This window comes from Castanea sativa, chromosome 5 (genome assembly GCF_040712315.1).
Source record: "Castanea sativa cultivar Marrone di Chiusa Pesio chromosome 5, ASM4071231v1".
Classification (NCBI taxonomy): Eukaryota; Viridiplantae; Streptophyta; class Magnoliopsida; order Fagales; family Fagaceae; genus Castanea; species Castanea sativa.
The window spans coordinates 77055568-77127656 of NC_134017.1; the positions used below are offsets into that span (position 1 = coordinate 77055568).

Consider the following 72089-nt stretch of genomic DNA (forward strand, 5'->3'; position numbering starts at 1 on the left):
TGAACGATTGCGGTGCCTACAAGACCCGGATTGATGAGATCCTGCCTCACGGGGATTCCCCACACTTACTGACCTTTCCCTTCGTTCTCCTTGGTCCCTTCTCCTACGTCAACCCCGTGCTTACAACTCCAAATCCTTGACCGCCCTGCGTAGGCGTTCGAGCTCTTTATCCCTTTGCTCAAGCTCCTAGTCTCTTTTGTCAAGGCGGTTGCGGCCCGAGGCGTCAGACATTGTCCAGAGGGTTTGGAATGATCCTTCTCTGGGCCCAGATTCTTCTACCTCCTCATGCCTTCTGTCCTCCTGCCTTTTTTGCCTCCTTTCTCGCCATATAGACCCCTGTGACGACCCTCCAGTGCCGCTCTCTGCATGACTTCCCTGCACACTTCCAGACATTCTTGCGAGCATGCCAAGGTAGCACCACAACGACATAGGAGATTCCCACAGACGGCGCCAATTGTGCGTTCCAAAATAAGGCTACTGGGCCTAAGGGGAGTTAGGGCTCACAATTTATTTGTATGGTGGGCTTTTGGATTTCCTACCATGAGTGGCACTATGCTCGGCTACCCCGTTTCCTGAGTCTCCCCTCTTTTCTCACTAACGCTCCCCTTTCTTCCTTGGGGATGATTAATATTACTTTCTCTAGTCTTTCCACTTTGGAATTTCCAACCTCTTCAACTGAATTTCCCTTGTCTATTTATAGCCAAACTTAGTGGAATGGTCATGATTATTCCCCTGGTGGGTGGAAGGAGGGGTCCAATACTATTACCCATAAGTGGGGGTTTAGTTGGGAGTGGGAGGAAATGAGAGTGGCATTGGCACTGGCTCCACCACTGGATTTGATGCTCGGCAGGGGCGTTCCCTAGGCAATGGAAGGGAGGTCCAATACCGTTTCGCCTAAGTGGATGTTTGGTGACAGGAAGGAGAAAATGATTGTGGCGTTGGGACTAGCCCCGCCTGTAAGTTCTGTGCTCGGCAGGGGTATGCCACAGGCTGCTCTGAGCACTCCGAGCTCAAACCCCTCGGACGGCACGTGTGTTACCATGTGTGATTAGTGCGGGGCTATTATACGAGTTAGTTTTCATGGGCCTTAGGGCGATTGGGCTTGACGGGGGGTGAGGCCCGTACAATTATATATAAATTTTAAAAAATTTATGATTTTATTATCCTTAAAAAATATTTGTGACCACCCTAAAATATTTTAAACCCAACGTAATTAAATTTTGGACAAAATTTGGCAATAAATTTGATTGTAGACTAAAACTATAACTCCACTCAATACTTTTTTTATTGGATGTGAATTGTGAAAAATTAACCATTGGATTACATTTTTTGCTTATATCCTCCATATTTGCAAAATTTTAAGAAAATCAAAGATCAATAGTTATATCATCAATCAAATCTTTAAATTTTGTGGTTTTGTAGTCTAAAATTACATAAAAATTTAAGTTTATAGATCAAATAATAAATAATATCCGATTGACATGAAATTTGACACGTGTTTTAAGAATAAAAAGAACATGCAATTCAACCGATAGATTTTCAAAATATATAGCCACGTTAATTTGTTTAGTGAGAGTTGTTGTCTTAGGTATAACTAAGTTTGTAGTTAAATTTTGTCTTTAAATTTTGGCCCCTTTAACAATATACTAGGTTCTTACAAATAAAAAGAAAAATTCCAATAAATTTTTTAGCTAACTAAATTTTGAAGGAGATGTAACTTGCAACATTAATAATAAAAATATCATGCAAAGATTTCAAAATAAGAAAATTCCTAAAAGAAAATTCCTATGTGTGTGTTTTGGTCAATATATGAAATTTTTTATTTATTAAATTTTGGTCAATAATGATCATCCTGAAAAATATTCCTAGAGCCACCAAGGATGATTTGTAATGCACATAATGCATATACAGTGCTTGATTTTGAGTTATTATCACTCATCAGAAACGAATAAACTGACTTTATTACGTCTTAATTTGTTCAATCAGAGGAATTAAATTTCGTTCACAATATAATTATATTGACGTGGTCCGCGTGGAAGACAAATTTCTAGAAACATCAATTTCTTGTGTTTCACTTTCACGTGGCCTACCTCTATCAAATGTCCATCAGGACATTAGAGAGACAGAAGTGAGATGTCTTACAAACGCCAAAACAACATGTGCCGTGTGCTTGTGGCGCTCTTTGTATGAATGTGGTATTAATTATTAGCATCAGATGTATATATTCCCCTGGCCCCACTAAATTAGGTGAATTCTATTTGAGAAACATCCATTTCTTGTGTTTCACACTTTCACGTCACGAGCCGGTATATGGTGTACCCGGCATATATGCCGGGTCACTCACACAATGACGGGTCCTACACACTGTGGGGACCGTCCCTGTGTGAGACACCCGACATATATGCCGGGTACAGCATATAATTTTCGTTCACGTGGGCAACTTCTATCAAATGTCCATCGGGAGATTAGAGACAGAAGTGAGATGTCTTACAAACGCCCAAACAACATGTGCCGTGGGCCCGTGGCGCTCTTTGTGTGGATGTGGTATTAATTATTAGCATCAGATGTATATATCTCCCCTGCTAAAGTAGGAGAATTCTATTTGAGAAAATGAGATACATGTATTTGAAGCATGATAAAATTTCTGTTGTATACCATAGAAATATCACCAGTGAACAGAATGACTTATTTAACAATTATATCAATTTTTTTTCCGTTTATGAAATGACAAACTCAACATCAATCAACCTAGAAGCTCATTTGGAATTTGATTATAACATTTTGGAAGTTTTGAACCGACAAAGCATACTTCTTCAACCCATTAAATAGGGACGAAACCAAAATTCAAACTTAGGAAGTTAAAGTTCTTTGTTCAAGAATTTTAGAAAGTTAGAATATTAATACTAGAGGTTAACAACAATGCATTATTAACATTAATTTTTTTTTGTATTTTTTTAAATCAATAATAGATATTTATGACCAAGAGTTCTGTAAATCGATTGGTACGTTTTGATATTTTCAAGGTCTGATTGAGGTTAGACCAATTCTTTATTCTATCCATATTTTATTTTTTTTTAAATTTATTTATTCTTTTCACATAATTCTATACCTAATAAATTCATAATGCTATATATAAAAGATTCTTTAAAAAAAAATGCAAAAACTATAGTTAAAATTTCAAATCCATGTCTAGTATTACATTAGTAAAACAAATAAAATAATAGTTAATCAACATCATGCACTAATATTCAGTGAAAAAAAGGGGTGAGACAATTATCGGTGTCTTGGTTAAGGAATTTTATATCTATAATTACTTGGTTAAGGTTGAGGTAGCATAAAGATGTGAGATCTTGTCCTTTAAAAAATTTCCATTTTGAAATAGTAAAAAAATAAAAGATAAAGAGATCTATTAAACAATCACATGATAATGAACGGTAACTTTGAGTCTTCAACTATGTAAATAATAAAGTTTTTCTCATCACTACAATAATTTAGCTAAGGCACAAAGTTTATTACCAATAGACTAATCACACACATACTTTGGTGGCAATTTAGGTAAGGCACAAAACAGGAGATTGTTGTTTCACATGTGTATTACATTTATGCATGCCATGCATGCTAAGTGTGTCCCAAAGTTAATAAAAAAATAAAAAATTAATAAAATTCTATCATTCAAAAATAAAAATAAAATTTTTCCACAGGTTGTGATAAAGAGTAGTAGCTCATTAAAAGAATAAATTTTTTTCATGGGTTGAGTTAAAGACACCAATATCCAAGTTGCTGGTGACTCCGATTGGTGTGTGGATTGAGTGATTAGCAGCATATGAGTCGTTTCTGTGACTATATGGTGGAGTCATTTGAAAGGGACAAAGAGCTCTCAAATTAGAGATAAAAATTGGATAAAGATTATTGGGTTTTGTGATTTGTTTTGCTATGATTTATAATTGATTTGTTATAATTTTTTTTTTACTCAGACTGTGTCCAAATATTTGTTTTTATTATTTGAATATGTGAATTGTTTTGTAGATTTTCCTTGTTGTCTAGATTTGTAAATTGCCCAAATGTTTAGCTAAATGTTTTTCTCGATATTCTTGGGACAATCAAACAAAGGATGATTTGATAATTTTTTTTCATTTTTGGTTTTATGGGTCAGCTTGTAAATTGTTTGGGAGAGGGGGCAAGTATATTAATTTTAAAGCCGAAAGTAAATTTTTTACGCTAATATACATATACTAGGGAATTTTTTTCCAAAGGCTGGGGGGAGGGCCATGGCTCCCCTTAGCCTCTTGGTAGTTCCGTCCCTGCCACTAAAGATGATGTTCTTAAATAGCTACTAATAGACCTAGACCAGCATGTCATTAATCATGATAATGACAAAAGGTGAAAAAAATATTTTCTTAATACTATGTCTTTCATTCAACTCAATTACTTACTTTCTCAAAAAAAAAAAAAAAAAAATCAATTATTTAGGATATACTAAAATGGAACTCTATGTTCTTTTAAATTCTAGAAAATGATAATTACAGTAAACTTACCTATAGTTTGGCCAAAATTTATGTTGCCTATCCGTGGTTTGAAAAGTGTTATTTTGCCCACTTGAGGTTTGCATCATTAGGCTTATGTAACCCACCTACATTCAAAATGAGAGTTAAAATGTATTTTTTTCTCTCTCTCTTTTTATGTCTCTCTCCTCACCCAAAAAAAAAAAAAAAAAAAAAGACAAAAGAAAAAAAGATCAAAAGTGAGGCTTTTGTAAAATTTAAATGTAACACCCCTCACCCACCACCGTAACTCCATTTTTAAAAGAGGAAAACAAATTAAATGTAATGTAATTAAAAGAAGAACAAAAGCAAACTGAATAACTAAACCAACAGATAATTTTATATATAAAATTTTTTATACTTTGGGTTATGCTATACGTTATTATTGGATCCTGTACTTGACCAGCCGCTCATGACCTGGGAGTTTGTTCATTGAGGCAATTCTTCAATTCTTTTATTGGGGTTTTGTTCATTTGGGGTGAATGGTGACAAGCTGCCTGACAGTGATGGTGGGGCCGTGTTTGTTCATGTCTTTTTTTTTTTTTTTTTTTTTTTTTTTTTTTTTTTTTTTTTTATTTTTTAATTTTTATTTGTGTCTGGTTGAACGCATGCATGGGTTTGTTGGCTTGAGGGTGCTGCGGGATTGATGGGGTCAGATTTGGTGCCGCCGGGTCTTGGGAACGGCTGCTTTGAACAATCCAGTGGAGTTGCGGCTGTGGTTGAGATTGGTTTGTATTCTAATGAAATTGGTAACCTCCAGTGAAATTTTTTAGCTCAAATTGGTAGATCTAACCATTAGGTAAGGCCTTTTTTTTAATTGTTGGGTATCGGGTTTCATTAGAACTACAATGAAATACCACAAGTTACATCAGATTCCATTTCAACTAGGATATCATCTAGCCAAACCAGATGTCAACATTCATGGCTTTCTTTTAGTCATGAGCAACATAGTTTCAATTCCTTTCGGTATGGTTGAAACAAAAATGGCTAAAGCTTTGCAATCTTAATTTTAATGATATTACCGAAGTGAGAAGTGCAAATATCCTCCCCTTGCACTAGATTGATGATGACTAGAGCATCTCCCTCGAAAATAAATTCTAGAATGCTTGGATGCAAGGGATTGATGATTGAAAGTTGAAACTTTTCTGCTTATGTATAATTTTGTTTTACAAGAAGAACGCAAAATGCTTATTTGTAACGATTTGAAATTTCATTTTCAATGTTCATCCATTTTTGAAAAATTTTCAAAGCCCTATCCTTTTGATTCATGTTATGATTATTTTTGTCTAAAAAAGTGTTTTTTTAACGGCAAATTGAGATGTGGGTTATGGAAGGCTAAAGGTACAAATTTCAGGTAAACAAAGTGAAACTTTCTAAACCACGAATAGGCAACGTAAATTTAAGCCAAACCACAAGTGAATTTACTGTGATTACCCATTCTAGAAATCATCAATGATTAATGTTATATGCAATCTTGCAACAATTTTGTTTTAATGGATAACATCAAAAAGTCTATTAGAATAACATCTATTATTCTGATGCAAGATCTAGTTTTGATTATATATATATATATGATTGCAAATTTCCATATTCAAAGTTATAATAGAAATTGAAAGAGTAAGAATAATCTCTCTATAAATAAATTGCTAGACTATTGATTTTTCATTCATTACTGGCCATATTGGCATAATTTCAAAATTATATATGAAATCTTATACATGGTTTAGTTATGTCATCTTTTTTGTCTTATTTTCTCTGTTTCAGGCCTACTCTTTAGGGTTTTGACCCATTATATGTTGGTATGCCAGTGTTTTTTGTTGGTATTATTACATTTTTTTTAATTTTTTTTATAAATATCATACGAAACTCTTTTTCTTCTCATTAGAAATATTATGTGTGGGGAGTAAAAAGATCTTGATAGTAATATGGGCCGTTGGGTCTTGCTAAGTAAGGCCGACCTGCTCTTGAGTTTAGGACTTGTTAGTACTTTAAGTCGGCCCATACGCCGAGGATCCGAGGGTCCAGCCGAGGATGGTTTTCCCCTCGGACTGACACTAGAGAACCCGGAACTTCATGGTAAAGGTTAGGGAATGACACGGTCAAGACCAATGGTTAAAGGGGGTGAACCCTTGAATGTCCTAGAAGCACCGATGTTGGAAGAATATCAAAGATAAAGGCTGCTACCTCCACATTAAAGACCCTGCACCTACCACCCTGGCCGCATTAATGGGGAAGTGACACTTGAACAGTGGAAGGGAAACTTCTAGTTACTGTTCAAAGGCACTAAGAAAAGAAATATCTAGGCTAAGGGGGGAATTGGGGGCAACACGTGTATAAAGTATTAAAAAGGGGAGTATTTAAGGGGGGACCTAGAAGAGAAACGGACGGAACTTTTTGTAACCTAAGAAAGATAAAAAGAAGGAAAGAGAAATTATATAAGAACAGTTCTCGGCTTATGTCCGGGCAGATTGGTTCAGAGCATTCTTTGTTGTTTCTTTTTTTTTTTAGTCTTTATCATCTTTAGCTTGCTGTTTAATCCTCAAACGCTTCTAACCTGGGTTTCAAACCCATACTCTACAAATTACATTGTTTAAGGCTCATTGGGCCTGGGCCCGTAACTGTTCTTGGGGCCAGGTGCAATTGTGCACTTACAATTGGCGCCGTCTGTGGGAAATCTAGTCTAGAAGAGGTAGAGATATTATGGCAGGCTTAGGCTCTCACCATGCAGAGTCACAAGGATCACAACCGGAAGATCATTTCCAACGTCTTGAGCATCGTAGGGATCGTGAGGAGAGTGTCCATACAGAGTATCCAAGTGCTGGCCATACTCATAGAGGGGGTAGCACTACCCATGATGAGGGTTCTAAATCCATGCAGAGGGAAATCGATCATTTGAAGAGGAAGTTACGCCGTGCTAAACGTAAGGCTTCCCCATCCTTGTCTAGTTCTTCCTCAGAGGGGGATAGGGGAGCTGGCCACAGCTCAAGGTCGCGCACTCCCACCAGTGCAACATCCTCCAGTGAGGAGGGCAGCCAACCAACTCGCAGACGTAAGAAGCCTCGTTCTAGGGGCTTAGGTAACGATACCATGAGCAGGGCGTTGCACCAACTCTCTAAATCTCCGTTTTCGCGGAGGATTGAGAGGGGGAGGCTCCCCAGGAGGTTCACCCAGCCCACCTTCACCATTTATAATGGCCGGACTGATCCGGTGGAGCACGTGAGCCACTTCAACCAGAGGATGGCGGTGCACTCTCACAATGAGACTCTGATGTGTAAAGTTTTCCCCTCCAGCTTGGGACCTGTGGCTATGAGATGGTTTAACGGTCTCAAATCTGGGTCCGTAGGCTCGTTTGGGGAGCTGACTAGGGCGTTTGCTTCGCGGTTCATTACGTGTAGCAGAGTCCCCCGGCCATTAGATTCGCTGCTATCCATGGCCATGAAGGAAGGGGAGACACTGAAAGCATACTCCGACCGATACTGGGAGATGTTTAACGAGATAGATGGTGACTTTGATGAGGTGGTGCTTAATACCTTTAAAGTAGGTCTCCCTACTGACCACGACCTAAGAAAGTCTTTGACGAAAAAGCCCGTCCGCAGTGTACGCCGCCTTATGGATCGTATTGATGAGTACAAGAGGGTAGAAGAGGACCAGCAGCAAGGGAAGGGAAAGGAAAAGGTTATCCCGCAGGAAAGAAGGGATTTCAGGCCGGATAAATACCACAACAACAAGCCGAGGAGGGATTACTTTGGGCAATCCGGCTCGGCAGCACCTCAGGCTGTAAATACAGTGTTCCGAGAGCCGGTGCATCAGTTACTAGAGAAAGTTCGTAAAGAGCCTTTCTTCAGGTGGCCAGGCAAGATGGCAGGGGACCCTGCGAGAAGAAACCAAAATCTCTTTTGCCAGTACCATCAGGATGTAGGCCACACCACCGAGAACTGTCGGACATTGTGGAACCATCTAGAGCAGCTCGTCAGTGAGGGAAAGTTGAAGCAGCACTTGTGTCAGCCTACTAGGCAGGCCAGTCAAGTTGGTTCAAACAACCAGAGGAACAACATATCTCGGCCAGCCTTGGGAACAATTAATGTTATCTTCGCTGCCCCTGGCAGGACCGGATCAGGTCCCACTAGGGTGATGGCGGTTTCCCATCAACAGACCGAGGACATGGGTCACAGGCCGAAGAGGTCGAAGGGCACTCTGCCCGCCCTAGATTTCTCGGAGGAGGATAAGGTAGGGACCATCCAACCCCATGACGATGCTCTTGTGGTTACCCTCAGAATTGGGAACTATGACGTGAGGAGGGTGATGATAGATCAGGGCAGCGGTGCAGATATCATGTACCCTGATCTGTTTAAGGGGTTAAGATTGAAGTTGGAAGACCTTACCCCTTATGACTCGCCACTTATAAGCTTCGAAGGGAGAGCCGTTGTGCCGAAGGGACAGATCCGTTTGCCCGTTCAGTCCGGCTCAGAGACGGTGGAGGTGGACTTCATCGTCGTTGATGCGTACTCTCCCTACACGGCCATCCTTGCCAGGCCTTGGTTGCATGCGCTTGGAGCCGTCTCCTCTACCTTACATGTTAAAGTTAAATTCCCCTCGGGGGAATGTGTTGAGGAAATCCTCGGCAGCCAATCAGTAGCCAGGCAGTGCATATCGGCTGCGGTACTGCATCAGACGGAAGCCGAGTCTTCGGCTTTGATCAACAAGGGTTTATAGCAGTTAACGGCTCCTGACTCATCTGGAGAGGTGACAGGAGATGAGACACAGTGCGAGGGATTAGAGAAGTTTCCGGTGGTCGATGACCCGGAGAGATTCTTCCAAGTCGGTGTACTTTTGCCACACCAAGAGAAAATGGAGTTGTTAGAGTTCTTGAGGGATAATGTTGACGTTTTTGCGTGGGATCCTTATGAAGCTCCAGGTCTGGATCCGGGCTTCATTTGTCATCACCTAAATGTCAACCCGGCCATCATTCCAAGGAGGCAGCCACCTCGGCGATCTTCCAGGGAACATTCCGAGGCTGTGAAGGAAGAGGTGCTCAAACTCAAAAGGGCTGGGGCTATCAAAGAGGTTTTCTACCCAGAGTGGTTAGCCCATACAGTTGTCGTTAAAAAGAAAAATGGAACGTGGGGGGTATGTGTGAACTTTACTGATCTGAACAAGGCCTGTCCCAAAGATTCGTTCCCAATGCCACGTATTGATCAACTGGTGGATGCCACTTTCGGTCATCCTCGGATGAGTTTCTTAGACGCCTTCCAGGGTTATCACCAGATTCCCTTGGCACTGGGGGATCAGGAGAAGACCGCATTCATTACGCCGACGGGGAATTACCATTATAAGGTCATGCCGTTCGGTCTGAAGAATGCTGGGGCTACTTATCAAAGGATGATGACCAGAATGTTTGAACAGCAGATGGGGAAAACCATTGAGGTATACGTTGACGATATGGTGGTGAAAAGCAAAACAATCCCCTCACATGTGAAAGATTTGGCCGACACTTTTCAGATACTGAGAAGGTACAAGTTGCGCCTCAATGCCTCGAAATGTTCTTTCGGCGTGGGTTCTGGTAAGTTCTTGGGATACATGATTACACATAGAGGCATAGAGGTAAACCCGGTGCAGGTTAAGGCTATTCAGGACTTGCAGCCTCCTCGGAACCCGAAAGAAATTCAAAAGTTAACGGGAATGATTGCCGCTTTGAACAGGTTCATATCTCGGTCAGCTGACCGGTGTCGTCCTTTCTTCCAACTGCTGAATAAGTGGAAAGGGTTTCAGTGGACCGAGGACTGCGAGTTAGCCTTCCAACAGCTTAAGCAATATCTATCTCGGCCACCCATCCTTTCTCGTCCAGAAGCACATGAGATTTTGTTTGCTTATCTGGCAGTGGCCGTCCACGCGGTCAGCCTTGTCCTGATAAGAGATGATAGCGGGGTGCAAAGACCGGTATATTATGTTAGTAAGTCTTTGGGTGATGCCGAGGTACGTTATCAACCTTTAGAGAAAGCGCTCCTGGCCGTGGTTCATGCCACGCGAAAGCTTCCCCATTACTTTCAGTCCCACACAGTGGTTGTTTTGACCCAATTGCCCCTCAAGTCAGTTCTGCGTAGCGCCGACTACTCAGGAAGGATAGCAAAGTGGGGGACCATCCTGGGGGCTTTTGATGTAAAGTATAAGCCTCGCACCTCGGTGAAGGGCCAGATCCTCGCTGACTTGGTGGCGGAATTTGCCGAGCCCTTGTTGGAAGAAAAATCAGTTGGTGTGATTACTACTGCCGTGCCTCCGATTTGGAAAATATATGTGGATGGGGCGGCTAATCAGAGAGGATCTGGTGTTGGACTTGTTCTTATGTCCCCAGAAGGAATTGTCTTCGAAAAATCTTTGAGATTGGCGTTCTCGGCTACTAATAATGAGGCTGAATACGAAGCGGTCTTGGTAGGCATGAAAATGGTGCATAGGATGGGTGGAAGGGAAATCCACATCTTCTCGGATTCTCAACCGGTGGTCGGACAGGTCACGGGGACCATGGAGGCTAGAGATCCAAGGATGCAGGAATATTTGGCCCAGGTTAAGCGTCAGCAAACTCAATTTGGCTCCTTCGCCTTAACTCATATCTCTCGGAGCGGAAACACCCACGCAGACTCCTTAGCCACGCTGGCAACGTCCTCGGCTCAAGGTTTACCTAGGGTTATCCTCGTTGAAGATTTGCTAGAGCCCTCTCTAGTCATTACCAACGCACCTCGTATCCATCTAATAAGGCCTGGACCTAGTTGGATCGACCTGGTCGTATCTTTTCTTAGGGATGATGTCCTTCCTGAGGACAAATCCGAAGCAGATAAGATACGCCGAAAGGCGCCACGATTCTGGCTGTCCGAGGATCAAAAATTGTACAAAAGATCCTTTTCAGGACCGTACTTGTTGTGTGTACACCCTGATTTAACGGAGGGGCTTCTAGAAGAATTGCATGAAGGGATTTGTGGCAGCCACACTGGGGGAAGGTCCTTGGCTCACAGAGCACTGACTCAGGGTTATTGGTGGCCCAATATGCAAAGGGAGGCCCAAGACTACGCCAGGAAATGTGATCAGTGTCAGAGATTTGCTCCTAATATTCACCAACCTGGAGGGGTTCTTAACCCTCTCTCCAGCCCTTGGCCCTTTGCACAATGGGGCTTGGACATTGTAGGGCCGTTCCCGAGAGCTGCTGGCAATAAAAGATGGCTTCTTGTGGGAACAGACTATTTCACTAAATGGGTTGAGGCTGAGCCCTTGGCAAATATAAGAGACATTGATTCCAAGAAGTTTGTCTGGAAAAACATCGTTACCAGATTCGGTATACCACACACGCTCATCTCGGACAATGGTGTTCAGTTTGACAGTAAGGCTTTTAGGAAGTATTGTGGTGACATGGGTATTATAAATAGGTATTCCACCCCAGCTTATCCTCGAGGAAACGGGCAGGCCGAGGCCGTTAACAAAGTCATCGTCAGTGGGCTAAAGAAAAGGTTGGATGATGCGAAAGGCAGATGGGTAGAAGAGCTCCCTCATGTTCTGTGGACGTATCGGACCACACCGCGCAGGTCCACTGGAGAAACTCCATTTTCTATGACTTACGGGGTCGAGGCGGTGATACCTCTGGAATCTGGTTTTCCCACCTTAAAGACCAGCTCCTTTAGTCCTGAGAATAACAATGAACTCCTGGAAAAGGGCCTAGATTTGCTTGAGGAACGGCGCGAGGCAGCAATGGTCCAGATGGCTTATTATCAACAGAAGCTAAAACGAGGATATGATGCCCATGTGAAGCTAAGACCACTTGCACCTGGTGATCTTGTGTTAAGGAAGGTTGTAGGCACTTCTAAGAACCCAGCTTGGGGCAAGCTGGGACCAAACTGGGAAGGCCCCTATCGCATTGTTTCAGTAGCAGGCATAGGGTCATATAGGCTAGCTGATCTAGACGAACGAATAGTACCACGTCCATGGAATGTAAATAATCTTAGAAGGTATTATTATTAATGAAATGAGCTTTTGTCAGTGTGTATTTCAAAATTATGAGTAGCTCCGACGTTTGAAGTTACAATTTTGAAGAGTCAAACAGAAACTTGGTTAAGTGCAGTCCTCGGACCACCAACCTTGTGGAAATTGATGTCTTGTCATTTGTTAAACAGAACCTTAGTTATGCCGGGTCTTCGGACCTCCTACTTTGGGAAAATTAACATTTGAAGTTACAATTTTGAAGAATCAAACAGAAACTTGGTTAAGTGCAGTCCTCGGACCACAAACCTTGTGGAAATTGATGTCTTGTCATTTGTTAAACAGAACCTTAGTTATGCCGGGTCTTCGGACCTCCTACTTTGGGAAAATTAACATTTGAAGTTACAATTTTGAAGAATCAAACAGAAACTTGGTTAAGTGCAGTCCTCGGACCACAAACCTTGTGGAAATTGATGTCTTGTCATTTGTTAAACAGAACCTTAGTTATGCCGGGTCTTCGGACCTCCTACTTTGGGAAAATTAACATTTGAAGTTACAATTTTGAAGAGTCAAACAGAAACTTGGTTAAGTGCAGTCCTCGGACCACCAACCTTGTGGAAATTGATGTCTTGTCATTTGTTAAACAGAACCTTAGTTATGCCGGGTCTTCGGACCTCCTACTTTGGGAAAATTAACATTTGGAGTTACAATTTTGAAGAATCAAACAGAAACTTGGTTAAGTGCAGTCCTCGGACCACCAACCTTGTGGAAATTGATGTCTTGTCACTTGTTAAACAGAACCTTAGTTATGCCGGGTCTTCGGACCTCCTACTTTGGGAAAATTAACATTTGAAGCTATAATTTTTAAGAATCAAACGTAAAATTGGTTAAGTCTTATCTTCGGACCACCATTCTGATCAAGGTTATCTCCTTATCATGTCTGGATGTTAATGCGTTGCTGTTTATTAAACTCGAATCTTAAGTTTTATATCTTAAGTGTTGAGTAAATTTGTATAGGAGATGGTCCTCGGATCTTACATCTTACTAGATACTATGATATGCATTACAAAGGTTTAATCATTATATGAGGTCCTTTCTCCTTTTTAATTGAGGCATTGTTTAAATGTATTAACCATGTCACCTTGTATTAAATCTTTAATAATATACGCATGATTGTGTGGAAGTTATGATTGTGCAATCCTTGGAGTAAGATTTTTACACTCTTAGAAACTTTTGATATGACTCAATGGGAAACTTTTGTAATAAGCACAAAAAGAATAAAGTAAAAACAGATACAATCTAAGTGAAAAGTAAACGAAATCGTTCTTCATTAATCAGTTGAGTATGCATTACATATATAATTCGAAAAAATGGAAAAAGAGAAGCCCTAAGCTAAGTCCTCAGCTGTTGGAGGAGGATCTTGCTGAGAGGTACTAGTGCCCTCGGTCTTTCTCAACTCCAGCTCAAAAGCAGTCATAACCTGCTTTCCTTTATCCGCTGTCTTTGTTGGAAGGACGTTGGGTTCCACTGTCTGGCTCAAGTCCTTCTCTGCATCCACTCCTCCTTCCTTCTCTTTATTGGAACCAGAAGGTTCTGTAGGATCAGGGATTTGCTGTGGGACTACTGGAGGTAGAGCAGGAAGAGTTGTCTCAGGGGTAGGAGTAGCAGCAGGAGCCTCTTCCATCTCCTGTATTTCTAGGGGAAGCCAAACGTTCTCGGACTTCCTCAAATCCGAAGATTGGGGAACTCCTGCTATGTTTAAAGCTTCGCCCCATACTTTTTGACAGTATTCGCGGCATAAAGTCGCGAATTCCTCTGTCAGCTGCTCCTCGGTGGTTGCTACCCCTTCATCGAAACTTGCCTGCTTGGCAGCTTGAAGAGAGAGTTGGAAGGCGCTGGCTTCTTCCTTCATCAGCGCCAGTTGCTTCTTCAGATCCGAGCACTCCCTTTGAGCTTGGGAGAGCTCTTCATCTCTTTCACGAAGGAGCTTGCGCTGTCCTTCTATCTGGGTCTTCATAGTCTTCAAGTTGGACTCGACCCCGTTTTTCTCTCTCCTCAGATCTGCTACCTCCGAGGTCAGCTTTTCGTTCTCGGCAAGGGCTGTACCCAAGGACTTCTCAGTCTCCACCCTAATTTCGAGCTCAGCTCTGGCTATTTTCCGAGTGTCTTCAATAAACTTTTCAGCTACAAAGACCTCCTGAATAGCCTGTAACAAAGTATGATGGAGTTAGGAGTAACAAAAACAAACTTACTTATAAATATTGTTAAAAGGAGAAACACTTACCAGCGCTAAGTCTCTTTTTAGGGAGAGGAATAGTTGTGGCTGGCCCATTTTTTCCAAGGTCTCCATGTCCTTGGGCAGCAGAAGAGGGCGTTCCAGGACCTCGGCCAGGTGGTGGGCATGGCCTTGTTGAACTGCCCTTATACTGGACTGGCAGGAGATGGGAGCGCCGTCCAGCCTTAGATCGGGGGACCAGGTGGTCGGTGCTCGGCGCACTACAGCCTCATCCCTGATTTCCCCGAGTTCAACTGAACGGGCTCTACCCTTGCCCTTGTCCAGCTTCTGCTGCTGGGCCGGTGGGAGTTGTTGACGTGGTTTCTTGGGGTCTTTACTAATCGTCCCCTCATTATCCCCCTTCCTCTTCTTCTTGGGATCCTCGGCTAGCAGTTTTGGCTCAGCTGGAGGAGGAGGAGGAGGTAAAGCTGGGGGAACTTGGGACGTCCCCGTTTTCTTTTTTTCTGCAACTTTGGCAGCCCTGTTGGTGAGGAGACCCTCCATTCTTCCCATTTTTTCTTCTAATTCGTCTTCGGGAAGGGCAATCACAAACCCAGCAATTCCAGAGGCCTCGGTGGCTTCTTCCTCCTCGTCGGAAAGTACCACAAACTGGTTCCCGCGAGGTCTCTCGGTATCTTCGAGACGGAATTGATCTATCTCGTCGTCGAGTGTATGTGAAGAAGACACCTGCTCTTCTGGAACGACAGTTGCTTGTGAGTGCACAGCAAGGGGAACTGCTGCTATTGGCCGGTTGTACAAAATGGTGTTAGGAGCGTCCGGGAGGTCGTGATCGTCCAGGAAATGGGGCCGAGCTACGTTTATCTTCTTTCGTCGTCGGTCGCCCGCAATTATGGCGTTCTCTATCTCCTGGAAGTCCGAGGAAAGGGGAGTGTATCCTAGAATAAGGTGAGCAGCCCGGAGTTGTAAGTCTTCACTGACGAACACTTCAGAGCGAAGTACTCGGTTTAGATCTGCGATGTTACAGTGGCTTAGACGAGGGCGCACGTGTTGCTTATCTGCAAAGAAGACGTCAAAATAAACAAACCTGGTCAGATTCACACAGATGTTTAACAAATTTAAGTAAGTACGAATATGCATTTTGGTGTGTGCTAGAAGAAGTTGTGCTGTGGGAAGATTAATCCTACGGCGTCGCACCTGGATCCCCCCACTGAACTGGGCAGTGGAGGCCGTCGTGCCAGTTCCCAGACACGATCAAGTAGTCGTCCTTCATGCCTTTGTTTGATTTGGGCAAACAGGAAATTAACCTAACGGTGCTGGACCGAGATTTAATATAATAACCTACTTTAGAAAGTTTATGGGACTCATATAGGAACACGACATCGTGCCATGTGAGGTTTAAACCCATCTGCTCGTTTAGAGCATCTACACTACCTAGAACCCTAAAAACGTTTGGGAGGCATTGATCGGGACACAACCGGTGGTTGCGAAGGTACTCCCTCATTACGGGTTTCATTGGAAGGGTCATCCCACCCTCTATAAAGGCTATCATAGGGATGATAACCTCTCCCTCTTTCCTAGAACCGGCCACGGCTTCTGCCGGGCAATATTTTAGTCCTACATCGCTGGGAATACGGTACTTGGCCCTAAAACCCTCTATCCCAGCGACGGTATCAACTAGACACTTAAACTTACCCATTAGAAAGGAACGAAAAGTTAAACTCTAAAGGGGAGGGTGTTTACGAAGACAGCCGAGGACTGTATCCGAGGAGAAAAGGTTAAGAATAGAGAGAGTAAGAACTTACAAAGTTGAAGGTACAGGTTTCCACGGTTTTCTGCTGGTAAAGAATGATTGTTGTTGTTTTGATGGGATTGATCCCTGATGACTTAAATGAAGGCGCAGGTTCCCGAAGCGTCACGACGTGCGAAAAAGGCGGCCTCGAAATTATATTTGTCCCGCCTAAAATTTCGTGGAGTAACGAGGACCGTCGGATGCCCATCTCACCGTTGAACGTGGGAGACAAAGAGTAACTTACAGTAATAAATGCGCGCGTTTTTGAAAATAAAACCGCCAAGTGGCATCTTCTGGGACGCGAAACGATTTCCACACGTGCCATCACTTGTAAAGTGGTAGGGATGGATCCTTGTTAGATCAAAACCCTTATTTTTCTCCTTGGATGTCGAAAATTAGAGTTTTGAGGGGCTATTGTGGGGAGTAAAAAGATCTTGATAGTAATATGGGCCGTTGGGTCTTGCTAAGTAAGGCCGACCTGCTCTTGAGTTTAGGACTTGTTAGTACTTTAAGTCGGCCCATACGCCGAGGATTCGAGGGTCCAGCCGAGGATGGTTTTCCCCTCGGACTAACACTAGAGAACCCGGAACTTCATGGTAAAGGTTAGGGAATGACACGGTCAAGACCAATGGTTAAAGGGGGTGAACCCTTGAATGTCCTAGAAGCACCGATGTTGGAAGAATATCAAAGATAAAGGCTGCTACCTCCACATTAAAGACCCTGCACCTACCACCCTGGCCGCATTAATGGGGAAGTGACACTTGAACAGTGGAAGGGAAACTTCTAGTTACTGTTCAAAGGCACTAAGAAAAGAAATATCTAGGCTAAGGGGGGAATTGGGGGCAACACGTGTATAAAGTATTAAAAAGGGGAGTATTTAAGGGGGGACCTAGAAGAGAAACGGACGGAACTTTTTGTAACCTAAGAAAGATAAAAAGAAGGAAAGAGAAATTATATAAGAACAGTTCTCGGCTTATGTCCGAGCAGATTGGTTCAGAGCATTCTTTGTTGTTTTTTTTTAGTCTTTATCATCTTTAGCTTGCTGTTTAATCCTCAAACGCTTCTAACCTGGGTTTCAAACCCACACTCTACAAATTACATTGTTTAAGGCTCATTGGGCCTAGGCCCGTAACTGTTCTTGGGGCCAGGTGCAATTGTGCACTTACATTATGAGAATGAACTTACTACTGAATTTAATAAGGTTAAAGCATTCACTTTATAATAATTGCTTTTATCATTAGACTAAAATACCAATTAATTTTTTAATATAAAAAGAGTTTAAATTTCTAACATTTTATTTAAAAAACTTAATTATTTGAATTAACTGGAACTCACTTGTATTTCTACATTTGTTAATACTACTGCACTATCCTTTAGGATTCTTAGGCAGCCTGGCTATGAAGTTTCATAGAAAACTAACACACATGAAAATATCAAAGAAATACTTGAACTTTTGGAGGTCCGAGGCCCCACACTTGGCTTTAGAAGGTGAAGACATAATATTGGATGATATCATGATCATGATGCTAGAGAGTTCTCAACAGAAGCTCTCAACAAAAGCAGTCCAAATTTAGACTGTGACCTTGTCACCTTGCTGAACAATAAGCTTCCATCACGATGGAGAGTGCAGTGGTTTGACATCAAATAGCACATCAACGCATATGAGAAAGACACAATTATGAATGCTATTTTAATTTTTAAAGGACCATGCCATGGATTATTCTTTTGAACTCACTAAACTTCATTTCAACATATATATAGCTCAAGCCCAACTTCAAAAAAGATCTAAGGGAATCATTCTGGTAGCTACCAAAGAAAGTGTTACGTCATACGTCATACATCACAAAGAAAAAGAACTCACTTGTACCTTTATGTCATTTAGGTGCTGGTGGAGTAATCTCTACCTCACAGAAAATTTGAGCAAGAGAAGAATTGAGATCTGGTTAAATACTTAAGGCTATTGCACCACGCAATATCAAAATAAAGGTTGATTTGAAACTTGGAGAAAATGTACTTTTCATTTTTATATTTTGCCTCGACTTTTATTTTGGTTCTTACTTTACCACATTTTGTCCATATTTAGAAAAATGCTATCTGTTTTAGTCCTTTTCATTAGTGCCCTAATGGCAAAATCCTAGATGGCAGATGAAACTATTAAAATAATAATAATAATAATAAATTTTATTTTGGCATTGAAAAATTCCCCGCCAGCATTTAAATTAAATAAAAATTTATTAATTTTAAATAAAAAAAATTAAAAACAGAATTGCTTTTTTGTATTTTTAACTTTCTTTTTTCTCCCACGTTAAAATATAAAAATGCATTTGGGGGAATATGTGATTAAATTAGATGAACACAATTGGAGACAAATTTTCTTATTAAACAAACACCTCTTAGTCTCTCTTTGTCTCCAAATTCAATGGCTAAGACCAGCAGCACCTCCACTCTTTGCCCCACAATCTTCCGCTCCCACCAAAACCTTGCCATTTTGAAGGCTTACTCCAATGGGTTTCACCAAACCCAGATTCCCCACAACCCAACTGTCCAGCACACCCACCATGGAGCCCGTCGAGGTGAAGCACAGCAATGGAGGTGGAGAGAGACAAACTCAGATTGGTAAAGGTGGAGATCGATGGTGTTGGTTGGGTTTTATGAGTCTAGCCACGGTGGTTGGGTGGGCTCATAGGCGGTGGGTAGATCTGGATTTTTTGGCTATTGGTGGGGTTTGAAGGTGGTAGATCGAGGTTTGGATTTTTAGTTTCATGTGGGCTTGTTTGTATTGGGAAATTGCAAGAATCAGTTAGGTTTGAAGAGATTTGGATCTTATATATGGTCTTTGTTTTTTTCAATTTTTTCTGGGTTTTAAATTTATGAGTTTGTTTCTGGGTTTGATATTTGTACGGAGGGTTTGATTTTTCATTTATTGGGTTTATGTGATCTTCTAGGCTTGCTGGAGATTGATGGTTGGGTTTGTGTTCTTTGTGTTTTGAATCTTTGAAGGTCTTTGTATTTTGTAGATTTGTGCCCTTTGATTTTATGTGTTCCAAGTTGGGTACGTTCTTGATTAATTTTTTAATTTCCTCAGCAACCAAACATATTATTTGAGGAAGAACATGAACTTGTTTTTCATGATGACTAGGAAGAACATAATGTAAAGAATTTTTTTTTAAAATTAATTAATTTAATTTTTTTTTAAATAATCTGAAGTTTAGATGTTTTTATCGTTTAATGCCAAAATAATAATCTGATGTGGCATTTTTTAATGCCAAAATAAGATTCTTTATTATTATTTTAATAATTCTATCTGTCACCTAGGATTTTGCAATTAGGGCACTAACGAAAATGACTGAAATGGATGACGTTTTTCTAAATGAGAACTAAATGTGGTAAAAATAAAATGTAGAGACTAAAATAATAATTGGGGCAAAAAGTAGGGATGAAAAGTGTATTTCCACCTTAAAACTTTTAATCTCAACCCTTGAATAAAAAAATTTTTAACCATCAACTTTTTACCATTTTATTTTAACACTCTATTTTTTAGCTTCTCTCTTACATCCAATGGTTAATTGCATGGTGCAATAGCAATATGCTATTGCACCGGATCTCAATCCACAAGAAACTAGCCTGATGTAATATGTGCACTCAATAGACGACTAAACGTTGCTTCCAAGCCTAAGTACACCCGTCTTAATAAATGGCTTACAAAAGTCATCAATTTGATACTGATAATTGATGATGTTTGCTATTTAGTTCATTAACATCTGATGTTCCAAAAAACAATCAATTTGTAACATGTATATATAAACCAATATCCAAGACTACATAGTAAAAATGTAGTCGTTACGCTTTATATATCAACATGGGTCCTTCTATTTCCACTGTTTCTATCATTTTCCCACATCAATTTTATTTCCTTACTTTAGTTTCAACTTGGAATCATCAACATATTTAACAATGCTAATGTTCTTTTGGGTTGGTGAAATATATATCGCCAAGTACATGGGGTGGGAGCACCTTCCCTTCTATAAAACCTTTACCAGCAAGCATTTTGTTATTTTTGTAAAAGTGGAAGCTTTAATACCAATTTGTTGAGAATAGTATAAGCATAAATAGCTATTTGTTGCATATATAACCAAATAAAAATGAATTGTTTCACGTGGTTCAGCTTTTGGGCTACACGGTGTTGAGAAGAAAATTTCGCTAACAAAAGATTAAGGAGATTACAAAGCCAAAACACTCTTAATCACCGGAATCATGTGACTAAAGAAACTTTAAAATCTCTAATACTGTGCCACTAATATAATTGACAATATATATATATATATTAGGTCTTGCCACAGTACAAGTGCCCCATAAGGAATAATGTTCCTTAAGTCGTTTAAGGTCTAATGAATATTCAATTGGAGTCCATTACGTGCCCAACACAAAAGTATGGATTTGGCTAATTACTTCAAGAACTTTTTAAAAAGAATCTCTTTTTATCTTAATAAGAGATTGTCACATCACCCATTAACTAAATAAAACATGAAAATTAAAAAACTTACTACCACTTATTATTGTATATTTAAAACAAAGACAAAATTTAGTTATAAAATTGGTTGTAGCCTAAGGCTACAACTTTAGTCAATATCTTTTTATTGAAAATTTGACAAATCCACCATGTTAGGTTCTAAGACCTTAGGGACTAATGTATTAAAACTTCAATTTATAATGTGTTGGCAAACCATGATTAAAATGTAGAGTCTAAACTTAGGCTGCTCAAAGTGTGTTTACGTGTAAAGTTGGAATTGAGTGATTGCAGAATTTATTGGACTAAATCTGCAAGGCTCAATCGATCGAAAATTAGACTCGATAGATCGAACATCACACAGATTGTTTTTTCTGCAGAATTTCCAACTTAGTCCAAGCCCGGTTTGATGTGTAGGGTTTTATGTTTTATGCCTCATATAAATAGAAAAACTCTAGCCACGTTTTAGAGGTTGTTGATATGCTGTGTGTGTGAGTGAATCTTCTGTGAGATCTAGAGGTGTTTACCTTTATATACACACTTAAGGTTATCAAGATCAAGATTCATGTCAAGAACTTGATGATCTCTTCAATTGTTACATAAAGAACTTTAAAGAAGACCTGAAACTTTTGAGTGGATTCTCAAAGTCACAAGTAGGAGAACCTGTGGTTGCTGCAGATCAAGGAAAGAAGTAGTTCGTGGACTCGGAGCTGTTACATGGTCGTGGTAGTAAGTTTTTTATACGAGGTAGTAATAGGATGTTAGTGGTCTAAATCTTATTGTAAAAACTTCAATTCTTTCATAGTAGATCTGTTTTACCTTGGTTTTCCTAGATTATCATATAGTGTGTTCTTTATATTTCCGCACTGCTTTACATGATATGATTTGTTTGTGTTAACCTAGATCTGAATAATTTATCTAAGTAATTACTTGGCTAAATAACTAGGTTAAACAACTAGTGTTTTAAGGGGTCTAAAAACTTAACGGAATGACATATTCTATTTATATTCTTCATGCTTGCAAAATGTTTAGAAAATTGAAGATCAATAGCTAATCATCAATAAAATTTTAAACTGCAAGTTTTTGTATTTTAAAATTATGCATAAAATATAAACTTATAGATCATATAGTAAATAATATCTGATTGATATAAAATTTGATATGTGTTTTAAGAGCGTAAAAAACATGCAATTCAACGGTTAGATTTTCAAAATATGTAGTAATGTTTATTTTATTGAATAAGATTGTAGCCTAATGCTATAATGAATTTTATAGTTGAATTTTGTCCTTAAAACAAAAAGACATATCTAATTAAAAATGTACAGGAGGTAAGACAAACCCCAAAAGTATAACTTGGGAAGGAATAAAACATTTGTGGCACAAGTGCACCTCAAATTTAAGCCACCAATATTATAACAATTATTATCATTATTTCCAAAAATAAAAATAAAAATAAATCCCAAGTTTGAACATCCGCAAAATCTCTCACGATACAGTAATCAAATTGTTTCCCGACAAGGACAAACACCTTAATTTCCAAATATTTTTGGGTTGGAACATGTCTGTAAAAGCATTCCAAAAAAAGCCAATTTAAATTTTACAAGAAAGTTGGGTTGAAGTTTCCTCCCCAAACGGATTTAAAAGGTTTTCCCTTTAGTCATTGGCAGAGCCAGGAATTTAGGTCTAGGGCAAGATTAAAAGACAAAATTGAAAGTATAAAATTAATCTTAAAAAATTAATCAATATTAATAACAAAATAAATAAAACAACTATATGTCAATTAACTACAAATATATATGTCATATCATTAAAATAAAGAGAAAAAAATTACAATTTATGATTAAAAATAATCAAGTTAAGAGATCATTATAAATAAAAATAGTTTAAACATATAATTGAATTATAAATTTATAGTTAAGAATAGTCAAATCAAGAGATTCATCTAAATATATACAGTTTAAACATATAATTTGATTCTTCAAAAAATTAAATAAATCAAAGCAAAAGTATTAAGAATATGCATACGTGTGAATATTTGAACGTGTGACTTAAAAACACAACTTGAATGCTTTTAAAAACTCCACAGAAACTCTGAGGTCCAAAGAAAGAGACTGGTATGAAAAGATTTTTTTCTTTTTGATGGGAGTTGTACTTTGTTTGCACTATGGGTCTATTTGGATAGAATTTATTGTTAAAAACTGAAAACACTGTAGCAAAATAATTTTTAAATGTGTGAATAATGCTTTAGGACTCATTTTTAATATTTTTTTTTGAATAAAGTGCTTGTGGGTCTCATAAATAGTGCGTAAATAGTAACTTTATCTTCTGCACATTGTTGAATAGTACCAATTACTATTTATGAACAGTACCCGATACAATGAAAAAGTTATCTGCAAAAAACTCAAAACGTGTATCCAAACTCTCAAAATATATATATATATATATATATATATATATATATATATATTCCAGAGTTCTATGCTAGTACTGATTTCTATTCTGTGTAGTTGTAGCAAAATTGTTATCTTTTAATCATTACCAAGTGGTACCTACAGTTTTATATTATAGTTGTTGACTTCTAGTATGTTTTTGTTTAGTCCATCAAGTTTTTTTAGACTACTATTCAATGAATCAATGTTGAGATTTTTTTTTAATCATTACTAAGTAGGACCCATTGGTTTTATATATAAAATTATAATAGGAGTAGAAATCTACTACGACAAGAAAAGATATCGTGAATTCACTGAATTGAGATATTGACTAGTCAACTAAATTGGGATAACATAGAATTAATACACAAAAAAAAAGTGTTACGTTCATAATATTTTTGTAATATTTTTATAACAAATTATAGGTGATTTATTGTTATTGGTTCTAATTTGAACCTACAATTAATTAAACCCGTAACAACTTATTAATTAAAAATTTGTTATAAAATTATCATAATACACACCACTCACAGTGAGGGAAGAGAGGGGGAAGGGACAAATTGTTGGGTAAGTAACAAGTTTTTCGTCACTTTATTCCTGTTTCTCTCTCCTCTTTGATTGGTGAGTAACATTTACATATTATTTTTGGGATTTTGTTTTGGGACCACTTTTACAAAATATAAAAGCAAAAGATGTGTCTGTGTTTTTATTTTGAGAATTGAGATAATACGTCCCTTAATTTGTTGGCTTTAAGTGAGGAGGTCATATTCCATCCCATTGAACATTGAAGTAATTAAGAATTGCGTTTCCAACTTTGACAACTATTTAGTCCTTCCTTTCTTTTTCATCTACTTCAAGGAGACTACGGTTCTGTGCTGACTGGAACCTAAGTCTTACAACTTTGGTCTTTTATATATGTAAACATGTTTAGCTACAGATTTAAGAATTTTTTTTATATATATATAAGATAGAAATTCTACTATAATCTAATTTTAGTGTTTCTGAGAATGTAGAAGTAGATTCGGTAATACACATGCAATAACTACATAAAACTTAGCTAAGTTCTACAAGAACTCTAAGTTTGTAAGCAAAAGAATAGAGAAAACCTCTCAAATTAAACTTTATTGATAACAATTTAATAAATCACCACCTCCATGTAATTAACAAAGTGCTACTCTCTACTAGAGAAAAGAAAGCGACTTAATTAGGGAAATAAAAATAAATAAAATCCTAATTCAATTAGGAAGAGAAAAAAAAAATGTCATAACTGATTTGCATTATCTGCCCTTGGGTTGGAAAAAAACTCGTGCTCGAGTTTTTAGTCTTCATTAGAATTTATCTCCATGATTGGAAATAAGATGCTTCACATGTATAGATATATGACAGATTTATGTGGTTAAAAGTCAGATGTATAGATATGACATTGTAAGCTTCAAAAGGTACGTATTAGAATTAAATTTATATAAAATTTCCAAAAGATAATTTTTTGAGCAGCTAGCTTGTTTTACTCTCCCATGAGAAAGCTATGAAAATTGCCCAAACAAAAATGTTAGGAAGTATGGGTTTAATGATTAAATTTATCATATTTTAATAATTTAAACTTTTGGGATAATTGGTAATGTTGGACCTCATCTATTAAAAGGGATTAAATTTACCAATTTTTTTTTGCTATTTATTTTCAATTATTACTGAAATAAACTAATAAATTTTTGCTACACTCACAACAAATATGTATGGATCAATAGTATCGATATCTCAGCAGAATTCTTATTTAAAAAATAATATTAAAAAAAACTCACAAATTTTTTTTTGAGAATAAAAAATCTCATAATTGATCGCACAAAATTTATTTAAAGGTTGGTATAACAAGATTCAAAATTCTCCATAATTTGAATACACCATGCCTTTTGCAAATTTGAGTGGGTGCAACACCCACTCAACAATATGTGGCTCCGCTGCTTCCTTCTAAGATAGAAGGTCTTACGTAGTTATTAGTTATGAACTTTTCTTATTTTTGTCATTTTGTATGCCTCATTGCCTATATAAAGCAGTCCAAAGTAGGTTTCGAAAATCCATCAATACTGCATTCCTCAACTCAAACGTTCTTAATTTTTCCTTTAGCTTTTCCTTTTAGGTGATTCCATCACTATCGATTGTAAGAAACAATTGCAATCTGTGCTGCAAACTTCATCATCCGAGATGAAGCCTCAAGCCAATGATATCATACACGAACGACGATTTGCCAATTATAAGCCAAACATATGGAACTATGATTACCTACAGTCTCTTTCTAGCATATACAACGTAAGAATCCTTTCTAAATACCTTCTATGAGAATATCATTGTGACTATAATTTTTGCGCCACAACTTTTATAACTTTTATGTGGTCAACATTTAATGAATGTTTATCCCTTAGTTAAAGATTTATCATTTTTTTTTTCACTACTTTGATGTTGTGTCAACAGATTCTCTCATCTTCTATTTCAAAAAATAATTATAGCTTCTTTTTCTGTTCTATTTCATACTCTACCATAGAGAAATTATAATTACTTCTTATGCAATTAGTTTCTATAGTGTAAAATATGACTTTTAACACGTTATTGTATTTGCTTCTAAAATTATAACTCATCAATAGGGAATATAGGTGCGTGCAAATAGACTCCAAGTATTCAAGTTATTTTATTATGGACAAAGTATTTTTCCAAACCAGTTTAAAGGAATTTTTTCCTACTTGTTATATTACGATTCATAATCTCATTCACGTGTCATATTTAAAAACTTTATGACTTACTAAATCAATGGAATGACTAAAAATGAATGTGGAGGTAGTGGGAATTTTGTTTTATAAACTCTATCCTTTTATTATTGTCCATTCTCATCTTTAGAGAGCCCCTCTGCACGTAATTTTCATTAACACAATTAAGATTTGGGACAATGGTGTTTTTGCAGGGCCAAGAATATGAAAGACGGGTACAGAAACTTAAAGAAGATGTAAGGATAATATTTGCGAATGCAGTGGACTCTGTGGCAACGTTTGAGCTGATCGACAGCGTAAACAAGTTAGGCCTAGCAAGCCACTTTGATATGGAAATCAAAAAGGCTCTAGACACCATTGCATCCACTAAGAAGAAAATTTCTAGTCCAGAAGAGGATCTCTACACTACTGCACTATGCTTTAGGCTTTTTAGGCAGCATGGCTATGAAGTTTCTCAAGGTAAAATAATCTTCGAATTTAAATCATATCATTTATGTAGCCGATCCTAACTAATCTGTTGAAAATCCATAACTAATCCCAAAAAACTTAGAAACTAAAACTTGGTTGTTGTTTGAAGTCCTAATATCTAACACCAGCACATTCTGTGCAATTCAGATATGTTTAGAGGCTTTATGGATGAAAAAACTGGTTTGTTCAGAGAAAACACGCACATAAATATCAAAGAAATGCTTGAGCTTTTGGAGGTCTCACACTTGGGTTTAGAAGGTGAAAACATTCTGGATGTGGCTAGAGATTTCTTAACTGCAACTCTCAAAGAAAGCATTTCCAGTTTAGATAGTGACCTTGCCAAGCAAGTGGTCCATGTTTTGGAACTTCCATCACAAAGGAGAGTACAGTGGTTTGATGTCAAATGGCACATCAATTCATATGAGAAAGACATTCACATGAACTCGAGCTTACTTGAACTTGCTAAACTTCATTTCAACATAGTTCAAGCCATACTTCAAAAAGATCTAAGGGAATCATCCAGGTAGCTTCCAAAGAATAATGTGATTTGTGAATATGTATCTTATACACCAAACTCACTTTGCATTGCACAAAACACTAATTAGCATGAAGAGAAACAACTTAATTACTTGTTCTTTTGTGTCATTTATTAGGTGGTGGAGTAACCTGGGCGTGATAGAGAAGTTGAGTTTTGCAAGAGACAGACTGGTTGAAAGTTTTATGTGCTCGGTGGCCGTGGCTTTCGAGCCTAAGTACACATGTCTTAGAAAATGGCTTACTAAAGTCATTAGTCTGATACTTATAATTGATGATGTTTATGATGTTTATGGCACATTGGAAGAACTAACGCACTTCACAAATGCCGTAAATAGGTTTGCATTGCAGAATATCACTGCTGAAAACATTCAATACAAAATAGAGTTAAATTTACTTTTAGTCCTAAACTTTTGGGCTGGCTCCATTTTGGTCCTCACACAGTTTTTTTTTTTTTTTTAAATTTGGTCCTTACTAATAAAATGCTTATGGATCACATAATTATAATAAAAAATAAATAAATTACTTTAGGCAAAGCACCGTGTAGCTTGACTAACACTTCCCTAGTATTTTTAATAGAATTGTTTAGGGTTTGAATAATTTTTCTCCATTCTAAGAGTATCTCTAATAGATTTTCTAAAGTCAATTTTGGAGAGCAAACACACCAAAAACTCACTCCAACAAACTCTCTATCTCTATATTTTGGAATGGAGTTGCTACAGTACCTCTCTTGAAGTAGAGAACATTGTAGTGTTTACTGTAGCACCTTCAAAAAAATTTATATATTAAAATAATTACCTAGATGAATAAAAAAAATCATTTTTTCTCTTTCCTCTGTTTCTATTTCTTCCTTGCTCTCTCTTTCACTTCTCATTAGAAAAGACTCTCTCTCTTCTCATCAGAAAAAAACATAGATGAAGGCCAACTCTCTCCGCCAGTTGTGTGTGTGTGTGAGTGAAGTGAGATGTAGAAGAAAAAGAAAAAAAAATGCAAACACATAGGAGAAGTCAAAAGATCATGGTCAACTGTGTGTGTGTGTGTGTGAAGTGAGCTGAAGAGAAAAGAAAATAAAAACAGAAAGGTAATTAAGCACAGAAGAGGAGAAGTCAGAAGAATGGTGTTCATGTGTGGAGAACAAACAAAAAAGTAGAGTAATAGGAGAAGAGTGGGTAATGTGTGGAGTAGAAAAAATAAGAAGGAAAAAAGAAAAAGAAAAAAAGAAGATAGAGATAATTCTAGAAAGTGAAAAGTGTGGATGAAAAAAAAGGAAAAAAAAATTATTAAAAAGAGGGAGAAATATTATGACATAATATTTTTACAATATATTCACAAAAATTATAAATGATAAGTTATTATTGGCAATTACTAGTAAAAAAATAATTTATACGGTGGGTTCAAATTAAAACCAATAAAAACTTACTATCTAAATTTTTTTGTCAAAATATTACAAGCATAATACTTCTTAAAAAATAAAATAAAATATGAGGAAAAAATTTTAAAAAATAAAGAAAAAAACTAAAAAAAGAATAAAAAAAGATTAAAGAAATAGTAAAGAAAGAAGAAAGAAATAATATTTAAGTAAGATGGAGAAAGGATATAGAGTCTGTTGGAAAATGTATTTGAAAAAGTAGGTAAGCAAAGGATAAATGTATCTGTTTACTCTCTAAACAGTACAAAAATTTGGAGAAGCTATTAAAGATGCTCTAATTATTAAAAAAGAAAAAGGTAATATGAGATGAAAGTCTAAAAATAATTAGATGAAAATGAAAGTAATTTTTTTTTTTTTTTTTTTCATCCCTCCCCCCTCCAAGTTTCTTTGCAACCAAACATAGGGGGGGGGGGGCGCGGGGGGAGTGGTAAAATAAACAAAAGAAAATAAATTTTTTTTAAAAGTATTTTGATAGAAAATTTTTAGTTGACATAGCCTTCTTCCCAACTATGTAGTAAAATGTTTTTTTTTTTTTTTTTCAAATAAGTGATTCATAGGCATTATGTTAGTCATGCGAGTAATTTTTGTCAATTAGGTGTTGGCAAGGATAACAATGAAGCACACAAGTACGAAAATGAAACAAAAAATCGACGACCAAAAATACTTTAAGGCCCTGTTTATTTCAATGTAAAAATATTTCAAGGAAAATTATTTATTTTCTGATGTTTAGTTATTTTCCTGAAAATGCTCAAAAAATATTTGTTGGAGTTGATCTCATATGAAAAATCATAATTTATATAAATATATATATATATATATATTTAATGTAAATATGAAGTAAAAACTTTGATTTCTCACTTTAATATATTAATAAAATAATTTAGATCAACCTGCGCAATCAAAATACAATTTTTAAAAATTACACTAATAAGCATATTCAAAATAAGAGTGTAACAAAAAAATAAATAAATAAAAATAATAATTAACAAAAGCTATCAATTGAACTAGCATTCACAAGGATAATTACGTATGTACAAACAATTGAAACATCTAAGTGATACTTATAAAGTTTTTTTGAGAAACTGTTAAAAGTTTGGTGTTGATTCCCATAATTTTGAGGCATTACGTGGTTTTTTTGGAGGTTTTATAAGGTATTTTCATCATTTTAATGGTTTTTTAGGGGTATATTTTTTCTTTTTAGAGGGTATTTCAATCATATTAGATTTGAAAATATTTGGGCCATTTTTTAGATTCAAGGCTATTTCAGTCATTTTGAAGGTTTAATGGATAATTTGGTTATTTTAAAGGATTTAGAGGTATTTCAGTAGTTTTGAGCATATTTTGGAGATATTAGGGGTATTTTAAAATAGGCAAATAATTGTTTTACAACATTAAGAATTATTCTTACCAAAATATTTAATTCAGGTGGGATGTTAGTGAAACTCAACAGCTTCCAGAGTGCATGAAGACTTGCTTCCTAGCTCTCTACAATACTACTAATGAAATCGCTAATGAAATTCAAAAGGAGATGGGTGCTTGGAACCAAGTTTTACCACATCTTAAAAAAGGGGTACTCATCTGTTCATTTTCCATAACAATTGGCATTTACTCATTTGTTCGTTTTTCATCATGTTTAATTGGAATACATATATACACAATAGGTAAAGATCATCGTTATTGAAATTATAGTGAATAACTTTTTCTTTTTCTTTTTCTCTTTAATAGTGGACAGATTTTTGTAATGCATTATTTGTGGAAGCAAAGTGGTACAACATGGGCTACACTCCATCCCTGCAAGAATATCTAAGTAATGCGTGGATTTCATCGACTGCCCCATTACTTTTGGTCCACGAATTCTTTTCCATGGGACATGAGGTAACAAACGGGATGGAAGATTTTCTGGAGAAAAACCAAGAAATTGTGTATAACATATCTATGATAATTCGACTCTGCAATGATTTGGGGACTTCAGTGGTAATTACTCTTTCTTTATACAACATTTTTTCAAATTACAGATGTATTTTTAGCATTTTCAAAATAATTATTAGTACATAAAAATGTGATGTTATTGGCAAGTTCAGATTAGAACTCGTAAGAATTCGTCACATTAATAATTTGTAAAAATATTGTAAAATAACTTAAATCTGTAGCATTCCTCATAATAAAATAGTAATGTTACAGACACAAACTATTTTACAATATTTTTACAAACTATTGATATAGTTTTATCATTTTCTAACATATTATTGATAAATAAATAATAATATTAGTGGTAAGTCTAATTTAGAACTAATTAGAATTTGTCACATTAATAGTTTATAAAAATATTATAAAATAATTTGTGACGGTAGTATTACTCATTCTTTAGTGGTTAGGTAGAACATTGATTAATTATTATGTCCATATTAGAACAAACTAATTGGAATAGTAACTTGAAACAGGCTGAGAGAGCAAGAGGTGATGTTCCCTCATCAATCCTATGTTATATGAGAGAAGCTGATGTTTCAGAAGAAATTGCACAGAAGCACATCGAAGACATGATAAACAAGAGTTGGAAGAAAATAAATGGGCAATGCTTCAACCAATTGCCAATGCTGCAATCATTTGTCAATATTGCAACAAATAATGCTCGTGTGGCACATAGCCTTTACCAATATGGAGATGGATTTGGAGTTCAAGACCGAGACACTCGGAAAAATATCGTGTCTTTACTGGTTGAACCTCTCGTGCTCTACTGAATTGAAATGTCAAATTATGGAAAATTGGTCAATTTGACAGTTATGGATCTATGATTTTAGAACTTAGAACTTCGAATTGCAGTAACTCACTGGATGGTGACTTGAATATCTAGGTTAAGTGCATGGCTTTGTCTCTACAATAATGAGATGAACGAGTGCTTGGATTGTAACGTAATCAATATTCGGTTCATAATTAAATAAAAGTGCTTGTAAAACATTAATATTTGATGTTTTTATAGGAAAAATTCTTGAACTACCTAGTGAGAATGTGGAATATGGAACCTTGAGAGGAAGCTACAAATGTTGAAAGAGACTAGATAAGAAAGAAAAAATTAATTACAATATCTCTTCCATCTTCCGGATCGATTTTCCAATTTCAGGCCTATTGTTTTGTGTTATCACGTTAGTGCAAATATTTGTGATCTCTAGATCCCTAGTAAAGTAATTCTCTTATCGTTTCATGGACATGAGCCATCATCTAACCACTTAAATCCTTGATATTCTCCTTTCTTATTAGACTACTTGTTCTTTGTTTTATATATATATATATATATATATATATATATATATATATATATATATATATATATATATATATATATATATATATATAAATATTGGTGTAGTCTTCTAAACTTCATACTTTCTAGGTTTCTATATGCGCAACCTTGAATAATAGGATCCTTGCTTTTCTTTTGAACTTGATTTTGTTGATAATTATTCAATTGCTCGATCTAGATCACTATAAATGAATGCCTCACCCTCTCATGTACTAATAGATCTCATTAATTAAATTTATTATAAACTCATCAAAAAAATAATAATAATAATACTACAGTCACAAATTATTTTACAATATTTTTATAAAATGTTGATGTGGTCAACCGTTTATTTGTTTTCATTTAAACAGCTCATTAATATCACTTTTTCATTTACTAATAATCACTCACTACATCAATAGTTTGTAAATTTTTTTGTAAAATAGTTTATCTCTAACATTATTAAAAAAAAAAATCATTATAAGATTTGCTATTCATGTGAAAGGATCGTATACATTTTTGCTTGGTAAAACTACTGAATAATTACACTTTTTTTCTTGTAAAAAAATATTACACTTTTGATTGCATGGTTTTCACCCTCAATTATTTGGTTGGTGGACTTTTCTTTCCTTTTTCATGTCGTCCTTGAATTGGGCTGGCGCACTTGCCTTATTTATTTGATGTTCAACACGGATTGCATGCAATCAAAAAGGACTGGTTGGCCTTATTAAGTTATTGTTTCTTCTATAAGGATTGCATGCAATCCAAAAGGACTCGTTGATGACTACCTCTAAAGCAAATAAAGCTCATGCAAAATGAAAAGCATTAGATCAATCACATCAGCATGTATATAGTCTTTTAAAATATAAAAAAAATACATATTTTATACATTTTGAGTAAAAAAACATCCACATTAATGGGTGTAAAAATGTGTAAATGTATATATTAACTACAGTAACCGTGTATAAATAAATAACTTATTGAAGTGGCTTTTTTAGTTATATAATTTGGGAAAAGCTATTATTTAACCAAAAAAATAAAAGGCGTTTAGAAAGTTATTCTCAAATTTATTGTGCAAAACAATATTTAAAAAAACACCCACTCTCCTCAATTTTTCTGATTAAAATCACTCATAATTTTTTTTTTCATTTTTATTAAGATCTCTCTCTCTCTCTCTAGGCTTTTATTGTTAATTGTTAATTATGGTCTATTTTTGTTAGTTGTTAATTGTTAGTTTGCAATTGGTGGTTTTGGACAGTTGTGAGGGGGACTACTGCGTCTGATTTTTTTTTTTTTTTTTTAATAGTAGAAGGATTGAGTTTAAAATAAATTTAAAAAAAAAAACAGAAGTTCCAAACCAATTGGGGGCGTAGGAAAACACTAGAAAATTAGTTTTGAGATCAAATTCTCAAAAACACTTAGAAAACCGATTTTGAAAACAAAAACCAAATAAACCTTTAACTTGACAATTTTGATTACAATGACTTCGGAATAATTAAAATTTAATCAAAACTCATAATCTATGGAATCAAATTAAATGATTGATATTGTAATCGTTGCGGAATCTTGCCACTCATTGGTTGTTGTCGAGTGCATAATCCATAACATTAATTTGGTCTTCATTAATAAGTAATGTGTATTCAAAAAGTAGTACTCATGACTAATACTTTGTACGATATTGCCAAGATATATATAATCTCTTTATTGAAAGTTAAAAAAAAAAAATCATTCTCTTTTTTTTTCTTAGTTTCTTCAGTTTTTTAGTTAGAGCTGATTTAGCTAAAATTGGGTCTGAAAAATTGGGTCAACATTGGCCTTACTTTTAGTTAGTATAAACAACCACTGATGGTGGCTGTGGCCGGGTGGCAGTGGTGGTTGGTGGTGGCTTTGGATTTGTATGGTTATCGTTGATGATGGTTGCGGTGGTTAGCGAGGTCAGTGAAGAAGAGTGAGATAGGCAAGAGAAGAAGTAGAGAGAAAAATAAAAAATAAAAAGAAAGCATAATTAAAACATATAATTAAAAATATAGAAAATAAGAGAGTTTGATGCAGGAACACCTGACAATGTGCCAAATAAATGAATGGTAGGGGCCGAACGTAGGAGCCAGGCAAAGTTATTAGCTATAAAAGAGTTAATGGACCACGATGACCACGGCCATTAATATTGAAAAAGGAGTCTCATTCGGTCACTATGAAACACTGCAATCTTTTTCTTCTTCTTCTTCATACCATTCAAGGGAGAAAACATATACACAGTACAAGTTACATTATACCAGCAGCAATTGGAGAAAATCAACAAAAATGAATTGGCACATGGGTTGCCAAATTTAGCTACAGACCAAGACTTTTTAGTAACCACATGGGGTACACAAAGCACATCACAATGAAAACTAAAGTTCGACAAAAAACTAAGATCAACTAGTCTAGTACTATTTTGAAACCTAAGTTTTACAACTTTTGTCTTTTATATATCGAAACATGTTTAGCTACAGAATTAAGATTTTTCTTTTTTTACACAAGATAAAAATTTTACTCTAACTTAATCTAAGTGTTTATGAGAGTATAGAAGCAGAATCGGTAATACACTTGCAATAACTACATAAAACTTAGCTAAGTTCTACAAGAACTCTAAGTTTGTAAGCAAAAGAATAGAGAAAACCTCTCAAATTAAACTTTTATTAATAACAATTTAATAAATCACCACCTCCATGTAATTAAGGATCATTTATTGAAAAAGTTCTCCAACTCCTTTAAGAAAAAGAAATAACAAAGTGCTACTCTCTACTAGAAATAAAAATAAATAAAATCTTAATTCAACTAGGAAGAGAAAAAAAAAATGTCATAACTGATTTGCATCATCACCCCTTGGGTTGGAAAAAAATTCGTTCTCTAGTTTCAGCTTTCGAGTCTTCTTTAGAATTTCTCCATGACTGGAAATAAGATGCTTCACATGTACAGATATATGAGAGATTTAAGTAATTAAATGTCAGATGTATAGATATGGCATTGCAAGCTTCAAGTATTAGAATTAATTGAATACCATATTTGGCAGAAATATTTAGTGTTCTACCACGGATTGTGAAATAATTAGTGACCTACTACTATTTTAAAATTCGAGTTTGCTGTGTAATTTGAGTTCCATACAAAATAACAATCAAGTTTGCCGTGTAACTTGATGGCTATTTTTTATGAAACTCAAGTTCCTAGAACTCAAATTACATGGCAAACTTAGTGGCTATTTTGTATGGAACTCGAGTTCTTGGAATTTGAGTTACATGACAAACTCTAGTTTCAAAATAGTAATAAATCACTAATTATTTCATAAACAATGGTAGAATACTAAAAATTTTGGCCAAAAATGCTATTTGACCAATTTCACCCGACCGGATGGGGCCTAAAATTTCTCCCCGATGTTGTGCGTGTACATAGGCCTAAAAGGCCAAACGGTGTAATCTTTTTCTTCCTCCTTTTTTTTTTTTTTTATTCAATTTTTATTTTGCATAAACTCATTATTTTTTGCTACATTCACAACAAATACCACTATCTCTTTTTGCTACATTCACAACAAATACCACTATCTCAACAGGATCCTTTCTTTTTTGAGAAGAATCACTATCTCAACAAGATCCTTTCTTAAAAAAGAAAAAGAAAAAAAAGAAATCGTTCTTTTCATTTAATATGCCCATACATTTATAAAATTGCAAATGGATCAAATTTATTAATTAAAAAAAAAAACTCATAATTGATCATACAGAATTTATGTGGTATAACAAGTTTCAAAACTCTCTACAATATTAATTAGAATATACCATATCTTTTTCAAATCTGAGCGAGAGCATTGCACCCACTCGGTAATATGTGGCTCAGCCACGTCCTACTGATCAGATATTTGAGAATTGCTAGGTTTTACGTATGATTTTTTTTTGACTAAAAATATATAAGGTTCTACGTAGGCCCTAGAATTATTGCTTTCTTATATGTGTTATTTTGTGTGCCTCATTGCCTATATAAAACAGTCCGAAGCAAGTTTTAGAAATCCATCAGTTTTGCATTCCTCAACTGAAACTTTCTTAACTTTTCCTTTAGCTTTTCCTTTTAAGTAATTCCACCAGTACGGAGTTTAAGAAACAATTGCAAGCTTTGCAGCAAACTTTACCATGCCAAACATTTGGAACTATGATTACCTACCGTCTCTTTCCAACATGTATAACGCAAGAATGGTTCCCAACTATGTTCTATTTGGGTGGAAATATTATGTTTTTTGTCCAAAATCTAGGACCATATATATATTTTTTTTGTCAAATCTAAATCTCAAAAAGTAGTAATTTCATGTGAAAGTAATATAAAAATGATGGGTATAAAAAAATACAACTCCAACTTTGTCCATGAAGGTCGTCCAAGACAAAACCAAGTAGGCAAAGGTTGTAAGAACCTCGTCCTGGATAAAGCTGTCCATGCAGTAAGGTGCGTGGACAGAGCTTTGCATGGTCAAAATTCAACACCATGCCTTGTCGTCCAAAGAGAACCATCAACCTCGTCCTGGGAGATCGTCCAGAAAGGAATGACCTTGCTTGGAAGCAAGATGCACCTAACTGGAGGTTCCCTGAACGAGGACCCTTGGACGAGCCTTTGACACTTAGGGAAAAATTCCTAACAACTCCGTACCACACGCGTAACTTCCAGTGATCGTTTTGTGGGAAAAATGTAACTTCTAAACAGTTGAAGAAGTTATCCCTGAACCCTCACACCTCCTCAAATTCAGGGGAGGTTACAAGTTTGATAATTGTCTTTAGGACATTATATAAACGCCCATTCAGACCAAACAAAAGTATGTTTTTACATTTCCCAAAAAGTTGGACTCCGAAATTGTAGAGAGAAAACTAACTTTGCCATCAGAGGGTTTTTGGCCGGTAACCCCAGTCACCTTTGATTGCCTTTCTTTCTTTTTCAAACCACCAAGACAGCAAGTAGTCCTTTCAAGTCCGAAGCATCCAGCCTACTGATTTTCTCCGTGATCATCAGTTGGCGCCGTCTGTGGGAAGAGTGTCTCTTTTAGTTCGATTGATTGTTTTCAACAATTAGCCTTTCCTAGACAAAATGCTGAATAGTTCGAACAAGATTAAGGGCTACCAGCCTAGGCCATCAAGAGAGTAGGGATGCTTCTAGTAATCCCCTCCGCGATTGTCAGTCAGCGCCTGTCATGCAACTACCTTCTGTTCAACATATACAGTCCATGGTTGCCGCAATGGCGGAATTGACCCGTCAGAATCAAGAGTTGAACAGGAAAATCAATCTAAGGAGGTAGTACCATGATGGGCGCACGGAAGGACGAGCCCAGAGTCAGGAAGGTGGAGGAGAAAATGTTGAGTCGGAAAATCAGACAAGGGGTACTGCTTCAAGAAGAGTGCGACACTTGGAGAGGGAGATGGACCAGATGAGAAAAGCCATAGATGAAATGAAGGAGAATATGAGGTGGGCGAACCCCGTGGATGATTTAGTTCACCGAATGAATTCCCCTTTCACGGCTTCCATCAACAGTCACCCTTACCCCCGAAATTCAAGATGCCTTCCTTGGATTCTTATGATGGAAATCGTGACCCATGTGATCACATCGCTACCTTCATGACAACCATGCACCTCCAAGGGATCCTGGACGAGATTATGTGCAGAGATTTCCCTACCACACTTAAGGGACCAGCGCGGGTGTGGTTCAGTAAAATACTCCCAAATTCTATAAGTTCATTTGAGGAGTTGAGTAAGTTGTTCGTCAACAATTTTATTGGAGGGCAACGCCGTAAGCGTTCCTCTTCTAGTTTGCTAACTATAGAACAAGGAGAACATGAGAGTTTACGGTCCTTCATTACCCAGTTCAATAAAAAAGCTTTGAGGATAGATGAAATGGACGACAAGTTGTTATTGGCCGCCTTTCATAATAGGGTCAACTCTGACTTGTTCATTCATAAGCTCTATGAATAGGAACCTCAGACTATGGCCGAACTCATCCACTTGGCCCAAAATTTCATGAATGCTGAGGACGCCATCATAGCCAAGAAGAGAAAGAGAGCAGATCTCTCGAAAGCATGACACCAACATTATCCAGATCAGGGTCCTTGTCCAAAGAAGGCTCGGGCAGAAGTGAAAAAAGAAAGGCAAGGTAAGAAGACGAGTTCCTCAGCGAGAAATCAGCAATACACACCCCTAAATATGCCACTAGAGCAGGTGCTTAGCAGACCAAGGATAATCCATCCTTGAAGTGGCCTAAGAAAATGAAAGGAGATCCTAACAAGAACAACAAAAGCAAGTATTGCCGCTTTCACAGAACCATGGGCACGACACGGACGAGTGTTTTGATCTGAAGCAGCAGATAGAGAATCTCATCAGGCAAGGGATGTTAAGGAATTTCCTTGGTCAATATCAAAGAGATGAGAAGCTAAAAGCCAAGGTGGAAGAGTCATCACAACCCCCACTTGGACAAATCAGGGTTATTATCGGAGGAACCTCGGCAGTTCAGTCGTCCAAGTCCAAGAAAACATACCTGAAGGTGGTGCAAAACGTCCAACTGTCTGGACGACCTATCAGGACGAGGGAAGCAGATGAGCAAGCCATCACGTTCACAAACGAGGATGCTGGATGAGTTCACCACCCACACGATGACGCGATAGTCATTACCCTACTCATTGCTGACTATATGACCAGGAGGATGTTGGTAGACAATGGCAGTTCGGCGGAAATTCTGTATTACCCCGTCTTCCAGCAAATGAGGCTAGGACGAGATCAATTGCGACCAGTGAATTCCCTATTAGTGGGATTTGGAAGAATGAAAGTGCAGCCTATGGGCACCATCGCATTACCAGAGGTGGTTGGAGCGTATCCCCAGCAGATAACCAAAGAGGTAAACTTCCTTGTTGTTGATTGTGCATCATCATATAATGTTATTATTGGAAGGCCAACTTTGAATAGTTGGAAGGCGATAACCTCTACCTATCATTTGTCTGTCAAATTCCCGACCGAGCATGGGGTGGGCCAAGTACAAGGAGATCAATTAGCTACCAGAGAGTGCTACCTAGCCATGTTGGCAATGGACGAACACGTACAGACAATGAGCATAGACAAGAGAAGGATCGCAGTCGAAACCACTAAGGTGTTAGAAGATGTCCCATTGGACGAGAGCAGACCCGAGAAGTTCACTAGAATTAGAGCGAACATGGAAGAAGAGGCGAAGCATACTCTGGTCCAAGGTTTTTGCTCCTGAGATAGACAATGCCATCAAAGAAGAAGTTCAGAAGTTGATTACCACAGAGTTCATTCGAGAAGTTTATTATCTAGACTGGTTGGCGAATGTAGTCATGGTAAGGAAGACCAATAGTAAGTGGCGAATGTGCATGGCCTTTACTGACTTAAACAAGGCTTGCCTCAAGGACAGTTATCCATTGCCACGCATTGACCAGCTAGTCGACTCGACGGCAGGCTACAAGTTGTTGAGCTTCATGGACGCCTTCTCATGCTACAACTAGATAAAGATGGACGAGGCAAATTAAGAAAAGACCTCATTCATTACTAGCCAAGGATATTTTGCTACAAGGTAATGTCTTTCGGTTTGAAGAATGCAGGGGTGACTTACCAAAGACTGGTTAACCACATGTTCCGTCCTCAAATCAGGTGAAATGTGGAGGTTTATATGGATGATATGCTGGTAAAGAGTCTGGACGAGGGAAAGCATCTAGACAACCTTTAAGAAACCTTCGATACACTTTGGCGGTATAATATGAAATTAAATCCAAGCAAGTGTGCTTTCGGAGAACATCAAATAAGTCCAGTCTCTTACCGGATGAGTTGCTGCCTTTAACAGGTTTGTCTCGAAAGCTACAGATAAGTGTTTGCCATTCTTTAAAGTCCTCAAGAAGGCATTTGAGTGGACGGACGAGTGTTAGAAGGCCTTTCAAGACCTGAAGACTTACCTCATGACAATGCCATTGCTAAGTCCATTTGTATCTAGAGAGGAACTATATTTGTATTTGGCGGTGTCCCCGCATGCTGTTAGCTCGGCGTTGGTTAGAGAAGAAGGACGAGTTCAGAAACTGGTGTATTACACAAGCCGCGCATTAAGAGGGGCGGAAGGACGATATCCGATGATGGAAAAGCTAGCCTTTGCCTAGATCATGGCTTCTAGGAAGCTGAGGCATTATTTCCAAGCTCATGTTATTAATGTCCTAATGGATCATCCCTAAAGAAAGCAATGAACAAGTTGGAAGCTGCAAGGCAACTGATTTAGTGGGCAATGGAACTTAGTGAATTTGATGTCAGATACCAACCAAGGAGCATGATAAAGGCACAAGTATTGGCGGATTTCATTGCAGAGTTCACCTCTAGCCAAGACGAGCTGAACAAAGACGAAGGAGATGAAAGCTGGGTTATCAATGTAGACGGGTCATCCACACTATATGCAGGAGGGAATGGAGTCGTACTAAAATCCCCGGAGGGTGAAAAATTGGAGTACACAACCCGTTTGCAGTACCAAACCACCAACAACGAAGCTGAGTATGAAGCTCTACTTAAAGGGCTAGAATTAGCTAAGTCCCTAGGGGCGAAATCAATAATAGTCAAAAGGGATTCTCAGCTCGTCATCAACCAAGTGAATGGACTGTGTGATGCTAAGGAAGATAGGATAAAGAAATATCTTAGCAAAGTGAGACGGCTTGTCCAAAAATTTACGGAAATGAGTTTTGTTCAACTTCCAAGGGAGGAAAATATGGAAGCGGATGCCTTGGTGAAAGCATCTTCGGGAGGAGAAGCTATGGACGCGTACGACATAATCCAGTACATGCCAAGTATAAACCTCCTAGATATACAGCTAATAGAAGGGGAAGAAATAGATGAGTCCAATAATAATTTATCTTAAAGATGGAAGGCTTCCAGAAGACAAGGACGAAGCTAGAAAGCTAAGGGTTAGAGTAGCCAAGTACGTCCTCATAAACGAAGTCCTTTATAAGCTTTTCTCAACCTTACCTAAGGTGCTTGGCTCCAGACGAGTCAAACTATGTTTTGAGGGAAGTTCATGAAGGAGCATGTGAAAACCACTCAGAGCAAGATCGCTTGTCCATAAGGTCATCCGTGCAGGCTACTATTGGCCTACAATGCAGGTAGATGCTAAGGCCTATGTCAAGGTGTGTGACCAGTGTCAGCGCTATAGCAACGTCCCTAGATAGCCGTCGGAGTACCAGATCCCAATGATGGTCCCATGGCCCTTTGCACAGTGAGGGCTCGATATCCTAGGTCCTTTCCCCACAAGAACTAGACAAATGAAGTTTTTGGTAGTAGGGATTGATTACTTTACCAAGTGGGTGGAGGTTGAACCTCTTGCAAAAATCACTTAGCAAAATGTCAAGAATTTTGTTTGGAAGAATATTCTATTTAGATTCGAAGTACCTAGGGTACTAGTATCAGATAACGGATGTCCGTTTGACAACGCACCCTTTAGGGACTTTTGCGAACAGTTTGGAATCAAGAATCGCTATTCCTCACCCTCCCACCCACAGGCGAATGGACAAGCAGAAATAGTGAACCGATCCTTGCTAAAAATCATCAAGACTCGACTCGAGGGGGCAAAGGGAATATGCCAAATATGTTGCCAGGTGTTCTTTGGGCCTATAGGACGACTATGAGAACCCCGACAGGAGAAACCCCCTTCAAGCTAGCCTATGGAAGTGAAGTCGTCATATCGGCGGAAGTTCATATGGCTAACCATCGAGTGATGAAGTATCAGGAGAGAGAAAATGAGGAACAACTTCATCTTGACCTCGATCTCATTAACAAGGTAAGGATGGATGCGGAGCAAATGACAGTAAGATACAAGAATCTTATAGCTAGGCAGCATGATGCCATGGTAAAACCTAGGCGTTTCAACGTCGGAGACCTCATTCTAAAATGGATGTCCTTGGCAACCAGGAACCCAGATCATGGAAAATTGGGACTTAATTGGGAAGGACCCTACAGGGTAATCAACTGCAAAAGGCAGGGGTCATACTACTTGGAAGCTTTGGATGGACGAAAGTTAGAGCACCCCTGGAATGTGGAGCACCTGAAAAGGTACTATCAGTAATGAGCTTAGACGAGATTCACCAAGGACAAGGTTACAGATATGGACGAGGTCACAGCTATGGTGTTTACTAATATTTACTGTTGTGTTTCTATTATTACTATGGTGTGTATTAAGAATAAAAGGTGTACTAGTTCTTAAACTTTTGCACCGTTTACAAACAAGTTTGTGAAAGACGAGGGTATGTATTTAAGTATTTTTCTTGAGTATTTTCTTAAGGCACTACCTTTTAAGTGTGTGCCATACTTGTGGACAATGTTCATATAATAATATGGTTTGGATTTCTAATGTATTTAATGCATAAATCTAATTTCCATAATAGTACCCACAAAGGGGGCAAAACCCTAAGACGAATGAAAATCTCTGGACACAGGGATGTAATGTTCATAAGCTTTCCTTAAGAAGAGGATAAAAGTAGAAAAAATAAGCCAATGCATAAAAGGCCATATAGTGAAATACTAGTCCATGGACGAGCATCAGACCAAGACGCTCAGGTGCTCTAGGACGAGTCAAACACTAAAAACGTCTTGACAAAAGGCAAATGCCAAGTCAAGCCCATGGACGAGGCAAAGGTCTGACAAGACCATTGCTATCTTGAATCGTCCACACACGAACAGGTGAACTCGAGCATCGTCCATAGAAAAAGCACGTGGATGAACCTTTAACATCATCCATAAGAAAAGCATATGGACGACCCTCTAATACTCAGAAGTATGCAAATCTCAATAACAGAAGTAATACAGAGGGTAAACTCGTCCATGCAATAACAATAATGGTTGAAAATTGACATTCATTAAAGATTAAAAAGGGTAGACGACTACCATCCAAAAACCCTTACAAAGTAAGCCTTAAAAGGAAATTGTTAATAAACTCATCCAGAACACTTTGAACGAGAAAATTGTATTCAAATACATCTTAAAAAAGGTCCTAAAAACAATGGACCAAAACAAAGACAAACAAAAACAAACACTTAGAATAATTAATCAAAAATCTCATCTTCAAGCTAGAGGAGCATCAGCATTGGGATCATCCTAAGCTAGCTTTATAGAAGCATCGTCCTCAATATTAACATCCTCTGAACTTATCTGGAGGAGGGAACTTGAAACAGCTCTACCAAGGTTAAGTTTAACAAGGCTGAAGTCAATTTTAGGGAACTTCTCCACTGCTTCCATCTTGAAATCTTCAAACCCAGCTACGTAGTTGGTGTCTAGTAGATTAGTGAATTGTTTGGACGCCTGAAACTCCGCAACTGTGTCTTCCTTAGCCTTGGCAAGAAGGGCGCTTAGCTCGTCGTTCTTCTTCTGGAGGAGTTCAAGATGAGCTTCCTTCTCTATGACGTCTGTCTTCAACTCCTCGACGTTACTCTTCAGCTTCCTTGCATCCTCCTTGGCCTTCGCAGCCACTTCAGCCCACTTCTTAGGCTCATCCTTCCCTTTTTGGACCGTCCTTTCTAGCAGAATCCTCATCTTGTCTAGTTCAGTTGCTTGCCTAGATGCGGCGATAAACTTTGACATTGCCTGCACAAATTAAAATTTTATTATAATGTGTATATATGTAATTGACAAGAAGAGGCATAAACGAGAAAAAAAAAAAGCGTACCTTGAAGAGGTCATGAATGCCAGAACATTCAAAATCCTTCAAAGACATGTCGTAGCATGCCATCACGTCTTTGTCTGTCACTGCTTTCTCAAACCTTTCCTAGGCGAGATCTTCATCCCTAAGAAGGTTCTGAGGCACCTGTTGAGAAGGTTGAGACGAGGCAGGAGCAACGACCTAGGACGGGATTTGCTCAAACAAGGGGTCCTTAGGTTCAGAATCAACATCTACTATCTGGACAGAATGACCTTGGGGGATGAGAATAGGGTTTGCTTGGTCGTCTTTGGCTTGGGCATTTCTAGCCTTGGACGACCTATTCTTAGCCCTTTTTTCCTTGCGTCTACTTGGAAGATTCTCCAAGTCAACTCCAAGAGACAAGCTCTTCCTTTTATCCCCAGTAGAAGGACGAGGTTGAGCTTCCTCTAGGACAAGACGAGGAGACTCACCAAGGGTAGGACGAGGTTGAGGCTGAACCTCTGGCCCCACATCCTCGTCCATTACCTCCTTCCCTTTATTCTCCTTCATGGTAGCCTTTCCTGCAGAGAAATTTGTTAGAATCACTTCTAGAAATAACAAAGGATTACTCAAAGTAAAAACTTACGTCTCCGGATTGTACGCTCGTGGGCTATGGCTTCAAGAGAAGGCTCAGGACCAAGGCCCCAAGTAGCGAGGCGCTAAAAAGTGACCAAAGAGTGGAAGTCCCTCTCAGGATGGAGACAAGCTTTCTAAACTCATTCAAGGTAAAACCTACTCAAGTGAGGCCGTCTAGCACCTACAAAAAAAGAGAGGAAAGTGATTAGACAACTACAATCAAAAGTAACAAAAAGTAAAGGTTTAGCCATAGACGTACCTTCAGGACGAAGGTTCCCTAACTTTCCTGTGTAGGGAGGAAATGGATCCTTGTCAACCCCAATAGGGCGTCCAGCCTAAAAGCCAGAGACAAAGAAAAACTCCATCTTCCATTTCCTATCTGAGGTGACTAAGGACTTAATCAGCCTATAATCTCTCCCTCTGGCTGTGAATTGATCAAAGCTAAGGGATTGGTTAATCTCTGAGGGCTTATAGCAAAAGAGGAACTCGTCAACCAATAAGAGGACGATCCCCCTTAAACACTTCCCTCCATAAAACTTGCATTAGCGACAATTAGCCTTCATGCGTTGGGGTTAGACTGACATATACCTAAACCTAGCCTAGAAAGCAGTTCCCTAGCAAAGGCATTAAGGGACAACCTCAAACCCCCCAAGAGGCAAGCTTCATAAATACCAACACCAAAACAAGGTTGACAACACCACTCACCACGCACATGTATCCTAGAATTCAAGTCCTCAGGAATTTGATACCAAGTCTTAAGAATGCCTAACTTTCTCTCGTCTGTCTTAGAGGCAACCCCAACAGCATAACTATAAACTACCTCTTCCTCGTCCTGAGCAGAAAATGAGGAAGCACTTGTACCAACCCTAGATCCGAACTCAGCCCTCGTCCTAAGGCTTTCCTAAAGTACCTCTATGGGAACCCCAGGGATGCCAGATGTATACTCGTTCGTAGTGTTTCCCTCGCTACTACTATTGCAATCACTACTACTATTGGTAGACCCGCTAAAACTACTAGGGTCATGATACTCGTCTACGGCTTTGACAACACTATCACTAGACGAAGAAAGGGTTACCTCAGACATTTTTTAAAGAAAGCTAAAAACTTGAGGACAAGGATGGAGAAAATACCTGGATCTAGACGAAGAGAGACTATGGACGCAAGAAACTTCTAGACGAGGCACTAGGACGAGGAATGTCAAAGAAGAAAATTTCAGAAATGAGGAGGGTAGTGGAGGAATTCCACTATTTATAGGCAATGAACCCTAGTACCTGAAGCGACGCAACCAACCAAAATTTGACAAATGGCACGTCCCTCGAGAAACAGGTTGACATGACCAGTCACCAATTAGATCATAACACGTGGCACCCACAACAGCTTACATAATGACATATGTCCAAAAGATGACGCCAATTAGTGTACTCCCTGGACAACCTATGGACAAGGGGGCAACTGATGGGGTATAAAAAAATACGACTCCAACTTTGTCCATGAAGGTCGTCCAAGACAAAACTAGGTAGGCCAAGGTTGTAAGAACCTTGTCCAAGATAAGGCTGTCCATGCAGTAAGATGCGTGGACGGAGCTTTGCATGGTCAAAATTCAACACCATGCCTTGTCGTCCAAAGAGAACCATCAACATCATCTTGGGAGATCGTCTAGAAAGGAACGACCTTGCTTGGAAGCAAGATGCACCTAACTGGAGGTTCCCTGGACAAGGACCCTTGGACGAGCTCTTAACACTTAGGGAAAAATTCCTAACAACTCCATATCACACGCGTAACTTTCAATGACCGTTTTGTGGGAAAAATGTAACTCCTAAACAGTTGAAGAAGTTATCCTTGAACCCTCACACTTCCTCAAATTCAGGGGAGGTTACAAGTTTGATAACTGTCTTTAGGACACTATATCAACGTCCATTTAGACCGAACAAAAGTACGTTTTTACATTTCCCAAAAAGTTGGAACTCCGAAATTGTAGAGAGAAAACTAACTTTGCCATCGGAGGGTTTTTGGCCGGCAACCCCGGTCACCTTTGATTGCCTTTCTTTCCTTTTCAAACCATCAAGACAGCAAGTAGTTCTTTCAAGTCCGAAGTATCCAGTCTACTGATTTTCTCCGTGATCATCAAAAAATATACAGCCACATGAGATAATTGTGGAAAAATGTGTGGTCCTAAAATTACTCTATTTCTGTTGACCCTCTTTCACATTTTATGTTTTGTACGGTTTTATGTGTCAGGAAGATTACAAATTTTTTTAGATTAACTTTAAATTCAAAACAGAAAATAATAATATTTAAAATTTTATTTATTATGTTGTTGATGTGAATCACGTTTATTACTACGCAGTAGCTTTAGTATTCCCTTACAATTTTATTTGTTTGTGTATTATTTGCATAACATTCATATAATGTGTCCATGCATATAAAGTTCTACAATGAACATCTTGATTAGTTTGAGGTTAATTTGCAATATTCATCCCATCAACTGAATGCTTGTCTAAGTTGATATGTCATTAGTGGACAAAACCACATTCTAAATTATACATGTGGGTATTTTGTAATGTTCTCCAACCAAACCTAACTTGAGATTTATTAGCTAACTAATCAGTCAGTTCACATGCTAACTCAATTAGATGATAACGTGAACATAAAAATTGAGGTTTTGAAAGAAACTTTTTTTAAGTAAAATGCTAAAGCCGTAAACTATTTTACAGGGGCAGGAATACAGAAGATAGGCACAGAAGCTGATAGTGAATGTAAAGGATTTGTTTGCGGAAGCAGTTGACAAAGTGGCAAAGTTAGAGCTGATTGACAGCGTTGAAAAGTTAGGCCTAGACAGCCATTTTGATGTGGAAATCAAGGAGGCTCTAGACATCATATCGTCCACTAAGAATAAAAATCCTAGTCCAAAAGAGGATCTCTACACTACTGCACTATGCTTTAGGCTTCTTAGGCAGCATGGCTATGAAGTTTCACAAGGTAAAATAATCTTAGCATTTAAGAAAACTCCTGTTATTCTTATTCAGGTTCATCTCCAATTATACTTTGCTTTTAAATCTAGTTCATCATGTGGAATTCAGATATGTTTTGAGGCTTCATGGATGAAAAAGTCGGTTTGTTCAAGAAAAGCACACGCACAAATATCAAAGAAATGCTTGAACATTTGAAAGCCTCACACTTGGCTTTAGAAGGTGAAGACATCATGGATGCCGCTAGAGATTTCTCAACAGAAATTCAAAAAGAGAAGGGTTCGAATCAATTATTACCTCATGCAAAAAAAGTGGTACTTTTTGAGAATATCTTCTTTTTTTTTTATTTAATTCCCTATCATGTAGAATATACACAATAGGTAGATATCATTGTCATTGGATCTTTTATTGAAAATCTTCTTCTTCTTTTTGGGTTGATAGTGGACAGATTTTTGTAATGCATTATTAGTGGAAGCAAAGTGGTACAACATGGGCTACATACCATCCCTTCAAGAATATCTCAGCAATGCATGGATTTCATCGGCTGGCGCTATATTTTTGGTTCATCAATTTTTTTTCTGTGGGACATGAGGTAACAAAGGGAATGGAAGATTTTCTGGAGAAAAATCAAGAAATTGCTTACAATATATCTACGATCATTCGACTCTGCAATGATCTGGTGACTTCAGTGGTAATTACTATTCCCTTTAAGTGAATAAAGAACCCTATAGTAATTATGTTCTTATCATGCATTCCTTATAGAACATTATGTTGGGAGTTGCACGACACCTTGAAGTCTAGCCCATATAGGACTTGTGTTTAAGTATTGAAGGAGTCCTATTTCCATTAGACATAGGTGTATGTGTTGCACAAGAAGTCAAAGACTCCTATTCCTAATTATAACAGGAGTGTCAGGTGGCTTGAAAGCTTTTATAAAAAGCTTGTACGTGTATTTCACAAATAGAGAAAAAGAGAGATTCAGAGAGGGACTGAAAAGTGAAAGTTTTGAAACGGACTGAAGGAAAAAAAAAAGTGATTTTTCTTTTGCTTAAGACACACAAGAAAGATAAATTGGGAGCTTCCTCTAGGACGATTATTTGGAAGCTACAATCAAAGAGAGTTGAAGTATTCAGAGTAGAAGATCTTGCTACCTAATTTTGTAGTGAGACTGTATTTGTTCTTAGAGGTATTATTGTATTTTCCTAATTTATTGTGAACTCAAGTATTGGGTATAACTTGAGTGTTGTAATCTCTATTTTATTATAGTGGATTGATCGGATTTGCTCCATGATTTTTCCCTCTTCTTGGTGTTCTTGTTGGTTGATTTTTTATTACTTCCGTAGATTTCTTTTTTCTTTGTTGCTTGGGTTATATTTAATTTAATTCACACATAAACGGGGATTTATCCCAACACATTAATTATTATATTTTTGTTCATTCATTATGGAGCATAAATTGGTACAATAACTTGTAACAAGCTGAGCAAGAGAGAGGCGATGCTCCTTCATCAATTGTATGTTATTTTAGAGAAGCGACTGTTTCAGAGGAAATAGCCCGGATGCACATTCAAGGAATGATAAACAAAACTCGGAAGAAAATAAATGGGCAATGCTTCAAGCAATTTCCGATGTTGAAATTTGTAAATATTGCTACAAATACTGCGCGTCTGGCACATTGCCTTTAAGAAAATGGAGATGGATTTGGTGTTCAAGACCAAGGTACACGGAAAATACCACGTCTTTGCTAGTTGAACCTTTCATGCTTTATTGAAATGTGAGAGGAGGAAGCACCAAGTCATCATATTCCATGAATACCTAATAATTTTTATTAGTAAAACTTGTTATTTTATTATTTATAATGTTTCTATTCTAAAATTAGTAACGTTTATTGCATACATTTATATACAAAAATGAAAAATCAATTGCAATTGTGACTTAATCTAATAATTTTCAAGTTGAAAATTATTACTTTAAGTCACAATTTCAATTGCTTTTCAGGTGTGTATAAGAACATGTGTAATAGCTTTTATCCTTTCAATAAGACAGTCCATTGTGATTTATAATTTGAATAGGTATCTAGGTTAAGTCATAAGTGTATGGTCTTGTCCTTACCATACAAAATAAGTGTGATGGGTTTGCAAAGCATTTTACATAATGTAATGAAAGTGTCTTATCTTGTGTGTGGAATTCCCCTCCTTTTAAACAAATATATTTGGTGTTTCGATTTATATATGTTTAAGTGTATGTATCCACTTATGCAGCAAAAAAAAAAAGTGTATGTATTCACTATGATTTTCGTACTGTTGACTTGGAAGTTGGAACTCTGAAGTCGTAGGCCTCGTGGCTGAAAAATAAATGGCTTGAATCTTGGCTAAAACAATGAATTTCTCACAGGCACTGTAACAATTAGCTCCTTAATTTATATTTAAATTAATTTAATATATAATTTAATAAATTTATACATATTTCATTAATTTACATATACCTAAGTCAAAAAAAGTTAAGTGAGCCTTTATATATTTGAATATTACTTAAATAATATTTAATTTTTTTCATCAATTTAGTTAATATTCTATATATTTTTATTTTTATCTAATATTCATTATTCTCATGATTTAATATAATTAATTCATTTGAATGATAATAAAGAGTTTACAAATTTTACTACATAGGCATAATCTTATTCGGTTGGATAGCTTACTAGCAAGGAGGCCGAAAAGAGGTCTGCCGCCGTCTGCTTCCCCAGATAATGGGCTAAATTGAAAACTAATCCTACATTTAAGTTTTCTTTTACAACATTTAACTATGGCAAGACTTAGGTATAGTATTTAAGTGTTGTTCCTTAATTTCACCTCTTAAGATTTTGCCATGTGGTTATTTTCTTTTCAGTTGTGGGCCTTGTGACTGAAAAATAAATGGCTTGAATCTTGGCTTAAACAATGAATTTCCCATAGGCACCATAACAATTAGCCCTTTAATTTATATTTAAATTAATTTTATATATAGTTTAATAATTTTGTACATATTTTATTTATATATACCTAAGTCAAAAAAGTTAAGCAAGCCTTTATTTAAAATTCATTATTGTCATGATTTAATATAATTAATTCATTTGAATGATACTAAGGATTTGACAAACTTTACTATATAAGCATTACAAATTTACGTGTTAAACTTATCCGGTTGGATAGCCCACTAGCAAGGATTGGTAATGTACGTGTTAATCTGTCAGATTTACGTGTTACGCTGTTAATCTTATTCGCATCAAAATGTCTTAAAATTGTCTTAGGCCTAGACAGCCATAATATATGTCTCTGTCAGATTGGTAACGTACGTAATTCACTTAAAATAATTGTGTAAAATGTCTTAAACCTGCTTTAACAAGCCATATACATTGCTTTTAGCCTAATGACATCTAATTTGTTCTTTTAGGAAAGGACAATACTCAAAATCCATCAACCTAGAAGCTCATTTGGAATTTGTTTATAACATTTTGGAAGTTTTGAACCAACGAACCATACTTCCTCAACCCACTGAAGATGATGTTCTTAAATCAACATCTCATTAATCATGATAATGACAAAAGGGGAAAAATTATTTTCTTAACACTGTCTTTCATTCAACTCAATTATTTCTGATATACCAAAATGGAACTCTATGTTCTTTTAAATTCTAGAAATCATAAATGATTAATGTTATATGAAATCTTGCAACAATTTTGTTTTAATGGACAACATCAAAAAGCGTATCAGAATATCATCTATTATTTTGTTGTGAGATCTAGTTTTGATTTTATATATATTCATCATTGAAAAATTCCATTTCAAAGTTATGATAGAAATTGAAAGAGTAAGAATAATCTCCCTATAAATAAATTGCTAGCTGTGACCTTGTCATCACCTTGCTGAACAATGAGCTTCCATCACAATGGAGAGTGTAGTGGTTTGACATCAAATAGCACATCAACGCATGCGAGAAAGACACAATTATGAATGCTATCTTAATGACCATGCCATGGAATATTCTTTTGAACTTGCTAAACTTCATTCAACATATATAGCTCAAGCCCAACTTCAAAAAAGATCAAGGGAACCATTCAGGTAGCTACCAAAGAAAGTGATATGTCATACGTAATACATCACAAAAGAAATGAATTCACTTGTACCTTTATGTCATTTAGGTGCTGGTGGAGTAATCCGGGCCTCCCAGAAAACTTAGCAAAAAACAGATTGAGATCCAGTTAAATAGCTAAGGCTATTGCACCATGCAATAGCAAATTAAAGCTTGATTTGAAACTTTTAATCTCAGCCTTGAATAGAAAAAAATTTAAACCTTCAACATTTTACCATTTTACTTTAACACTTTATTTTTTAACTTCTCTTGTATCCAACGGCAAATTGCACGGTGGATCTCAATTCACAAGAGACTAGCCAAATGTAATATGTGCACTCAGTAGACGACTAGATGTTGCTTTCAAGCCTAAGTACACGCCTCTTAATAAATGGCTTACAAAAGTAACTAATTTGATACTGATAATTGATGTTGTTTACTGTTTAGTTCATCAACATTTGATGTTCTAAAAACAATCAATTTTTACAAATCAAAAGGTTATTTTAACTATTTTTGCACACCGTTTAAATTAAGTGAAAACCACATTTTCGTTCTTACATTTTCGCACGATTCCCATTTTGCTTCCTATCTTTTATTTTCACTGCTTTTAGTCCCTATTTAGAAAAATGTCATCAATTTTAGTCCTTTCCGTCAGTGCTCTAACGGCAAAGTCATACATGGCAAACGGAACTATTAAAATAATAATAATAATTTTTATTTTGGCATTAGAAAATGCCATGTCAACATCTAAATTAAAAAAAAATTATTACTTTTAACTAAATAAAAAAATTAAAAACAGAAATAAAAACCAAAAATCACATTAATTGAGATCTAAGTGTGTCTTGAACAAGAACACAAACTCAGATCTAAGAACACAAAATTAAAATCTAAAAATCACAAACCCAGAAAATAAGAACAGAAAATTAATGATGGACTCAGAGATCTCACAACAGTTGGGATTACAACTAGCAACAGCAACAACAACAACAACAACAAACTGAGTTGACATTTCATTCTCAACAATGCTAGCATTGCCTACTGGTAGTTCTAAAAAACTCGAAGACCCAACAAAGCCATGAGAAATTAGTGCCAACACAGAAGAAAATACAGATTGAAATCATTCATACTAAGCTTCAAAGACTCAGACTTTGAAACGAACAAGCTAACCTAAATGCATACACAACCCAAGAAATTCCAAAAATAGAAGAAAACAAAAGCAAAAGGCCAAATTTTTTTTATAACGGCTAGATTTGTAGCTCCGGAAAACCAAGAAATGTTTAAGTGGAAACTATTAGATACCAAAAAAGAAGTAGCATTGGTAAATAAAGAAACCCCAGGATGCAAAGATGAAAAAACTAGCTGAAATGATAGGATTTGCAGAGAAGGTAAAGTGTGGAAAGCAAAAACCTAGAAATTTCTTCAGAAAGTTAAGATTTTTGAGCTTCAGAAACACAATCAGAGAGCTAAGAAAGAAATAACAAAGAGGGTCTACGAGGTTTCGATCTAAGAACCCAAAAATGCAAAGCCCGACGCTCAATGTTTAGTCAAAAAGTCCCAACAAAGTCCCCCTTGGATTTCAACAGTAAAAGAAAAAGCCCCCACTACAAAGCCAAATCTAAGTATGTTTAATTTGACGTGGATCTGTAGTTTAATTTTCTGTTCTTATTTTCTGGGTTTGTGATTTTTGGATTTTAATTTTGTTTTCTTAAATTTGGGTTTGTATTATTCAAGACTACCCCTACAACCCACAACCACCACACCCACAACTTGTGACCAAACCAGAATCCACTACCACTACAAACCACAAATCACCCACAACCCATACACAACCCAACAAAATCACCAATCCAACACTGTCATAGCCCACAACGCAAAATCACCTATCCACAAACCACAACCCACGACCCACAATGCACTACCACTAGGGATGTACACGGGTCAGATTGAGCAGGTTGATGGAAACTTTTTTAACCAATCTACTATTGTTGGAAAATTCCAAATTATTGCCGAACGCTTGGAATAATATCATATCCATGCGGGGCATGTGGTGTGGAGCGGAGCAAGGCTGTTGCAAACGCATAAAGCTACCACCAATAAAATTGTCGCCATTACGCATGCAAGAAAGAAAGAGAGTGAGAGAGAAGAAAAAAATATTATCATTATAGTGATCTACTACTAGCAAATGCTAAAAAAATTGGCAAAGATCACTTTGAATGGAAGTCATTTTTTGGTATTTGGTGAACCAAATAGCATTTTGGATGTTTTGGCACACCCAATTCTAGTGCTCTTATGGTACACTAGAAGAACTAAAGCAGTTCACAAATGCCATAAATAATAAATAGGTTTGTGTTGCAACATATCCCCCTTGAAAATGTTCGAGGCATTTGGGCTCACGTTAAGGTTGCATTATGGGTTTGTTTGGTTAGGCATTTCGGGAGTTTAAAAAAGCATTTTTAAAACCCAAAATTTTGTTTTATAACCACAACTCCTCATAACTTTTTTTACAAACACTTATTTTAAACTCAAAACATAGTTTTCCAACGGTTTATAGGAACACACCCTAAATATATTAAAATAGCATACTTTTTATGGGATTGAGAAAAATGCTAACCAGTGAACTTGTGTGTTATAAATAACCATGCTACACACCTAATATCACAACTTAATGAGGTAGTCAATTGTGAATGGTAGAGAAAAAGTTATAAGCTTGTGAAAAATTGGTAATAGAAAATTTTCATAATTAACTATATCAACATGTGAAAATGAGTGTGAAATTTGTGTTATAAAAGCGTTGTGGAAAAGGACTGCAGGATGATTCTAGCACACTATATTAAGTGCTTCCTTATGCACTGCCTTATGACACCCATTAACCGACCCGATTATCAATATAAAATATGCACATATTCGTTTTATAGTAGTAAGAATTCTAACAATATTATTTAATTCAAGTGGGTTGTAAGTGAAACTCAATAACTACTAAAGTGTATGGAGATTTGCTTCCTAGGACTCTACAATACATCTAATGAAATTCAACAACTTCTAGAGTGGAAGTGAAGCTCAACAACTTCTAGTGTTTATTTCAATCCTCGAATGGGTTGGACCTCTCAACTTAGATTTGGTCCCATATATCATCCCAACCACAATCCCCTTCCCCATCAACCCTCAAATCCACCTAAACCTCACAATACCCACTCTGTTTCAAGCTTTACCTCACATGCAACACAACATTCACTCTTTCCTAACCTTGATACACCTCTGCCCCTCCCAACCCTAAATAACACCACCTTACCACACCATCAAGCTACTGCCCACATTGACGTTGAACATGTAGCCCTCAACTCAGCCATAAACTCACTTCACTTAGTAAACCAAAATATTCCACCACCCCCTTCCCCCCCAAACTCCTCTATTTCTCCCTCTGGCCATGACTATCCTTCAAGAACCTTTACCATAAGACCACCTTGGGATCCCTCAATGGATTCAAGTCTGAAGTGGACATGGCTTGCCAATTCTAGGCCTTTTATAATAAATGGGGAGGTAAGGGATTCTCAGACACTATCTTCGGATACTGAGAGTGACTCAGTGACAGTTACTATGTTCAACTTGGATAAACTAAATGATGTTAGACTTGAGATCATACAAGGATCTACTGGGAAAAAGGACACTTTCTAGAATCCCTAAATTCTTTTATTGAATGTTTGGTGCAACGTGTAAATAGAAGGCGCTTTCATTTTGAGCTAGGGGAGTCTAGTATAGGACCTGGGCTATTAGGAGCTCAAGCCCAAAGACACAAATTGGGCCACCACAGAGAGGCAAGTGGGTTGAATGGAAATGGGCAACAATAAGAACTTCCAAGCCCAAGTCAAGCTAATACAGAGAACCCATTTAGAAATAGCTTTCCTAGCTTAAGCTCCTATGATGACCTGGATTATTCCCTTGTACCAAGTCCACCATCCCCAATTTCATTCCACTCTGACCCTGGCAGTGCTACTGCTCAGTTAAGCGAAGACTAGGGATGGGAGCAGAATCCTGTTACTCTTTCACTACAGCTTAGTGGCTCTAAGAAACAGCTTAGAAGAGAATTTGAGAAGTTCAGAAGGAATATTCGTCAAAGGCTATTTTATGGCTTGTTTAGAAGGTAGGGGCACACTAGTGAAGCTACAATTGATGGTGTGAATTCTGAAGCTGATCCAAATGGGAACAGGAATTCAGATCCAGATTATGCTTCTAATATGTGCACAACTCATCCCAAGAATCCAAATGGGTGTTGGGAAGTTGGCCCTCATCAGCTTCCCCATCACCCATAAGGATATTAAGTTGGAACTGTAAGGGTTTGGGCAAGTCCTCTATAATTCTACAATGCAAGAAAAAACCCCTCAAGTCCAAACCTGATGTGCTATTCCTCATAGAGACTCGGTTAGCAAAAGACAAAGGTGAATGGATTTGGCAAAAATGTGGTTTTACTAATGGTTAGGAATTTCCTAGAGAGGGTTTTAGTGGTGGTCTAATCTTAGCCTAGAGGCCCAAACAACAACTTCACATCATTTTTGAATCAAAGAATTTGGTGCACACTAACTTGGTGGAAAACAAAGGTAATCCTTTATCCATTACTTTTGTATATGGGCATCCTAATCATACCAAAAGGGACCTTGTGTGGGCTAAGCTTAAAGAACTTAAATTGATGTCACACCCCAATTGGCTATGCATAGGTGATTTTAACCAAATTTTGTCTAGGGATGATAAACTCTCTTTTAATAGTAGTAAAACTCTTGGGATGGATGCCTTTCAACAACTTATTTTTTACTTAGAATTATGTGAATTGGCATCTTCTGGTCAAAGACACACTTGGCTAAATAATAGATTGGAAAAGGATTTTGTAACGGAAAGGTTGGATAGGGATTTTGCTAGTGTTGACTAGATAAACTCCTATCCTCATTATGGGCTTAGAAATTAACCCATTTTACACTCTAACCATGGACTAGTTTTACTGGATTTTGATCTTCTTTTGCCCTTTCAGCATAGACCTTTCCCTTTTGAGCACATGTGGATAACTCATCCCTCTTGAAGAGATATTGTTCTGAAGGCTTGGAATACTCACTTCACTGGATCTAGGGCCTTCCAATTTAAAAACAAAACCTTCCAACTTAGAAATGACCTTATCTAGTGGAATAGGAATGTTTTTGATGTGGTGGAAAAAGAAATTTGTAGGAAACAAAATGAGCTCCAACAACTTCAAAACTATATCCTAACCACTGAGGATGTTAGGATAGAAAGAATATTGCGGGAAGAGTTGGAAGTTCTTATGCATAGGGAGGGATTGAAATGGGCTCAAAAAGCTAGAAATAAGGGAATAATGTTGGGTGATAGGAACACAAGGTACTTCCAAACCATTGCTAGGCAGAGAAGAGCCAAGAATAGAATATTGCAAATTAAGACCAGTGAGGGGTGTGTATTTGAGGACCCTTTAGTAATCCAAAACACTCACTACAGCCACTTCAGTCTGAACTTTACCAGTTCTGTGGACAAGGACCACTTCTCCATCTTAGAGGAATTACATTCCCTACTCATCCCAAAACTTCCTGCCCACCATTACTCCTAGTAGAAGAAGGCAGGAATGCCATCTGGACTTGGAGTTTTATGTGGCCAAAGTTGGAACACAGTGCATTCAATTTCATCATTAGTGAGAGGTCTGTTACCTTCAATGACCAAAAGACCCTAGGACAAAAAAATGACCACATGACCTTGAAACTTAGAAATTGACCGAAATGACCTTGAAACCAATAAAAAGACTAAAATGACATCGTAACCTAAAAAGTGACTGAAATACCCTTATGACCTAAAAAATGACTTAACTATTTATCATCCATTTAATAATATAAAATTTACAAAAGAAAAAAAAAGTGAAAAAAAAATTTACCCAGTACTTGATTTCTTGAAAGTAAAGTACAATACAAAAGAAAAAAGATTAAAAAAAAATTAAGATAAATCATTCCACAGTTCACAATCTAAATGCTAACTACTATCTTAAATACTTATAATCTACTTAATAATATAAAATTTACAAAAGAAAAAAAAAAGTGAAAAAAAATACTAAGTATTTGATTTCTTGAAAGTAAAATCCTATACAAAAAGAAAAAGAAAAAAAAGGATAAATCACAATCTAAATACTAATTATTATCTTAAATATTTATAATCCACTTAATAATAAAATTTACAAAAAAAAAAAAGTAAAAAAAATTACCCAGTACTTGATTTTTTGAAAGTAGTGTTCCATATAAAAAGAAAAAGAAAAAGAAAAGATAAATCACTCCACAGTCCACACTTTAAATACTAATTACTATCTTAAATATTTATAATTCACTTAATAATATAAAATATACAAAAGAAAAAAGTGAGAAAAAAAACTTTACCCAGTACTTGATTTCCTGAAAATACAAAAACAAAAAAAACAAAGATAAATCACTCCATAGTCCACAATCTAAATACTAATTACAATCTTAAATATTTATAATCCACTTAATAATATAAAATTTACAAATGAAAAAAATATTATCCAGTATAAGATTTCTTCAAAATAAAGTACCATAGAAAAAGAAAAAAAAAAGATAAATCATTTCACAGTCCACACTTGAAATACTAATTATTATGTTAAATATTTAAAATCCACTTAATAATATAAAATTTACAAAAGAAAAAAAAAAGTGAAAAAAAAATTTACATAGCACCTGATTTCTTTAAAGTAAAGTACCAAACAAAAAGTAAAAGGAAAAAAAAGAAGATAAATCACTCTAAAGTCCACAATCTAAATATTAATTATTATTTTAAATATTTATAATCCACTTAATAATATAAAATTTACAAAAAAAAAATGTGAAAAAAAAAATTTGCCTAGTACTTGATTTCTTGAAAATAAAGTACCATACAAAAGGAAAAAGATTAAAAAAAAAATTAAGATAAATCACTCCACAGTCCACAATCTAAATGCTAATTACTATCTTAAATACTTATAATCTACTTAATAATATAATATTTACAAAAGAAAAAAAGTGAAAAAAATTACTAAGTATTTGATTTCTTGAAAGTAAAGTCCTATACAAAAAGAAAAAGAGCAAAATGATAAATCATAATCTAAATACTAATTACTATCTTAAATATTTATAATTCACTTAATAATAAAATTTACAAAAAAAAAAAAGTAAAAAAAAGAAATCCAGTACTTGATTTCTTGAAAGTAAAGTACCATATAAAAAGAAAAAAAAAAAAGATAAATCATTCCATAGTCCACACTCTAAATACTAATTACTATCTTAAATATTTATAATTACTTAATAATATAAAATATACAAAAGAAAAAAGTGAAAAAAACTTTACCCAGTACTTGATTTCTTGAAAATACAAAAAGAAAAAAAAACAAAGAAAAATCACTCCATAGTCCATAATCTAAATACTAATTACAATCTTAAATATTTATAATCCACTTAATAATATATAATTTACAAATGAAAAAAAAATTACCCAATATAAGATTTCTTTAAAATAAAGTACCATAGAAAAAGAAAAAAAAATATAAATCACTTCACAATCCACAATTTAAATACCAATTATTATGTTAAATATTTAAAATCCACTTAATAATATAAAATTTACAAAAGAAAAAGAAAGTGAAAAAAAAAAATTTACCCAACACTAATTTCTTTAAAGTAAAGTACCATACAAAAAATAAAAGAAAAAAAGAAGAAGATAAATCACTCTAAAGTACACAATCTAAATACTAATTACTATTTTAAATATTTATAATCCACTTAATAATATAAAATTTACAAAAAAAAAGTGAAAAAAAATTTACTCAGTATTTGATTTCTTGAAAGTAAAGTAGCATAAAAAAAGGATAAATCACTCTACAGTCCACAATCTAAATACTAATTACTATCTTAAATATTTATAATCCACTTAATAATATAAAACTTACAAAAGAAAAAAAAAGTGAAAATAAACTTTACCCAATATTTGATTTCTTAAAATTAAAGTCCTATACAAAAAGAAAAAGAAAAAAAAAAGGATAAATCACTCCACAAATCACAATCTAAATACTAATTACTATCTTAAATATGTATAATTCACTTAATAATATAAAATTTACAAAAGAAAAAAAAAAAGTGAAAAAATTACCCAGTACTTAATTTCGTAAAAGTAAAGTATCATACAAAAAGAAAAAAAAAAAAAAAGATAAATCACTCTGCAATCTACACTCTAAATACTAATTATCATCTTAAATATTTATAATAAAAATACCATACAAAAAGTAAAAGAAAAAAAAATTACTCTATAGTCCACCGTCTACAATCTAAATACTAATTATTATTTTAAATATTTATAATTTACTTAATAATATAAAATTTACAAAAGAAAAAAAAAAGGAAAAAAAATTTACCCAATACTTGATTTCTTGAAAGTAAAGTAGCATATAACATAAAAAAAGATAAATCACTCCACAGTTCACAATCTAAATACTAATTACTATCTTAAATATTTATAATCTACTTAATAATATAAAACTTACAAAAGAAAAAAAAAGTGAAAAAAAAATTTCCCCAGTACTTCACTTCTTAAAAATAAAGTACTATATAATAATTATAAAAAAAAAGATGAAGATAAATCACTTCACAGTCCATAATCTAAATGCTAATTACTATCTTTAGTATTTGTAATCTACTTAATAATATAAAATTTACAAAAGAAAAAAAAGTGAAAAAAATACTCAGTACTTAATTTCTTGAAAATAAAGTCCTATACAAAAAGAAAACGATAAGATAAATCACTCCACAAATCACAATCTAAATAGTAATTACTATCTTTAATATTTATAATCCACTAAATAATAAAAAATTTACAAATGAAAAAAATATTATCCAGTATAAGATTTCTTCAAAATAAAGTACCATAGAAAAAGAAAAAAAAAGATAAATCATTTCACAGTTCACACTTTAAATACTAATTATTATGTTAAATATTTAAAATCCACTTAATAATATAAAATTTACAAAAGAAAAAAAAAAGTGAAAAAAAAATTTACACAGCACATGATTTCTTTAAAGTAAAGTACCACACAAAAAGTAAAAGAAAAAAAAAGAAGATAAATCACTCTAAAGTCCACAATCTAAATATTAATTATTATTTTAAATATTTATAATCCATAATATAAAATTTACAAAAAAAAAATGTGAAAAAAAAATTTACCTAGTACTTGATTTCTTGAAAATAAAGTACCATACAAAAGGAAAAAGATAAAAAAAAAAAATTAAGATAAATCACTCCACAGTCCACAATCTAAATGCTAATTACTATCTTAAATACTTATAATCTACTTAATAATATAATATTTACAAAAGAAAAAAAGTGAAAAAAAAATTACTAAGTATTTGATTTCTTGAAAGTAAAGTCCTACAAAAAAAGAAAAAAAGAAAAATGATAAATCACAATCTAAATACTAATTACTATCTTAAATATTTATAATCCACTTAATAATAAAATTTACAAAAAAAAAAAGTTAAAAAAAAAAATCCAGTACTTGATTTCTTGAAAGTAAAGTACCATATAAAAAAAGAAAAGATAAATCACTCCACAGTCCCCACTTTAAATACTAATTACTATCTTAAATATTTATAATTCACTTAATAATATAAAATATACAAAAGAAAAAAGTGAAAAAAAACTTTACCCAGTACTTGATTTCTTGAAAATACAAAAAGAAAAAAGAACAAAGATAAATCACTCTATAGTCCACAATCTAAATACTAATTACAATCTTAAATATTTATAATCCACTTAATAATATATAATTTACAAATGAAAAAAAAAATTACCCAGTATAAGATTTCTTTAAAATAAAGTACCATAGAAAAAGAAAAAAAAAGATAAATCACTTCACAATCCACAATTTAAATACCAATTATTATGTTAAATATTTAAAATCCACTTAATAATATAAAATTTACAAAAGAAAAAGAAAGTGAAAAAAAATTTACCCAACACTGATTTCTTTAAAGTAAAGTACCATACAAAAAATAAAAGAAAAAAAGAAGAAGATAAATCACTCTAAAGTACACAATCTAAATACTAATTACTATTTTAAATATTTATAATCCACTTAATAATATAAAATTTACAAAAAAAAAAAAGTGAAAAAAAATTTACTCAGTATGTGATTTCTTGAAAGTAAAGTAGCATAAAAAAAGGGTAAATCACTCTACAGTCCACAATCTAAATACTAATTACTATCTTAAATATTTATAATCTACTTAATAATATAAAATTTACAAAAAAAAAAGTGAAAAAAAAACTTTACCTAATATTTGATTTCTTAAAATTAAAGTCCTATACAAAAAGAAAAAGAAAAAGAAAAGATAAATCACTCCATAAATCACAATCTAAATACTAATTACTATCTTAAATATTTATAATTCACTTAATAATATAAAATTTACAAAAGAAAAAAAAAGTGAAAAAATTACCCAGTACTTGATTTCATAAAAGTAAAGTACCATACAAAAAAAAAATCACTCTGCAATCCACACTCTAAATACTAATTACCATCTTAAATATTTATAATAAAAATACCATACAAAAAGTAAAAGAAAAAAAAAAAGATAAATTATTCTATAGTCCATAGTCTACAATCTAAATACTAATTATTATTTTAAATATTTATAATTTACTTAATAATATAAAATTTACAAAAGAAAAAAAAAATTACCCAATACTTGATTTCTTGAAAGTAAAGTAGCATATAACAGGAAAAGATAAATCACTCCACAGTTCACAATCTAAATACTAATTACTATCTTAAATATTTATAATCTACTTAATAATATAAAACTTACAAAAGAAAAAAAAAAGTGAAAAAAAAATTTCCCTAGTACTTGACTTCTTAAAAATAAAGTACTATATAATAATTATATAAAAAAAAAGATGAAGATAAATCACTTCACAGTCCATAATCTAAACGCTAATTACTATCTTTAGTATTTGTAATCTACTTAATAATATAAAATTTACAAAAGAAAAAAAAGTGAAAAAAATACTCAGTACTTAATTTCTTGAAAATAAAGTCCTATACAAAAAGAAACAGATAAGATAAATCACTCCACAAATCACAATCTAAATAGTAATTACTATCTTTAATATTTATAATCCACTAAATAATAAAAAATTTACAAAAGAAAAATAAAAGTGAAAAAAAACTTACTCAGTACTTAATTTCTTAAAATTAAAGTACAATACACAAAAAAAAAAAAAAAATCACTCCACAGCCCACCATCTAATACTATTTACTATCTTAATTTATAATCCACTTAATAATATAAAACTTATAGAAAAAAAAAAGTAAAAACGAATTACCCAGTACTTGATTTTTTTGAAAGTAAAGCCCTATACAAAAAGAGAAAGAAAAAAAAAATGAATTACTCTAGAAATTACAATCTAAATACTAATTACTATCTTAAATATTTATATTCCACTTAATAATATAAAATTTACAATAGAAAAAAAAAAATTTTAAAAAATTACCCAATACTTGATTTCTTGAATGCAAAGTACTATACAAAAAGAAAAAGAAAAAGAAAAAGAAAAGATAAATCATTTCGCAGTCCACAAACTCTAAATACTAATTACTATCTGTAAGTGCACAATTGCACCTGGCCCCAAGAACAGTTACGGGCCCAGGCCCAATGAGCCTTAAACAATGTAATTTGTAGAGTGTGGGTTTGAAACCCAGGTTAGAAGCGTTTGAGGATTAAACGGCAAGCTAAAGATGATAAAGACTAAAAAAAGAAACAACAAAGAATGCTCTGAACCAATCTGCCCGGACATAAGCCGAGAACTGTTCTTATATAATTTCTCTCTCTTTTTCTCTTTCTTTTTGGTTACAAAGAGGGAGCCCCCTTTTTCTGTCTTAGATTGCTCTTTAAATACTACTCTTTTGAATACTTTGTACACGTGTTGCTTTACCTCCCCTTTAGCCTAGATATTTCTTTTCCCAGTGCCTTTGAATAGTAACCAGAAGTTTCTCTTCCACTGTTCAGGTGTCACTTCCCCATCAATGCGGCCAGGGTGGTAGGTGCAGGGTCTTTAATGTAGAGGTAGCAGCCTTTATCTTTGACATTTCTTCAACACCAGTGCTTCTGGATCATTCTAGGGTTTACCCCTTTTAACCATTGGCCTTAACCGTGTCATCCCCTAATCTTTATTACGAAACCCCGAGTTCTTCGGTGTCCGTCCGAGGGTAAGTTCACCCTCGGCTGGATCCTCGGACCCTCGGCGTATGGGCCGACCCACAGTACCAACAAATTCTAAACCCAGTAGCAGGTCGGCCTTCCTTAACACGGCCCAAAAGGCCCACATTCTCATCAGGATCTTTTTGCCCCCCACAATAGCCCCTCAAAACTCTAATTTTCAACGTCCGAGGAGAAAAATAGGGTTTTGATCCGACGAGAACCTACTCCACTCACTTTGTGAGTAATGGCACGTGTGGAAATCGTTTCACGTCCCAGAAGATGCCATTTGGCGGTTTTATTTTGAACAACGCGCGTATTTAATACTGCCAGTTACACTTTGTCCCTCACGTTCAACGGTGAGATGGGCATCCAACGGCCCTCATTACTCCACGAAATTTTAGGCGGGACAAATATAATTTCGAGGCCGCCTTTTTCGCACGTCGTGACGCTTCGGGAACCTGCGCCTTCATTTAAGTCATCAGGGATCAATCCCATCAAAACAACAACAATCATTCTTTACCAGCAGAAAACCGTGGAAACCTGTACCTTCAACTTTGTAAGTTCTTACTCTCTCTATTCTTAACCTTTTCTCCTCGGATACAGTCCTCGGCTGTCTTCGTAAACACCCTCCCCTTTAGAGTTTAACTTTTCGTTCCTTTCTAATGGGTAAGTTTAAGTGTCTAGTTGATACCGTCGCTGGGATAGAGGGTTTTAGGGCCAAGTACCGTATTCCCAGCGATGTAGGACTAAAATATTGCCCGGCAGAAGCCGTGGCCGGTTCTAGGAAAGAGGGAGAGGTTATCATCCCTATGATAGCCTTTATAGAGGATGGGATGACCCTTCCAATGAAACCCGTAATGAGGGAGTACCTTCGCAACCACCGGTTGTGTCCCGATCAATGCCTCCCAAACGTTTTTAGGGTTCTAGGTAGTGTAGATGCTCTAAACGAGCAGATGGGTTTAAACCTCACATGGCACGATGTCGTGTTCCTATATGAGTCCCATAAACTTTCTAAAGTAGGTTATTATATTAAATCTCGGTCCAGCACCGTTAGGTTAATTTCCTGTCTGCCCAAATCAAACAAAGGCATGAAGGACGACTACTTGATCGTGTCTGGGAACTGGCACGACGGCCTCCACTGCCCAGTTCAGTGGGGGGATCCAGGTGCGACGCCGTAGGATTAATCTTCCCACAGCACAACTTCTTCTAGCACACACCAAAATGCATATTCGTACTTACTTAAATTTGTTAAACATCTGTGTGAATCTGACCAGGTTTGTTTATTTTGACGTCTTCTTTGCAGATAAGCAACACGTGCGCCCTCGTCTAAGCCACTGTAACATCGCAGATCTAAACCGAGTACTTCGCTCTGAAGTGTTCGTCAGTGAAGACTTACAACTCCGGGCTGCTCACCTTATTCTAGGATACACTCCCCTTTCCTCGGACTTCCAGGAGATAGAGAACGCCATAATTGCGGGCGACCGACGACGAAAGAAGATAAACGTAGCTCGGCCCCATTTCCTGGACGATCACGACCTCCCGGACGCTCCTAACACCATTTTGTACAACCGGCCAATAGCAGCAGTTCCCCTTGCCGTGCACTCACAAGCAACTGTCGTTCCAGAAGAGCAGGTGTCTTCTTCACATACACTCGACGACGAGATAGATCAATTCCGTCTCGAAGATACCGAGAGACCTCGCGGGAACCAGTTTGTGGTACTTTCCGACGAGGAGGAAGAAGCCACCGAGGCCTCTGGAATTGCTGGGTTTGTGATTGCCCTTCCCGAAGACGAATTAGAAGAAAAAATGGGAAGAATGGAGGGTCTCCTCACCAACAGGGCTGCCAAAGTTGCAGAAAAAAAGAAAACGGGGATGTCCCAAGTTCCCCCAGCTTTACCTCCTCCTCCTCCAGCTGAGCCAAAACTGCTAACCGAGGATCCCAAGAAGAAGAGGAAGGGGGATAATGAGGGGACGATTAGTAAAGACCCCAAGAAACCACGTCAACAACTCCCACCGGCCCAGCAGCAGAAGCTGGACAAGGGCAAGGGTAGAGCCCGTTCAGTTGAACTCGGGGAAATCAGGGATGAGGCTGTAGTGCGCCGAGCACCGACCACCTGGTCCCCCGATCTAAGGCTGGACGGCGCTCCCATCTCCTGCCACTCCAGTATAAGGGCAGTTCAACAAGGCCATGCCCACCACCTGGCCGAGGTCCTGGAACGCCCTCTTCTGCTGCCCAAGGACATGGAGACCTTGGAAAAAATGGGCCAGCCACAACTATTCCTCTCCCTAAAAAGAGACTTAGCGCTGGTAAGTGTTTCTCCTTTTAACAATATTTATAAGTAAGTTTGTTTTTGTTACTCCTAACTCCATCATACTTTGTTACAGGCTATTCAGGAGGTCTTTGTAGCTGAAAAGTTTATTGAAGACACTCGGAAAATAGCCAGAGCTGAGCTCGAAATTAGAGTGGAGACTGAGAAGTCCTTGGGTACAGCCCTTGCCGAGAACGAAAAGCTGACCTCGGAGGTAGCAGATCTGAGGAGAGAGAAAAACGGGGTCGAGTCCAACTTGAAGACTATGAAGACCCAGATAGAAGGACAGCGCAAGCTCCTTCGTGAAAGAGATGAAGAGCTCTCCCAAGCTCAAAGGGAGTACTCGGATCTGAAGAAGCAACTGGCGCTGATGAAGGAAGAAGCCAGCGCCTTCCAACTCTCTCTTCAAGCTGCCAAGCAGGCAAGTTTCGATGAAGGGGTAGCAACCACCGAGGAGCAGCTGACAGAAGAATTCGCGACTTTATGCCGCGAATACTGTCAAAAAGTATGGGGCGAAGCTTTAAACGTAGCAGGAGTTCCCCAATCTTCGGATTTGAGGAAGTCCGAGAACGTTTGGCTTCCCCTAGAAATACAGGAGATGGAAGAGGCTCCTGCTGCTACTCCTACCCCTGAGACAACTCTTCCTGTTCTACCTCCAGTAGTCCCACAGCAAATCCCTGATCCTACAGAACCTTCTGGTTCCAATAAAGAGAAGGAAGGAAGAGTGGATGCAGAGAAGGACTTGAGCCAGACAGTGGAACCCAACGTCCTTCCAACAAAGACAGCGGATAAAGGAAAGCAGGTTATGACTACTTTTGAGCTGGAGTTGAGAACGACCGAGGGCACTAGTACCTCTCAGCAAGATCCTCCTCCAACAGCTGAGGACTTAGCTTAGGGCTTCTCTTTTTCCATTTTTTCGAATTATATATGTAATGCATACTCAACTGATTAATGAAGAACGATTTCGTTTACTTTTCACTTGGATTGTATCTGTTTTTACTTTATTCTTTTTGTGCTTATTACAAAAGTTTCCCATTGAGTCATATCAAAAGTTTCTAAGAGTGTAAAAATCTTACTCCAAGGATTGCACAATCATAACTTCCACACAATCATGCGTATATTATTAAAGATTTAATACAAGGTGACATGGTTAATACATTTAAACAATGCCTCAATTAAAAAGGAGAAAGGACCTCATATAATGATTAAACCTTTGTAATGCATATCATAGTATCTAGTAAGATGTAAGATCCGAGGACCATTTCCTATACAAATTTACTCAACACTTAAGATATAAAACTTAAGATTCGAGTTTAATAAACAGTAACGCATTAACATCCAGACATGATAAGGAGATAACCTTGATCAGAATGGTGGTCCGAAGATAAGACTTAACCAATTTTACGTTTGATTCTTAAAAATTATAGCTTCAAATGTTAATTTTCCCAAAGTAGGAGGTCCGAAGACCCGGCATAACTAAGGTTCTGTTTAACAAGTGACAAGACATCAATTTCCACAAGGTTGGTGGTCCGAGGACTGCACTTAACCAAGTTTCTGTTTGATTCTTCAAAATTGTAACTTCAAATGTTAATTTTCCCAAAGTAGGAGGTCCGGAGACCCGGCATAACTAAGGTTCTGTTTAACAAGTGACAAGACATCAATTTCCACAAGGTTGGTGGTCCGAGGACTGCACTTAACCAAATTTCCGTTTGATTCTTAAAAATTATAGCTTCAAATGTTAATTTTCCCAAAGTAGGAGGTCCGAAGACCCGGCATAACTAAGGTTCTGTTTAACAAGTGACAAGACATCAATTTCCACAAGGTTGGTGGTCCGAGGACCGCACTTAACCAAGTTTCTGTTTGATTCTTCAAAATTGTAACTTCAAATGTTAATTTTCTCAAAGTAGGAGGTCCGGAGACCCGGCATAACTAAGGTTCTGTTTAACAAGTGACAAGACATCAATTTCCACAAGGTTGGTGGTCCGAGGACTGCACTTAACCAAGTTTTCGTTTGATTCTTAAAAATTATAGCTTCAAATGTTAATTTTCCCAAAGTAGGAGGTCCGAAGACCCGGCATAACTAAGGTTCTGTTTAACAAATGACAAGACATCAATTTCCACAAGGTTGGTGGTCCGAGGACTGCACTTAACCAAGTTTCTGTTTGATTCTTGAAAATTATAACTTCAAATGTTAATTTTCCCAAAGTAGGAGGTCCGGAGACCCGGCATAACTAAGGTTCTGTTTAACAAATGACAAGACATCAATTTCCACAAGGTTGGTGGTCCGAGGACTGCACTTAACCAAGTTTCTATTTGATTCTTAAAAATTGGAACTTCAAACGTCGGAGCTACTCATAATTTTGAAATACACACTGACAAAAGCTCATTTCATTAATAATAATACCTTCTAAGATTATTTACATTCCATGGACGTGGTACTATTCGTTCGTCTAGATCAGCTAGCCTATATGACCCTATGCCTGCCACTGAAACAATGCGATAGGGGCCTTCCCAGTTTGGTCCCAGCTTGCCCCAAGCTAGGTTCTTAGAAGTGCCTACAACCTTCCTTAACACAAGATCACCAGGTGCAAGTGGTCTTAGCTTCACATGGGCATCATATCCTCGTTTTAGCTTCTGTTGATAATAAGCCATCTGGACCATTGCTGCCTCGCGCCGTTCCTCAAGCAAATCTAGGCCCTTTTCTAGGAGTTCATTGTTATTCTCAGAACTAAAGGAACTGGTCTTTAAGGTGGGAAAACCAGATTCCAGAGGTATCACCGCCTCGGCCCCGTAAGTCATAGAAAATGGAGTTTCTCCAGTGGACCTGCGCGGTGTGGTCCGATACGTCCACAGAACATGAGGGAGCTCTTCTACCCATCTGCCTTTCGCATCATCCAACCTTTTCTTTAGCCCACTGACGATGACTTTGTTAACGGCCTCGGCCTGCCCGTTTCCTCGAGGATAAGCTGGGGTGGAATACCTATTTATAATACCCATGTCACCACAATACTTCCTAAAAGCCTTACTGTCAAACTGAACACCATTGTCCGAGATGAGCGTGTGTGGTATACCGAATCTGGTAACGATGTTTTTCCAGACAAACTTCTTGGAATCAATGTCTCTTATATTTGCCAAGGGCTCAGCCTCAACCCATTTGGTGAAATAGTCTGTTCCCACAAGAAGCCATCTTTTATTGCCAGCAGCTCTCGGGAACGGCCCTACAATGTCCAAGCCCCATTGTGCAAAGGGCCAAGGGCTGGAGAGAGGGTTAAGAACCCCTCCAGGTTGGTGAATATTAGGAGCAAATCTCTGACACTGATCACATTTCCTGGCGTAGTCTTGGGCCTCCCTTTCCATATTGGGCCACCAATAACCCTGAGTCAGTGCTCTGTGAGCCAAGGACCTTCCCCCAGTGTGGCTGCCACAAATCCCTTCATGCAATTCTTCTAGAAGCCCCTCCGTTAAATCAGGGTGTACACACAACAAGTACGGTCCTGAAAAGGATCTTTTGTACAATTTTTGATCCTCGGACAGCCAGAATCGTGGCGCCTTTCGGCGTATCTTATCTGCTTCAGATTTGTCCTCAGGAAGGACATCATCCCTAAGAAAAGATACGACCAGGTCGATCCAACTAGGTCCAGGCCTTATTAGATGGATACGAGGTGCGTTGGTAATGACTAGAGAGGGCTCTAGCAAATCTTCAACGAGGATAACCCTAGGTAAACCTTGAGCCGAGGACGTTGCCAGCGTGGCTAAGGAATCTGCGTGGGTGTTTCCGCTCCGAGAGATATGAGTTAAGGCGAAGGAGCCAAATTGAGTTTGCTGACGCTTAACCTGGGCCAAATATTCCTGCATCCTTGGATCTCTAGCCTCCATGGTCCCCGTGACCTGTCCGACCACCAGTTGAGAATCCGAGAAGATGTGGATTTCCCTGCCACCCATCCTATGCACCATTTTCATGCCTACCAAGACCGCTTCGTATTCAGCCTCATTATTAGTAGCCGAGAACGCCAATCTCAAAGATTTTTCGAAGACAATTCCTTCTGGGGACATAAGAACAAGTCCAACACCAGATCCTCTCTGATTAGCCGCCCCATCCACATATATTTTCCAAATCGGAGGCACGGCAGTAGTAATCACACCAACTGATTTTTCTTCCAACAAGGGCTCGGCAAATTCCGCCACCAAGTCAGCGAGGATCTGGCCCTTCACCGAGGTGCGAGGCTTATACTTTACATCAAAAGCCCCCAGGATGGTCCCCCACTTTGCTATCCTTCCTGAGTAGTCGGCGCTACGCAGAACTGACTTGAGGGGCAATTGGGTCAAAACAACCACTGTGTGGGACTGAAAGTAATGGGGAAGCTTTCGCGTGGCATGAACCACGGCCAGGAGCGCTTTCTCTAAAGGTTGATAACGTACCTCGGCATCACCCAAAGACTCACTAACATAATATACCGGTCTTTGCACCCCGCTATCATCTCTTATCAGGACAAGGCTGACCGCGTGGACGGCCACTGCCAGATAAGCAAACAAAATCTCATGTGCTTCTGGACGAGAAAGGATGGGTGGCCGAGATAGATATTGCTTAAGCTGTTGGAAGGCTAACTCGCAGTCCTCGGTCCACTGAAACCCTTTCCACTTATTCAGCAGTTGGAAGAAAGGACGACACCGGTCAGCTGACCGAGATATGAACCTGTTCAAAGCGGCAATCATTCCCGTCAACCTTTGAATTTCTTTCGGGTTCCGAGGAGGCTGCAAGTCCTGAATAGCCTTATCCTGCACCGGGTTTACCTCTATGCCTCTATGTGTAATCATGTATCCCAAGAACTTACCAGAACCCACGCCGAAAGAACATTTCGAGGCATTGAGGCGCAACTTGTACCTTCTCGCATCCGAAAAGTGTCGGCCAAATCTTTCACATGTGAGGGGATTGTTTTGCTTTTCACCACCATATCGTCAACGTATACCTCAATGGTTTTCCCCATCTGCTGTTCGAACATTCTGGTCATCATCCTTTGATAAGTAGCCCCAGCATTCTTCAGACCGAACGGCATGACCTTATAATGGTAATTCCCCGTCGGCGTAATGAATGCGGTCTTCTCCTGATCCCCCAGTGCCAAGGGAATCTGGTGATAACCCTGGAAGGCGTCTAAGAAACTCATCCGAGGATGACCGAAAGTGGCATCCACTAGTTGATCTATACGTGGCATTGGGAACGAATCCTTGGGACAGGCCTTGTTCAGATCAGTAAAGTCCACACATACCCTCCACATTCCATTTTTCTTTTTAACGACAACTGTATGGGCTAACCACTCTGGGTAGAAAACCTCTTTGATAGCCCCAGCCCTTTTGAGTTTGAGCACCTCTTCCTTCACAGCCTCGGAATGTTCCCTGGAAGATCGCCGAGGTGGCTGCCTCCTTGGAATGATGGCCGGGTTGACATTTAGGTGATGACAAATGAAGCCCGGATCCAGACCTGGAGCTTCATAAGGATCCCACGCAAAAACGTCAACATTATCCCTCAAGAACTCTAACAACTCCATTTTCTCTTGGTGTGGCAAAAGTACACCGACTTGGAAGAATCTCTCCGGGTCATCGGCCACCGGAAACTTCTCTAATCCCTCGCACTGTGTCTCATCTCCTGTCACCTCTCCAGATGAGTCAGGAGCCGTTAACTGCTATAAACCCTTGTTGATCAAAGCCGAAGACTCGGCTTCCGTCTGATGCAGTACCGCAGCCGATATGCACTGCCTGGCTACTGATTGGCTGCCGAGGATTTCCTCAACACATTCCCCCGAGGGGAATTTAACTTTAACATGTAAGGTAGAGGAGACGGCTCCAAGCGCATGCAACCAAGGCCTGGCAAGGATGGCCGTGTAGGGAGAGTACGCATCAACGACGATGAAGTCCACCTCCACCGTCTCTGAGCCGGACTGAACGGGCAAACGGATCTGTCCCTTCGGCACAACGGCTCTCCCTTCGAAGCTTATAAGTGGCGAGTCATAAGGGGTAAGGTCTTCCAACTTCAATCTTAACCCCTTAAACAGATCAGGGTACATGATATCTGCACCGCTGCCCTGATCTATCATCACCCTCCTCACGTCATAGTTCCCAATTCTGAGGGTAACCACAAGAGCATCGTCATGGGGTTGGATGGTCCCTACCTTATCCTCCTCCGAGAAATCTAGGGCGGGCAGAGTGCCCTTCGACCTCTTCGGCCTG

At 37.0% G+C, this 72089-nt stretch overlaps 1 protein-coding gene and 1 pseudogene across 1 annotated transcript; both read left to right on the top strand.

Annotated features, from left to right (window-relative positions):
* Window positions 1-25660: 25660 nt before the first annotated feature.
* LOC142636737 ((E,E)-alpha-farnesene synthase-like) lies at window positions 25661-31414 on the top strand. The gene is made up of 7 exons (XM_075811024.1): window positions 25661-25765; window positions 26412-26676; window positions 26833-27208; window positions 27339-27557; window positions 30074-30218; window positions 30374-30622; window positions 31090-31414. The coding sequence occupies exons 1-7, from the start codon at window positions 25661-25663 to the stop codon at window positions 31384-31386; spliced, it is 1656 nt and encodes a 551-aa protein (XP_075667139.1). The 3' UTR covers window positions 31387-31414.
* A 4668-nt stretch (window positions 31415-36082) lies between these two features.
* Window positions 36083-48947, top strand: LOC142635849 ((E,E)-alpha-farnesene synthase-like; annotated as a pseudogene).
* Window positions 48948-72089: the final 23142 nt, after the last annotated feature.

Excerpts from the sequence above, each read along its gene's own strand:
- LOC142636737 (XM_075811024.1), top strand. The coding sequence starts at position 25,661 with ATGAAGCCTCAAGCCAATGATATCATACACGAACGACGATTTGCCAAT. Across the intron at positions 27,558-30,073 it reads TTCACAAATGCCGTAAATAG|GTGGGATGTTAGTGAAACTC; the intron begins GTTTGCATTGCA and ends TATTTAATTCAG. Across the intron at positions 30,623-31,089 it reads ATGATTTGGGGACTTCAGTG|GCTGAGAGAGCAAGAGGTGA; the intron begins GTAATTACTCTT and ends AACTTGAAACAG.